The sequence below is a fragment of the Carassius auratus genome, chromosome 1 (assembly GCF_003368295.1).
Source record: "Carassius auratus strain Wakin chromosome 1, ASM336829v1, whole genome shotgun sequence".
Taxonomy (NCBI): domain Eukaryota; kingdom Metazoa; phylum Chordata; class Actinopteri; order Cypriniformes; family Cyprinidae; genus Carassius; species Carassius auratus.
The window spans coordinates 5,908,386-5,963,795 of record NC_039243.1 but is presented as its reverse complement, the minus strand read 5'-3'; the positions used below and the strand labels follow the sequence as shown (position 1 = coordinate 5,963,795).

General features: G+C 36.7%; 1 protein-coding gene across 5 annotated transcripts; it reads left to right on the top strand.

Moving 5' to 3' along the window:
* The first annotated feature begins 940 nt into the window (after positions 1–940).
* On the top strand, positions 941–39,087 carry LOC113044517 (nephronectin-like). Of its 5 annotated transcripts, XM_026204618.1 has the most exons (14): positions 941–1,175; positions 9,469–9,569; positions 14,800–14,850; positions 18,614–18,706; positions 22,466–22,558; positions 25,284–25,403; positions 27,069–27,188; positions 28,884–29,018; positions 30,035–30,157; positions 33,101–33,532; positions 35,329–35,418; positions 36,738–36,836; positions 37,268–37,527; positions 37,619–39,087. In XM_026204618.1, the coding sequence occupies exons 1-14, from the start codon at positions 1,108–1,110 to the stop codon at positions 37,727–37,729; spliced, it is 1,896 nt and encodes a 631-aa protein (XP_026060403.1). In that variant the 5' UTR covers positions 941–1,107; the 3' UTR covers positions 37,730–39,087. The 5 variants fall into 5 exon arrangements, with proteins under 5 accessions (XP_026060403.1, XP_026060564.1, XP_026060489.1 ...); XM_026204779.1 differs by lacking the exon at positions 14,800–14,850 and having other exon boundaries at positions 942–1,175; positions 22,469–22,558; XM_026204704.1 differs by lacking the exon at positions 14,800–14,850 and having other exon boundaries at positions 942–1,175.
* The last annotated feature ends 16,323 nt before the right edge of the window (positions 39,088–55,410 follow it).

The window sequence follows — 55,410 nt, the reverse complement described above, 5'->3', positions numbered from 1 at the left end:
ACGCTTATTTCATAGGCCCTCTGACCAAAGTTGTGGGGAAACTGAAAATGAGACGAAACCCTGCGTATGACTCCTTGAGACCTGAAACTCAAGTGATGAGTTAGGATCATAAATCTTGCTTTCAGCAGTTTTAAGTGACAAACGCAGGTGACCTCCTCTCTCCTATCTGCAACAACAAAAACCTTTACCAGTGATTTCTTATTAGCATCATAAGACAAGTGACCTACAGTAAAACATATTTAAAATAATTGTTGTAGAATTTACTTTGAAACATATATATATATATATATATATATATATATATATATATATATATATATATATATATATATATATATATATATATATATAAAATTAATAATAGTAACTATTACCATTACTAATAGTAGTAATAATAACTATTACTAATATTAATTAACAATAGTAACTATTACTTTATTTATACACCAACTTACACAATACATATACATGCATTAAGTAGCCTACCTCAAGTATCACAAACGTCATTCATCCTCAATAATATATATTCATTAAATAACGTGATATAATCCAGTCATATTGACATTGGATGTCATTAAAAAACATTTGTTGAATGACTTATTTTGACTGTTTCTACTGGTAAATTTACGACAAACGGCACATTGAATTTAACATATTAATGTGTAGGCTACTTCATACCTATGTTTTCACACGAAGGCTATCTCAAGTCAAGTGTCACAGACGTCATCCATCAAAATAATATCTATTAATTCATAATAGTAAATTTAGAGTTAATATACAGTCACGTTTGATGTTGCACATACACATATATATTTTTATTATTATTATTATATTGGAGTAATTGGGTATGTGGAGTAAGCGCTCCCGTCTCTCCTTATCGGACGAGAGAGAGAGAGAGCGCGCGCGCGAGAGAGAGAGAGAGAGAGAGAGAGAGGCGCGCGCAGACTCTGCGCTCCAGTCCACGGCTCTCCAGCGGAGGAGACAGACGAGCAGCAGTCTGTTCGACCCGCTTTGAATATTGACGGATCTAAACCTCACCATCATTCCCCTCCACGCACAGGAGAGCAGCGGAGACGTTTGGTTACACACCACCGCTCGAGCACGAGGATGTGGATCATAAAGTTCATGTTCATTTGGACCTGCTGCTTCGGAGTGAGCGCGGACTTCGATGGCAGGTGAGACCTCAGTTAAACGGGTAGACGACCGAATCAATGTGTTTTGGTGGAGACACGTTTTAGTTTGTTTTTAATAAGAGTAATTTTATGGTTCATTCTTTTATTTTTTAAATGTGACTTTAAAGTAAACTACTTTCTCTGTCAGACAAGGAATCTCTGTCAGTGTTAAGTTGCGTTGTATCATCTTAAGCTAAATACAAAATATCACTATGTTGGACTATTGCTGTGCCTTTAAGAGTAACAGGTTTTGACAGTTTTACAGTTAATTTATTAGAAGCCATTACTACACTTGTATTCAAGGTCAAAACACTAAATGTGTTTATTAGAAAGATAATTTAATGCTGATATTTCTTGAAGCATTCAGTTTTGAATGAGCAGTTGGATGCTGTACAAAATCATGGTAACATGGTTGAGTGTTTAAGTTCATGCCTTAACAAGTTTCATAGATAATGTGATAAAAATCAAGGAGACACTTGTATTTGAAGAGTTCACATTCTTAAAGTAATTATGCTTTGACAGTTTTTTATGAGTAACAGGGTAAATGAATAACAAAACCTAAAATATCTATAGGCATCCTTACCGAGGAAAGTTTTTCCATTCTTAAGCTGATTGTGTACAGAAATGCTCAAGATTTATTTATAAAAAAAAAAAGTCACACTTTGAATTAAAATGAACTGCAGCGCTTTTGAAAGCATAACCGGTTTAAACCCCAGACGCCTCAAGTTTAGTCCTGGTGTGATCAGTTAAATTTAGGATGGGCTTAAAGTTTGTTGTTACTGTGTTGTCAATCAAACGGTAAACTTGTGAACTGCTCTTAAAGATCTTCATGCATGCAAAATGTAATCAGTATGTTTTGAATACATAAATAGATGTTTAAGAATCACTTAAGTCTTCCTCTTGGACTGTCAGCACATGCGTTCCCGGTTGTATCGTGCCCCAACATGTAATTTGAAATATGTAGTGAACAGAAACGTGCCAGAGATTCAGATCTGCTTAAAGCTTCATAGAGATTAAAGAAGATCATATGTCTATGCTCAAAATTAACTATGTACTTCAGTAGATGTACCTCACTATACCTTAAGGCAAGTTTTCTCAGTCCATTCCTGCAAGCCCACCTGCGCTGCACATTTTAGGTGTCTCACTAAACTGACACACAGAGTAGTTCATGAATCCCTCAGCTGGTGAGATGATAGTTGAATTAGATGTGCTAGATAAAAGAGACATTCAAAAGCTTAAAAGAATGGGTTGCTGTAGGGAGATTATTACAGGGCTTCATTGATCTCTCCTGTCATATTGTGTGTTACTGCTTTTAAAGTAAGTTCTAAAGTGCAAACTGTCACCTTATTGTGACTCATCCTTTATTTAACGTGCAATGCTGGATCGCATCATTTATTATGCAATGATTAATTATGTCATTAAAGTATGCATTATTTAAATATGTCTACTCATTAAATATGAACGGTAATACTTCATGTATTAATAAATTATATGTGTGCTGCATGTTAAAGTATATAAAAATTCACATAAAGTCAACACAGAATTGAAACTGGCCCTCTTTGCTTTTTGAATGCACATCTTTGGTCTTAATACAAATCTCTTCTTCTTCTTTTTCTCTTCATGCTGCTCAGCACTGATTTCTGCCCTACAATTTTACTCTTTATAAATGGACAGTAATACATCACCTTATGGAGAAAAAAAGTAGAATTTCAAAAAGCATTTCAACATCATTTATTTACATTGCAAAGCTTCATTAAGTATGCATAGCCTTATTAAGTTAAGTATGCATTGCCTAATTACGGCATGTTTTACAAATGCATAGCCTAATTACGTCATGTATTAAGAATGCATCGCCTAATTTTATCATGCATTAATATGCATCGCCTTATTACATCATTGTTGAAAAAGCATGGCTTCACACTGTTACAGTCAGCCAGTTCCCACATGGTGTTCCCCTGAGAAACCTGCCACCCAAGTTTGGACTTGTGAATGCAACTCCTTCAGTGATCTTTATGGCATATTTTGTCTTCTGCTCTGCTGGGAAGCATTTTGTCCTTTTGGCAAGATCAGCAATAGCTGTCCTTCTAAATGGTCTGGAAATTTATTCACTGGCAGAAGTGCTTTCTGTGGTAATATTCAAGCTTGGTTCTTTTGCTTCTTCATATTTCCCTTATTTATCATTGCCAGTTGCCCAGAGGCAGAGCACAGCTATGATGCGCTTTTACGAACACATCTGCACATAGTTAGGAGGACATTAATAATGGGCTTTTGCTACGACATTACCAGCACTCTTTTAGAGACATAATGAATAATTAATTCATATTTGTTTGTTCGTCTACATTTATCCAAATGACCTTAGCGTGCCCATTAAGTCAAGACTCTGCAATTCATTGTTTTCTAATACATTCAAACTTCTCTGTGTCATCACATACATCATGTGCTTAATGTTTGTGTAACTCACAGACACAATATTGATGCTATTTCTGCAGGGCATGGCTTGCGCTGGCATTTCAGGAGCGGGAGCTGCCCACTGTAATGAACGTGTACATTAACCTGCTGGTGTACGTTATTAATTTCAGTCGTGATGGAGTTTGCTTGTCACCAGGGCCATTATTTGCCAATTTGCCCTGCTTATAAACCTGCTTTATTGTCCTGATCTAAATTCATAAAAGAATAAAGTGCATGAGTGCACTGTGAGGGGCCCATTCATTATCTCCTGGCCCTTAACAGGGGCCGTTAGGCTCCTGTCTAATGGCTTATACTACACCTGAGGAACGACTCGCTGCTAAACCGCCAGCTTGTCATTTGCTGACGTGATAACAGGAGTAATTTATTACAGACAGACTCATTAAAGTGTCCAACTTTTAAAAAAATCTTCCAACACGGGATTTTGGACATTGAGCATTGGGTTTGTAGGACTCACTGGAGTAGGACGTAATATCCTGGCATCCCTAATTGTCCTAATATATTTTGTAACTCCCTCACTTAGGCCCGTCCACACGGAGACGTGTTTCTGTGAATACGCACAAATATTTTATCGGATAGGCGTTTCGTCCATATGGATCCGGCGTGGATAAATTTGAAAACGCCGTCTTTGCGTTTTCGTGTGGATGGCTAATCCATATATTTTATGAAACGATGACGTCATCAGCCCACATCTCCCCCCTAGTCAGACCCCTCTACATCACGTAACAACAACAAAAACATGAACAAAAACTGAACGATTGTCTTTTTATTAACTAACATTAACACTGATTAATAAATGTATTGTTCCATGTTCGTTTGTGTACCACGCGCAAGGTTTATGAGCATAGTCCAAGTCTTCTTCTCTGTTTTTAGTGTATCTCTGTGGCAGAATTACAGCGCCACATACTGGTCTGGCATGTATACTACATCATTATGCGGTTTCGTGTGGATGCGGATATTTCTTGAGATAAAGGAAAAAAAGATCTGATTGGGGTAAGCTCCGTCTCTGTGTGGACGGGGCCTTAGTCTTGGGGTGCTACGCGCCAGTTCAGGGGGTTTAACTTAAATCCACATGTCCGGTTGGCCCTCCTTGTGGTCTTTCAAAGGATTTCATCATCTGAATTGTCTCAAAGAGCAGAATTTGACCCCAGTTCTTCTTTACTTGTCCTCCATCTCCTCTTCATGCAAAATCAAAGGTCAGAGTTGAAACTTTGGCACTTTGGCCTGCATTTCCTCTCTGCTGTGTTTTCATGCTTAATAATGGAAGAAAGTCTAATGTTATTGCATTTAATGTTACAATTCCTATTATTCTCGCTTATCAAAAGAATGCACTTTTCATGATTGTCAATATTTTTCAGAATCTAGTTATGGACTTCCGACCCTATCAGTCAGACTGCTGTCTAACTGAACTACTGACCATCATAAAACTCACATCCGTTGAGAACAGTTGTCTTCAAATGCTCACAAACATCTCAGAAGCCGTGGGAGATTCATAAATCCGTCTCTTCAGCCACAGGAGCATTTATTTTCGGCTGGTACCTGCTGCGTCTGATTGCCGCTTAGCTTGCACTTTGCTTGACTGGTGTGTCAGTCTGCAGAGGCACGTATTCTGTACTGAGGCCGGCGAATGAAGACAGCTCAACTGTCAAGTGCGTGTTTCAAAGGCGCGTGTCTAATTGTCTGGCAGCCTGTGGAGGTGGCGCAGGAATGTGAAGGGTTGTAATTATACCCCACTGAACTTGCACCGAAGCCCGGCTGCATGTCATCATTCATATACATGTGCAGACTCACTACTGAACCACATGAAGAGTGTCATACTGCCGCAGACGAGTAGAAATTTGAATTCTTCATGAATAAACATGTCAGTGCACTGAGATCTACCGGCATCTACCACTCATTTTCGTGACCCGGTTGCCTCGTTTGAGCTGCAGAACTGCATTATGTAGATATTTGTCGTTTGTTTGATCCGCTAATGCCAGACTGAGCTGGAAATTGAAACTGTGTTATAGCTGCATCTTTAACAAGGTGAGGAAAGACGCTTTCTCAGGTGGACGAGGGATTTGTTGTGACAGCCTTGTTACTTTAGTTAGCTCAGTGCCGTTTTATCGCTGGGCGACTCTCTCTCTCTCTCTCTTTCAGTTCTGTGTCTCTTTGGATCGGGCCCAGAGTTTGCAGATTGCTGACTGGCACGCAATCGCTTGTCTCATGTGAGCAAGTGGTGCACACACAGAGATTTGTCTTTCTCTCATTGTCCCGCTCTGGTACAACTTTTCTTTCTTTCTTGCCCGCTTGCTTTTCTGTGTTAAGAGCTGAAGGTTATTATTGTAACTCGGTGTCCTGAAAAGCTCTCCATCAAGCAATCTTTCTGTCCTCCCTGAAAGTCAAATAGTTAGTGGAAATTGAAATTGCAGCCAGTCGAACATATTTTGCTGTTCCAACCATCTGGAGACCAACCATGAATGATAGTATACATTATGAGCCCCCTCTGTCACACTCAGTATTTTACTAGACAGACATTATTTTTTTAATCAGTAATTCCCTCCTAATGGCTGTTATAATAGGGTCACCGTCAACTAAATGCACATAAAATGCTTATAACGGTATTGTTAGAATAGCTTGCAACTTTTAGCTGAGAACAAGTCTAATATTTTTACATTACTGTCAGAGATCTATGCATCAAATCTAACTCTGTATTTTGCCTCGGATCACTTAGCAGATTCTAAATGAAAATTATTGAAAGCTACACAAAATGTGACCACGAGTAAATACGACTTCACTTGCATTTAGAGACAGTTTTTAAGGAAACCTTAGGTCCAAAAGAACAGTATCTATTTTATATATATATATATATATTTATTTAAACATGTCATACTGTCACTTTTGATTAGTTTTATGCATTCTTGTTAAATAAAAGTATTAATTTCTTTCAGAATAACAGAGTTCTAAAGTTTATATCAATATCAGTACATTTGAATTTTGAAGTTTTTTTTTTTCTCTTTTATATACGATAAACAATTGTAATACTATATTGCCTTGTCCAATGTAAAATCTGTTGCAGAAATAACTTGCTTTATAGTAATGTTTCCTATCCTTTGAACCTTTTTCCGACTCTTATGTTCCCATATATAGCCTCATCGGTAAGGTTCAAGTACACCAAAACAGTTCCTCATAAATATGTATGAAAAAAATTATCCTCATAAATGTTTTTGCAATTCATATTTACACTGAATATCCTTTAACATTCTAATTACAAATAAAAAGGCCATTATTACAGAGCACCATGTTGGAAAACATTTAATGCTGTGGGTGAAAATAGACACTAATTAGCATCTCCTCAAACTGAAGCAGCCTCTGTGGTTTTAGTTTGGTATTTGTTATGGAAAAAGAAAAGTGTAAAAAGTTATATTGTGGAGAAATGCGAGTGAAATGACTGAAGATGAATGGTTGGGGGCTTTATGTACATATGTTCTGCTGTGTGTGCCATTCACACAGTTTGACGACAACCTACATATATTATTTGGTTTTCTTTCTTATGTGTATGAAAAAGATAAGTAAAATGCATGTGCACCACTGGAAACTATAGCAGATGAGGTGTAGAGATCCAGTGTCTTGCATGTTTGCAGTCGGTTAGAAGTTATGCATTTTATACATACAGAGGAGATTTTGTGTTAAATGAATTGTTTCAGGTTTATAATCCATTTATAATGGATCGACAGGCAGGAGCCCGGACTCACTGCTGTGTCCTTAAAGGCATTCTGAAATCTCTTCTTCCTCTGCAGGCTACACATGCAAACATTTTCCCTCCAGACTCTCACTCTCATTTAGTGCCACCATCACAATTTCTAATCTGTGCAACATGTGCGCAAAATTCCTAGTCATCTTGATATCTTTGATATTTATCCGTCCGTCTGTCCATTCCTCCATCCATCCATCCGATCTGTCTGTGTCCATTTGTCGAAGTCTGTGATTTTGCCCCATTCTAGCACAATTGTGAGTCATGAGCTAACATCTATTGTTCCCGTTGTCTTATCCATTGCATCAGTCTGCCAGGGAGGATTTATCTCCATGCACAAAGCTACCGTTGTACTCGGTGACACAGGTTCTGCAGATAAGACCACTGCGAGTTATTATTGTGCTCTACCACACCATAGGCAGAAGTTCTCGTATGCTGATGCTGGATACACACAGAGCACAGATAAGTTCAAGTCTGTCTGTTTCCCTGCTGCTTATAGCTAGAGGGAAGTTATGGAAAATAAAGACGAGGTTCTTAGAAGAAGATATGTTACATGACCCAGCAATGTGGGTGAACAAGAGAGATTTTTGGAAAACATCAGTCTTTGGAAACAACAGTGAAGTTTCAATTGATTTTCCATTAAAAATGAAGGTACAGCTGAAGTGCTTTTGAATCGGAGAGTTTCTTGGAAGCGCACACCAGGATTACTGATTTCTCTTTTTCCACCAGCAGCACTCCAAATGTTTTTGCGAAGAAGTAAAACCTTTTAAGGTCTGTGAAAATAAGCAAAAGAGAATGAACACCGGTCAAATGACGTAACGTAAATGGATCATGGGTAATAGATACAGGGAAAGCACGGCACAAAACCTAAAATTAAACCTCTGCTCAATGTACCTGGCTGCATTTAAACAGAGAAGAGAAAGCAGGAGAGAAAAAGAACTGAGCCGGTTATGGTTCCAATATATGTAAAACAATCATATCATATTTATTAGATTTTTTAAAGAAAAACTCAATTTGACTTATTAATTATGGAGCAAGATTGGCTTAAAAAATAATACATTTACAAAACAAAATTCATGAATACACAAGTAAAAGCTCTTTTTTTTTTTTTGCATCTGTTTAATAATATAACAGATTGATCTGAATAAACAGTATGTGCAATTTATGTGTATAAGACAGCAGGCTAACCAGGTAGCTGTATCTGTGTGAAATATACAGTACACAAATACAAATGTGGTTTTGTAGAAATTTTAATCAGATGCTAAAATAAAAAGAGTATCCATTCAAATGTCTTTACATCAAGGACCTGATCATGGAACAATGCACAGTACAAGCACAGCGTTGAGCTTCTTGAATCTGTTCAGGATGGACCTGATTGGTGGGTTAAAAGCTGAATGGAACATCCTCCAAAAAAGGAAGGTCTCAAAAATGCTGCACACAAATTCAAAGCAGTCAACCCACGTCTGACGATTTGCAAATGCAGATTCAACGATCTATACTTAATTATATGTAACATCATTCATAAATGTGTGGTAGAAATTAAGTCAAGAACTTGATATATGCATATTTGTGTAAACATTTTACCTTTATTATGGTAAGAAAAATGCATTTGGGGAAATATTTATGCTTTTTGTTGTGTATTTATGAATTGTGTTTTGAATTTACACATCGGGTTTTGTAAATGTAAATTGTGTTTCTGAATTTTGTTTCGTAAATGTATTGTTTTTGAGGCTGATATGGCTCCATATTTGTTTAACCCTTTACTAAAGCTTCTATGATTCTTCCTTGTCCCGTATATGAGCACGGATTTAAAGTTAATAATGCATGAGATTTATTTCAGTGAATCATCGATAAACTCTTAATTCAAACATTTCAATACAATATACTGCATCATCTTTTAAAAATGCAACAACAACAAAAAAATTGTCATAGCTTTTTAAGTAAGTATTTGAATTAATGGACGGATGGATTGATTGGTGGATGGATGCTTGGATGTGCAGACAGTAATTCTATGGCTAAGTATGCACAATGTTATTCTCTTGCAACTGATTTCTGTGCAGTGATTGGCCAAGGTCTGATCAAACTGTCTCCTGACAGGTGGCCCAGGCAGATGGCCTCGTCCAATGGGCTGTGTCGGTACGGCAACCGCATCGACTGCTGCTGGGGGTGGACACGTGTCTCCTGGGGCCAGTGCCAGCGTGAGTAACTGCTGCTATAGGGGTGAACAGTGCTATGGGGGGCCAGCTTAGGGTGCTTCTAGACTTCCATGATGCTGGTAACCTTCTTTTAGCCACTTTGCAACAGCACAGCAAGTCACCAGTTGCCATATTTGAAATACATTTGATTCGCTTAATAAACAAAATTGAACAAAACCTCTGTGGACAATACTCTGTCCTAAGTTTGGCATAATGTTTTATTTGCTGGATCCGTTTGATTCCACCACATACTATATAATGAATCGGTGACTTGTATGCCCTTACTGAAGTGGTTGCTGCAAGGTCAGGTCACATGGCTGAAAATAAGCAAGACTCCTGGGACATAATGTTTCTGAATTGCATGCTAACAAACTGGGTTAGCCGTATGAAAATAAATGCAAGCTTTCCGCATTGTCTTTGAGATTTTCCTAATGACACCTAATATTATGTGGTTCAGTCATTTGGAATAATTAATAGCTACAATTCCTGCAAGATTCTTTTGAAGTCTAAAAAACACATGGAAGTCCATTCATGTATTTTAAAAAGCAGACTTTTTACAGACTTAAAAAAAAAAAATTTCTGTTTTTTTTTTTTTTAAGTGCTGTTCAATAATAGAAAAGCTTAGAAAGTAAAAATAAATAAGATAAAGTAAGCAAGTATTAAAAACATAAAATAATGACATTATTATTATTATTATTATTAACCAAAATGCAGATAAAAATGTCAACATCAGTAATAAGAAGAATAATTGCTGTTGTCATTTTTTTAAATTCCATTATTATTATTATTTGAGCTTTCTTGTTGTTGTCATTTTAATTTTGATATTATTATTATTATTATATAAAAGTTTCATTTGGTTGTTTATGATTGCATTACCCATACAGTAATGGCCTTACTGTATGCTAGTGGTGTGGATTTGGCCAGATCTGTAATGTAAGATCACTGAAGAGAAGTGCATTCATCTCACACTAGAAGTGATGAGACCTCTCAGATCTTCCACCTCATTAATCACATAATGATGTTCAAGTACGGATTAGCTCATTTTATTGCGTTATCATGGAATCAGAGGATGTGCTTCCCTCGCTCATATTAATAGCATCTCATGCTTCATTTATCAGCTTCCATATGTTCGCTGCAAATCTAAAAATGATACAGCATGCTTCTGAACGAATGTTTGACTGTAGCACCAAATGGAAGCAGCCTAGTGATGATTCAGGGCTATTCCGTGATGCATGATGATATTAGCGGGACAGTGTATTGGGCAGCCTGACAAATGTGGGATTCTCTGCATGGCTTGTGCACTTGATAGACCAGCTGTTGCCTTTGTTTATCTGGGGTTCACATGCTGAGGGGCTCCAAAAGCTAATGCTTCTATGCTTGTAGACTGCCAACATTTTGACCACATTTTGTAACATGAAGCAATGTGTTCTTTGTGTGACTGTGTGCGGATGTGTGCAGATGTCTCTCACACTTCACATGGCAGAGGTACGCCTTTGTACATTTTGTATTCTTTGCTCAACAAAGACTGTATTATATGAGTATGCTTGACACAGAGGGCTGAGAACTGTAATTGGAAGTAAATAAATATACACAACGGACGGCAAACCGACTGATTCTGTCCTCAATCACGGACGGCAAGGCTGTCAGCGGTTGAACTTGCAATTTCGTCAGAGAATAGAATGTGCGCGGGGGGGGGCGTTAAGGGCTCCATCATTACTGATTACGGGATCGCTGCATCTCACATCTTTGATGAAATTGCTGTGGTTTGTTTCGGCCGGTGATCATACGGGGTTAAGATACACATTGAGAATGAAGGCCATAATGAATGCATCCCCGAACACAGACTCCTCTGGGAAAGTGAAGTGCTTGGCTCTGAAATGCTTTTCAGATATTCATCCAGTCATATCTGGCTCCATTCACACCTCAATGACAGGAACATGAAGCTGCAATATTTGACTTTCTCAAAACAGCTGGTTTAGGGGGCGGCCCTCAGCTTTGTGGACTGAATTGATGATTAAGATTAAACCGCGCACAGCCGAAATTAGATTCCCCACTCATAAAACCCTAATCATCTAGAGTTAACAAGATCTCAAGCTGAGGATGAATTTTGATGAAGTTCCTTTACGAGGCAGCGCGACGGCTCAGTGCGAGATTGGAATCCTGTTTGGTGAAATATCTCAAGGGAAGAGGTGTCAGGACATCTAGGACTGTAATCTCGCTCTCATTCTCTCTTGAAAAGCTAGATTTTAAAGGAACGTTCTGTGTTCAATACAAGTTAAGCTCTATCAATAGCTTTCGTGGAATAATGTGGATTACCACAGAGGATCGTTTCTACTCTTGCCTCAGTTAAAAAAAAAGACAAGGACAGTGAGTCTACATTCATATATGTACATTACCGGTTTAAAAGTTTGGGGTCAAAATTATCATTTTGTTTCAAGAAATGTATATTTTTATTCAGTAAGGATGCATTAAATTGATCAAAAGTGACAGTGAAGAGATTTCAGTTGCAGAAGTTTTCTTTTTCAAATTAATTATTATTGTTGTTTTTTAGAACATTTTATTTTTACTTCGCATGATATATTTGTAATAGAGTAATTTACTGCCATTGATTTTTGAAAGTTATATCAAGTCTTTCAACTTTGCTGTAAAGCCGTTAAAACTGATATTTTCGACATGAAACACACTGATAATTTAATTGATCCACCCACCCAGAAAAGTAATCCCAAATCAAAACGGGTTAATTTGTGTCAGTGCTCATACCTTTCTGAATGCTGACCAGTTTCACTTGCATTCAAAATGCATCACTGTAACTGAGATTTGAGAGGGAAGAATGTGGTTTATCTGAACACCCTTTATAACAGACAAGGCAAGGCAGGTTTATTTATATAGCACATTTCATACACAATGGTAATTCAAAGCGCTTTACATAAAAGCGAACAAGTGAAAAAAATCGCAGCAATAAAACAAGAAATTTAAAAACATTGAAAATTATTTAAAATTGATTTTAAAAGTTTCAAATTAATTTAAAACAGTTAAGAATAGAAAATGATTATACATAAAATATAGTGCAATCAGTTCGGACATTGCACAGTGCTCATTTAATAAATGCACAGCTAAACAGATGAGTTTTAAGTCTAGATTTAAATGTGACTTCACACATCTGATCTCTTCTTAAAGCTGATTACAACTGCGGGAGGCATAATAACTAAAAGCAGAATCCCCTTGTTTTGTGTGAACCCTTGGCATTTTTAACTGACTTGATCCTAATGATCTGAGTGGTCTGTTAGGTTTATATTCAGTGAACATATCTTCTATATATTTTGGTCCTAGGCCATTGAGTGAAATGAGTAAAACTACTTTAAAATCAATCCTAAATGTAACTGGAAGCCAGTGTAAGGACCTGAGGACTGGTGTGATATGCTCAGATTTTCTGGTTCTAGTCAGAATCCTGGCAGCAGCGTTCTGGATGAGCTGCAGCTGTCTAATGGTCTTTTTGGGAAGGCCAGTGAGGAGCCCATTACAATAGTCCACCCTGCTGGTGATAAAGGCATGAAGTTTCTCCAAGTCGACTGGAAACAAAACATCTAATTCTTGCAATGTTTTTTAGATGATAGTATGCTGATTTAGTTACTGCTTTGACATGACTACTGAAACCAAGGTCTGTCTCCAGAATCACACCAAGATTCCTGACTAGATTTTTAGTTGTTTGATCCCTAGAGTCAAGGTATGCATTCACCTTGAAAACTTCAACTTTGTTTCCAAATGCAATGACTTCGGTTTTTCCTTGTTTAACTGAAGAAAATTCAGGCACATCTAACTGTTAATTTCATCAAAGCATTGGCAGAGGGAGTCAGTGGGGCTGTAGTCATTTGGAGATAAGGCTAGGTAAATGTGTTTATCATCAGCATAGCTGTGATAGGCAATTTGGTTCTTTCTCATTATTTGACTTAGTGGGAGCATATACAGGCTAGACAAAAGCGGTTCAAGGATTGAACCTTGTGGGACTCCGCATGCCATGGACATCCACCTAGACTTATGCTCTCCTATACTCACCCTTCTAAATATGACCTGATCAGGGGTTCTCCACTTTCCTGCAGAGTTTAGCTCCAACCTTGATCAAACTCACCTGTCTGTAACACTCTAGTGAGACCTGCCAGAATATGGTAATCATCCAGTAACTTGGTATATATCAAAGTACTTAAAGCATCAGTTATATTGACGTAATTGGCCCTCATGAGGACCAGTGAGGTCAGGCAGGACAAGGTGTGTGAAAGTATCAGAGAACAGGATTTAAGAATTGAACATCTGCAACACTACAGTATACTGTTCCTAAGCTGCTCCTAAAATACCAACTCAGCAAAGTATTACTCAAATGTTTGAGCATCAGTGGCTCGTAGGGGAATGTGTGTTAGGCTGACCTGACTGAGGAACTGTAAAGAAAGCTTTGTTACAGAGGCAGTCTGTCCTGGGCCAGAGAATAGAGGAACTAGAGGAGTGGAACTCAGTTTTTTGGACCAATGAATCCAGCTTTGCAGAACAAAAACTTTGGAAACAGTTTGAGCATTGTTGAACAGTGCTTTGATTTAGTGTTTTGTTCTTTGCAACACATTTAACGAATTATATGAAATATGTACTCTATATGTGTCTGAACATTAAGAACATAAGATTTTTGGGGTTGGTCTTTTTTTTTTTTTTTAGAAATCTCTAATGCTCACAAGCATTTCAAAAACATAAAAAATAAATGTTATTACAATTTAAAATAACTGTATTCTATTTTAATTTCTTTCTAAATGTAATCTATTGCTGTTATGCAAAGCTGAATATTCAGTGTCACATGATCCTTCAGAAATCAGTCTTATATGCAGATGAAAATTATTACAATTATAATAATATATATATATATATATATATATATATATATATATATATATATATTTTAGCATTCTTTGGTGAATGTAAATAATGTATATATAATAAAAATCAAATTAATCAGGAAAAATTTAATTGTAATGTATTTAATACTTACCATGAATATGAGAACATTTAATAATATAATTCTTATCACCATGTGAAATGTGAGAGACATTAGGCTGTGTGTATGTGTGTATTGTATGTGTGTTGCATTTTTAATGCTTGTCCATCATCAGCATGGCTCCCATGTAATGTTTTTATCTCACATTTAGACCAAGCTTCTTTTTTTTTTTTCCTTTTTTTTTGGCTGTTTGTTTTGCAGCTCCCTACGTCTTAACCCGCAGAGTATTCGCGATGAGGTGCCAACCCCAAGGTTAGCACCACATCATATTTCCTTTGCAATCATCTTGCCTGAGCGTCATTCAGACCATGCATCCACTGAATCCCTAGTTCCCGTTTATTTATAGTCCCCCACACGTGCTTCTCCTTTGAGAATATTCTGATATCCTGTGAACATTTCACACCTGCTCCTGCTACCATTTGAATATCTGGACCCTCTAGGATATTTGGATGTCACTGTTTACATTCACTTACTTGTTTGCTCCCCCACGTAAACCTCAAAGGATCTCAGATCAAGAGTGTTTTCGGCCAATATAACACTTTTATTTAGAGCAGAGTAGAGAGAGGACAGGAAATGGAGAATGGAAGCAGGAATTTTTGCAAGCCAAATTTAAACTTGCATCACCCATACCACAGATAAATGTCATCCATCTATTTTTTGGGGGAAACTTAGATGGATAACACATGACCCAATTTTTTTTATATATAAATGCATATTGTGAATAAAAATTATATTATATATATAAAAAAGTATGAGTGAATTATATATGTATTGCACACACGTTTACATACAATTGATTTAGACATGTCTATACAACCTTTTTATTTTTATGTCTGTTTACATTTATTTATTTATTTATTTGCATTTTAGGATGGGAATTGTAATGATTTTATATATAAAATCTATTAGTCGTTAAAATAAGTTATTTATTTATTAATTTATTCATTGATTATTAACTTTTATAGAATCATCTATATGTGTCTAAACAAAGTCAACATTTCAAATCACTCAAATATCTTAAGGTGACACTACAGGTCTGGCACAAAACACTAAGCCAGGGCTTTGCAAAGTTTATTGATTTTTCCTGCGCTGAAAAAAATCATTATAAGCCTTTCACATTCTTAGTGCGACTTATTCATAATTGGATTTTCTAAACATTCACCAATTCCGCTTTCTGCCGTATCTCTTTGAAGCTGCCATCCGCTCTTGTGTCATCAGAGCGCATGGACTGATAGGTATGCCATGCCAAGTATGAAGGTCTCCAGGGATGGAGGAGCACATGTGCTGAGCGTTTTGCAGCCAGCGGGACCTCTTGATGTGGTTTGTCAATAACGGGTACTTCCCTTGGCCCATTTGGCCTGTGGTTTGTGTTCAAAGTGCCGGCATTACCTAAACCCGACCACAGCAGATAGGTTTCTCTTTAAAGCCCCTTCCTTAAGCTCTTCATTCGTCAGCACTTAAAAATATAACCAATGCCTGTGATCACACAACGTCCCACCTGGATTAATCCAAGATTTCATCACATTTGATAACTGTCTGGCCGGCGAGATAAGGCAGCCGCCCGGAAAAACTCTCAATGTCAGAGAACTCTTTCCTCATTTGTCTCCTGCCATCTTAAGCTTTACCACCAAATTAGCGTCTGTTCGTCCTTTTGTGTTTTAACCTTAGGGTTTGATCTTACTGTTGAGTAATAACACAGGTTAAAAGTGTGGTGAATATGTACCTCTGATTAGCTTACTCCAACTAATATGTTAGAATGAGACGGGGTGATTCTTATAACACCATTTTTCGAGAGTGGGCTAATGTCTTTCCGCTTTCATGCAGTTTGAACAGGCTGAAAGTAGATATCTGTGTCTCTTTAATCTACTGTACGCACCAGCAGGATCTAGTCTTGCTTTCACCATCTGGGGTCCGGTGGGTTTTGAGTTGAAAACCCTGCTAAAGTCTTTAACTGTCATATGTTTGTACTCACGTCAGTCTTAGTTTTTGTGTGTATTTGTGGTGTATTCTTAGCTCCTCTCTCATTGTGAGAATGGCACCAGTGAGGACAATTAACAGCTCTGATGAGCCTCTATAATTGGAGACTCAATGAAGCTTTGGATGAAAATTAGTCTCAGCCGACGGCAGATTTGGCTGTGAAGCATGGCTGTGTTCTGCTGTAAGCCTGGTCGAGTTTGGTCCAGTCTAATGTCACAGGGAGTGAGGTACATTACGGCGCACAGCAGCTGGTGTTTTGTCTTGCAGTGTACAGATCAAACTGTGCACACTCAGTCCCCATAGAAAGAGACTGCAGATAGAAAATATGTGCTGGACTGCAGGTGATAAAGTAGCTAGGCTGAATAAGGGACCTTTTTTCAGTTTTGAATAATTAGGAGTTTTTTTTTTTTTTTTTTTTTTTTTTTTTTTTTAAGTATGTTATTCTAAAAAATACAGTAAAAACAGTCAAATTGTGAAATTCTATTACAATTTAAGAGTAATTTGAATATGTTTTAAATATGATTCATTCCTGCAATATCAAAGCTGAATTTTCAGCATCATTACTCCAGTCTTCAGTGTCACATGATTCTTCTGAAATCATCATAATACGATGATGTCCTGCTCAGTTATGATCATTAATGGCTAATGGCATTAATTATTAATGGCTCTTATTATTGACAATACTGAAAACCGTTTCTGTTGTTTAATACTTTTGTGGAATCTGTGATACGTTTTATACATTCAAATAAAAAAGTTATTTTAAAACAATATTTCACTACTGTTTTATTGTGTATTTGAGGAAATAAATTCAGACTTGGAGGGCATAAGAGGCTTCTTTCAACCTTTCACTGTATATATTTGATTCAAAATTTTCAACACAAATAAAAACTAAATAAACACAATTAAAAAAATAAAATAAGTATTTTTAGATTATGTAATGATAAAATGTTTAATGTCAAAACTAACCCTACTTTACAAAAAAAAAAATATATATATATATAATGCCAGTATTATACATACTAAATACCCATACTGTGGCAAAAATAAAGCATACTTTAAGACTTTCACTAAAGAATATGCCATTTGGACATCTTTGAAATAGACTTTTAATATGCTATGTTTTCTTAAAGATTAATACTAACATGTTAACAGCAAGTTCCTTTACCATATAGGATGAATAAACTGATGTTACTTTTTAGGTAGTATTACAGTAAAATAATGTTAAATGTACATTATCTTATAATTAACAGTGAAAAAACTTAAACTGACGTTCCCTGCATGACACGTTAAATTTGATGGTATCTCATTTAAGTAAATATGTTTTGTTAGTTTTTGATAGCAGTGGTGTATATTAAGGCTTTATGTTACATATAATGTTGTTAAATTGTTGTTTATTGCATTTACTGTTGATTGTTACCATGATAGTTATTTGTACGGGTTTATTTTTTACAGTGTACTACTTGAATCATAATTTGATTTGCGTTGCTCTAATCCTTATCTGCCATAATATATAAAACAGATCAATTTCCTGTGTAGCAGCAGGGCTACAAACACAGACCCCTCATGAAACATTGGGAAGAGTGGGATTAAGCTCTTTTCTTTTGTAATTTGCCTGTTTTTGTTTCTGGTTTGAAAATGGCAAATCCTTAATGCCTGCATATCAACTGAGGATGTTTTCCCCCAGTCTAGATCTTAAAGGTTTCTGATGTTGCACAGCTCTGGGCTGCTTCCCAATCCAAAAGTGAGATGTAATGAGTCATAAAGCAGAAGTGAGGTGGACCGTACACTCGCCATGTCCCAGGTTCATTAAAATGACCATGGCAAACAATGAATTATTTATGTAGGGGGCGAGCGTTCCAAAATAATGTTTTAATGGATCTCGCGCCACAATATCCTCAAGGTCTTATTATACAGACACTTATTTCCCACAGCAAGAATGGCACGAAAACTAAAGGCTGTTTTGTTACATGTTTCCAAGTCTACTGCATAGACTCTGACATTTGTTGTAAAGTGATACTGATGATCTTTTCGCCTACAGCGGTATGTCAGCACGGATGCAAACACGGAGAATGCGTGGGACCCAGCAAATGCAAGTGCCATCCAGGTTATACAGGAAAAACATGCAACCAAGGTAAGTGCTAAAGTGTTTTTATTTTGCAGGTTTTTAAATGGATTGATTACAGTTCAACAAAAATCACACAAAAAAAGGTTAAACTGGTAAACCTTTAACATACATCTCATATATTACATCAGAAATAAACAAGAAAACATGATTTTTAAAAACTTTTACAAATTTAGATTAAGATATATACTCACCGGCCTCTTTATTAGGTACACCTGTTCAATTGCTTGGTAACACAAGTTGCTAATCAGCCAATCACATGGCAGAAACTAGATTTAGGCATCTAGATGTGGTGAAGATGACTTTCTGAAATTCAAACTGAGCATCAAAATGGGTAAGAAAAGGGGATTTAAGTGACTTTAAATGTGGAATGTTTTTTGTGCCAGACGGGGTGGTCTGAGTATTTCAGAAACTGCTGATCTACTGGGATTTTCATGCACAACCATCTCTAAGGTTTACAGAGAACGGTCCCAAAAAGAGAAAATATCCAGTGAGCGGCAGTTGTGTGGCTAAAAATGCCTCAGAGGAGAATGTCAGAGGAGAATGGCAAGACTGGTTAGAGATGATAGAAAGGCATCAGAAATTCAAATAAACACTCGTTACAACCAAGGTTTGCAGAATACCATTTTTGAACGCACAACACGTTGAACCCTGAAGCAGATGTGCTACAGCAGCAGAAGACCACACCGGGTGCCGCTCCTGTCAGCTAAGAACAGGAAACAGAGGCTAAAATTTGCACAAGTTCACCAAAATTGGACAATAGAAATTTAGAAAAATGTTGCTTGGTCTGATGAGTCTCAATTTCTGCTGCGACATTCAGATGGTAGGGTCAGAAATTGGTGTAAAGAACATGAAACATAGATATAATAATAGATATATTAAATTACATTTATGCATTTACCAGACGCTTTTATCCAAAGCGACTTACAGTGCATTCAGGCTATCAATTTTTACCTAACATGTGTTCCCAGGGAATCAAACCCCCAACGCTTGATATGGCAATGCTCTACCACTTGAGCTACAGGAACACACACACACACACACACACACACACACATATATATATATATATATATATATATATATATATATATATATATATATATATTACCTGCAACATACATTAATATAAGGGTTAAATCACCCTCTCTATTAAAAAGCACCACTTTTTCACATTATTTAAAAGCCTCTGGATGTAGATGTCACCTCTTGGCTCTACACAGAACAATGTATTGGCTCTAATGGGCTTTTGTATTGAGTCATATAGTGATTCAAGATGTGAGGTTTCCCTTAAGCAGATAATTTCTCAATTACTGCCCTAAGAACCCTCCACCGGAAATAAAACAAAGCCGGGGGACTAAATTCTGTCTGCAGTTGTCTCATCAGAAGAACGCTGTCGTCTGACATATACCTTGATTTAAAACAGCACATTTCCATTCGAGAGGAGAAGGCTGGGAGACTTAAAGAGAGGATTCTGTGCCCTTGGAAGGCAAAGGGAGAAGGTGTAATTAAAAGGGAGGGAAGGAAAGGGAAAACAATCCCTTTTGGAATGTGGAATAGAATCTTTTCGATTTCCCCTTGCGTCATGGTTTGATGTCAGGTCGATGAGATGACTTCTGCCTTGCTGCACGGGGCGGAAAAGTTGTCTCTCTTTCATGCGTTTCTATCAGCTTCGCTAGGCTCTGGTGGCAAGAGCGATTAAAAGAATCTGAAGGTTTTCAGTGGTTTTGACAGATGATTATCATGCCCAGGGCTTATTTGTCTTGCATGTGACAGGTGCTGGTTAGCGAGGACACCTGGGTGGCATATTAAAACCATCAGTGCAAATAATCAAGCCTTTCATTTTCATCTCACTCAGTGTTTTTTAAGACGCTAAGTGTTTTTGTTTATTGAAATGATCTGTAGCAAAACAATCAGCATGCTTATTAAATTATACCACACAAGCTGTCCAATCACTTCTATTTCATAAGTTATTGAAATAACTGCTAATATTGTTCATGATTTATTCCTGAGGGAAATCTAAGTTGATACTTTTTGATCCTAGCTATGCAATGATTACTGAAAGAAAGAAAATTGGTTTTATGTTACTTTACCATTACTTTACTGATTTGTGGAATCTGAGCTATTGATTTTATAACATAGTCCTATTCATAATTATAATTTTTGGGGGGCAGTTAATGCACAGTTAGCATTGACGTCCTTTGATCTGCTTCTTTTGTCTGCTGTTGCTCTTCACTGTAGCATCATTGTCATGGAGATGATATGAGGCAGATGGGCATCTTTGCCCAGAACAAATAAACTCATTAAAGCACTAATCCATTTAGGAGGGAAGTGACAGAGAGCTGCATTCGGCTCTCCGTGGATCAAATCAGTTTAATAAGATGCTAATTTTCAGCGGGGGTCTCTGTAAATGAGAATCTGCTTACCTGCTGTTGCCAAGGCCTGTCAGGAATCCATTATGGGGCATCAAGTATCGTAAAATACTTTCAGACAACAAGATAGATCTGCTTTTTGGTGAAAGCACGTCTAGCAACGTGTCCTTTGTGTCATTCTTTTTTTAGTCTACTTAAAACGCTTATTTCATTAAAGGAACTGTTCACTGAAAAATGTTATCATCATTTATTCACCTTTAAGTTGCTCCAAACCTGTATGAATTTATTTTAGCTGTTGAACACAAAAGAAGATATTTGATATTTCAAAGAATGCTGGCGACGAAACACTTGACTGGAAGTGAATAAATTATTATTTGGGTAAACTGTCCCTTTAAAGAGAGCTTCTGCTGTTTTAATATCACGCAATTGTCATGTCTACCTGACAGATATAACAAAAATAGATGTCCTAAGATAGACTCTTGTCAAACTTTGCAAAACCATTTGGCAAAATAGGTAGATATCATGTGGGTTAGCTTATTTCAAATCGACAACTTTTAGTGTGATCGAACTGAACTCTGGGTGAATTTGGGCGTTTTTCAATTGGTTAGACTGAGAGAGCATATTGAAGTTTACATGAAACACATTCTGAACACCGGTTTATTCTGATCGCAGAAAATAAATATAGATACACTATAGTCTACAGCTCTGAGAAAGGATGAAAAATATCATGGAACGCTAAACTATGACTTTTCTGATGCAAGAAACCTTGACTAAAATTAAATGTAGTCTTCAGGGCAAACATAAATTAAAAACTGGAAAATGTAATGTTTTCCTTATTGTCTTCCTGTTGCAAAACCATAAAGCCCACGTATGGATGCACAGTTTTGAAAAGCTAACAGTCTACATCATGAATGTTTGATTTTCAGCATGCCGGGGGCATAATAATGGTTAATGTGTTTTGTTTTTGAAAAACACAGTTTATTTCTGTGTATTATTTAGATGTCGGAAAGCCAAGCCCATCTGAGTGGATTATACAGGATTCTTTACATCATATAATTAATTTAATATTTTTATATATATATATATTTTTTTTATCAAACTATATTGACTTTTTCCACATTAAACATGTCTCTCTACTGATATTACCAAGGCAGTATGGGTGGGGAAATATTGCTGAATATTATCATTTCACGATCCATCCCTGTCCTTGTTTAGCTTTGAAGCTGCTGAAGTTAAAAGCACTGCCAGTGCTGTTTCATTCCATCTACTAACTTGCATATAATCTTTTCTGAATGTTATTATTCTCCTCTACAGGAATAAGGATAGCTCAAAGGTGTGTTTTATAAATGTTTTTGTCCTGTGTGCTGTTATCTGTCTGTTTTCCTCACTCTTAAAGAAGAGCAGGGCTATGTTAGCCCCCCATTATGGCACAGTCTCCCTCCCGTTTTTGTTCCCATGGATCACCAGCCGATCGCGGTGCCTTCGGAGGGTGAGCTAATCCTCTGTGTGTGATTTACCTGATGACCCCTCTGGCCCACGTGCATGGTGCAGTCTGCTTGCCCCAGCGAGACTGAATACTTTCCCTTTCGCAGATCCCCGAAGCCTCCACAGGCATGACACGGAGAAAGCCATGCATGCCATACACATAAAGCCTTTAAGAGGCTGTTCCCTTTCACCCTGCTCTCGTTCTCCTACACACATATCCTGTCTGTGTCTGTCAGTTCCTCTGAACTTCTAAAGCAGGGCATCTTTCATCTGCGAGCATTCAAGTGGCTGCCCGTCTGCTCCGGTCTCTTTCTCTCTAACCTTCTGCCTGTCTCCTCTATCTCAGGCCCTTCTCCAATTCCCAAACAAGTATCCTGTCCCTCAAAAAGTGTCTGTCTGTCGTGTTGTTGTTGTCTGCTTCTGAGGTAATTCTGTTCATTATTTTTCATACAGATGTGTAGTTTTAAGTGAACTGACCATGGTAACAGTAGCAAAAAGTCAATGCAGTCAATTTTTTTTTGGGTGGTAAAATGATATGTGTATGCATATGTGTATTTTTTTTTATTGATTCATATTATTATTATTCACAATTTTGATTCTTTCTGAACAATGTATACAGAATGGTGAAGGAGGAACAAAACTGCACATATAATATAATATAATAATAAAAAAATATATAAGGAGACATTTAATACTACTACAATTATTATTTTTATTATCATGAATACCAAAGCAGCCATATCATGAATGAACACTACACTATAACACTACACATACTGATTAAGTCTTTAGTTTTCAGGATCTGGATACTACATAGTTATTTCTTAAAGGGATAGTTCACCCCAAATTTCCATCCAAGATGTAGATGAGTTTGTTTCTTCATCAAATTAAGCATCACATCACTTGCTCACCAGTGGATACTCTGCAGTGAATGGATGCCGTCAGAATGAGAGTCATGTTAAAGACTTGTCTCAATTTTCTATTCATGCATAGATTTTCATTGCATTGAATTGGTTAAACTTTGAAATCAAGAGATGTATGTTATCGTTGTTTAGAATATAGCAGTCGACCCTTGCTAAGATGATTTGGGAAGTGATTGTAGCTGTCCTCACCCACCTCTACTAATCATTCCAGCGGAGAGACCTCCCACCGGTGCCAATTACCGTTAATACACCGAGCCATTCATCTATTTAAATCTGTGCCATCTGTCAGATATAGACAGCAAGAGTTCACTAGAAAGCATTCCGTGCATAACCCTCCGCTAAAGATGGCACCATTCTCTCTGAACTGGGCCATGCCAAAGACACTCATGTACAGCCGCCAGGAGAAGCTATTTTCAGTCCGGTGCAAATGAGACTACAGGGATCACGCTACGTCTCTGGCCTTTAAACTTGACTGTGTACCTTACAATATTGAGATCTAAGAGATATGTAGCCCAGCTGATGAGCCACGTGGCCTAGACTTTAGACGGAAAAAACTATAGCCAACCTTTGTGCTTATTATTTCAAATACAAATGAAGTATTGCTTTGCCTTGGTAAAGAAAAACCTCTTGAATTAGTACATTTTATTTCTCGCAATTCTCAAACCAGGGTTATTTATTTTGCTACTCAGTAATAGATTGAGAAGTGGCTAAACAATTAAACAACCACTTAGTTTTGAGATGTTAATCGATAGAATAATTTATCAAGTAATTAAAATATACAAATTAATACAAAAGTGTATGATAAACTAATTGAAAATAGAGTATTTTGACTGTCTATATAATTAAAAGCTTTTTTCTACATTGCTTTATCAATGGCACAAAATTATTAAACATCTTTTTTTTTTTTTTGTATTGATATTTTTTAATTATCCTTGATTATAAAATTCCTACGATTTTAGAATCTTTGGAAACTTTTCAGTTCAGCACAGTATTGTTTTTGTATTATTATTATAATATAATATTATTTATTAATTAAATTAGCTTTCATTGTTATAGTTTCTGCTTTCATTTTAATTTTAGCCGAAGTTTTGAATATTAGTTTTTGTCATTCATATTAAATTTTTCTTTATATTCAATTCTTTTTAAATTTCTTTTTATTTAAATTTTAACTTTACTAATTTTAGTACTTATGCTCATTTTAAGTCAGTTAATTTTTATTAAAATTTTAACAGAAACGATACTTTCAGCAATTGCAAAATAAATCATTACAGATTTGATGTTACAAAGTTTATGATAATTGCTTTTTAACATTTTGTAATGGATTTTTTAAATTTGTATTATTATTTTTATTATCAATCTGTTGTCCTGATGTTATGTTTTAAAGGAAAGTTGTCACAGTATGACAGTAAGGATAGTATTTAAAATCTAGAAATAGGTCAACAGCTTCCAATTTTAGAATTTGTTTAAATATTCAAAGTCTGGGATTGAGTTCTTAACTGACCTCTGCAGGGCTGTCAAAAGGAAGCGTTCTCTTTCTGTGTGTCGGTATTAAAACCCAAACTCAGACTCCGAGTGTTGGAAGCTAAAGCGTAGGTTTGTTTCCCGTGGAGTGAGATGCTGAGGTGGGCCTGTCCAGACACGGTGGTCTACAGCTTCACCTTCTTCCCGCAGACACCACCTCACAGGCTTGAATGGATTGACCTTTCAGATTGGACCTCTGGTTTAAGCCTAATTCCTGTCCCGCTCGGCCTCCCCCTCTCACACGAGGATGCTCTAACCTCCCCCTCTCTCTTCTTCTGTCTGCAGACGTGAACGAGTGTGGCCTCAAGCCTCGGCCGTGTAAACACAGGTGCATGAACACGTACGGGAGCTACAAATGCTACTGTCTAAATGGCTACATGCTGTTACCTGATGGGAGCTGTGGAAGTGAGTCACATCTGGTTGTTTTGCACGTGGTGTCCAGCTGTGTCTAACGCTGCTTCCTTCAATAGCTCTTCAACGCTCTGCTTGGAAAGTATGATAGTGCTGCCCAGCAGGGTGAACCTCAATGTGTGTATACCGTTTCTACAAGCTAGATTTCCACAGGCTGTACAACAAATTATTTCAAAACAGCTTCACAAAGACAAACCAGTGGCAAATGCAAAAATTAAATAATACATACAACATAATAAAGTTTCATTCAGAGAAGAGAACAAAAAATAGTATTGTCTTCTGATTTTTATATAAAACTATATAATAAAAGTACACTACTTTTTTATTTTATTTTCAAATATGCAATTAAAAAAGTTTTTTTTCCCTAGTAGAAAATATAACATTATTCTTGTAAAAAATGCTTTATTTTTAATTTAATTTAATTTAATTTTTTTACAAATATGCATTTAAAGGGTTTTCATTTTCCTGCAGAAAAAAAAAAAAAATATGTCTGTGTTTTTATAGTCTTTTCTCCCATACACAAATCATACGTAGAGCTCAGGGCATCCCTGAATCCTGCAGTGAGCTTTCAGATGACTCACAAAAAAACAACAAAAAAAAAAAAAAATGATGAGAAAGCTGTGACCTTCAACCCTGCCAGTAAAGGCTAAGTCTTATTGCTGGCCTTAAGCTATTCTCTCTACACCAAGTGGCCCGTGCCTGTGCTTGTCTGGTGCTAAATGTGCTTCCAAATGCCTGGAGATTGCACTCTCTGATAAATATTTTCTCACCTCAGCAAACACCACTGAATCACAGAGTTAATCAAAGTGTGGAGCGGCTCCTGTGACGTGGGTGGTACAGTGATCTTCAATGCTTGGATCGCACATTATTGCATAGTTTGGAAAGGCTGGGTATTGGTCTGATACGAGTCTGCACGGGTCTATGCGTCTGGCTCCAGTTATTCAGAACTTCAAGTCATTAGATTGAAAAGAAAATGTCATATAAGTGTCAAATATTATGACTTGTAAATTCAACTACATTTTTACTATATAGATCAGTATATACTGTGTCAGGATTAAATATCTAAAATAAAAATAATATTTAAATTCCATTATAATGGCTGCCTAAGTGAGTTTATTTATTGATCTATTACATCGTGCACAGGAATATAGAGATTTTGCAACATCCATCTATTTATCCCCTTCTCATTTTATTTCCTTCAAGACTTTGGGGAATAACTGAGTTTTATTTTATTCACAGGAATGGTGAAGAGTGTTTTTCCCTGACTGTCTCATGGTAAATGGGTTGTACTGGGACGACCCCCTCGACTCTAGTTGAGAATGTGGAGTGGTGTTTCTCCGCAGGGCTAATAGATCACTGCACAATCTAATAACACAAGGTTATCTGCTTCACTGCCCATTTCCTTCAAGGCCATGAAGCTAAATGTGGAAAAGTGTGTTGCCTTTTCTGAACTGTGGCCTTGCACCCATTTAATGGCTATTCATCTTTTGTCTGTTCTCTTATGCCTGGCTGCTTATATATGGAACATCTGTCGGCACATTTAGTTTTTCTTGTACGTCTTTTATACTTACAGTAAGCGGTTCTGTGTTGTGCTGAAAGTGGTAGAAATATGTGATTGTATGATAAGTGTTAAGTCTGGTGTGTGTATGTTTCTGTCAGATGCCCGGACATGCAGCATGGCGAACTGTCAGTACGGCTGTGAGGTGATGAAGGGAGAGGTTCGCTGCCAGTGCCCTTCTCCAGGTCTGCAGCTGGCTCCAGATGGCAGGACCTGTGTGGGTATGTGTTCATGGGTAATGCTTTTCTGCAGGAGCTGATCACAGTTCACTGCTTTACTTACAGCTTTATAAGGGAGTCGAAGTTTCCTTGAGCTTTAGAAATAAAGTTCATTGTTATTTTGTTGGAAAATCTTTCCCCCATTTCAGAATAACAATGTATTTAAACCTGTCATTAAAATAGCCAATAATTTGCTGTCAATATAAAGTGTCATTTTATGAATAGCATATACCTGTAGGCTTAATATATTTTATTGGTAAATGATATATAAATTTAATATATATTATATTATTTATAAATTAATAATTTATAAGTGTGTGTGTATGTATGTATTTGTTTGTATTTTGTTAAAATATTTATTTATTTATTAACTGTTAACAGACACTAGAAATGGCATTCATTAAGAACAAAAAGTGTAAATAAATATTATAAATAATAATACTAATATAAAATATTATATATTACATGCAACTATATATATATATATATATATATATATATATATATATATATATATATATATATATATATTTATTTATTTATTTATTTAAATGTATATTTTTATTTCATTTATTTAAAGGTTTAGTTTTAATATAATTATATATATATATTACTATTTATATTATGTATTTTATATAATCATTATGTGTGACTATATAATGATATATAATACTTAATAAAACATTAATAATAATTCAATTCTTATATATTAAATTTTTTAATGATTTTAATTACAGATTTAAATATATGCAGTATATAATGCTGGAGATTTCCAGGGAAGGAGCAAACTGATAAAATGTAATGGTCTATGTTGAACTGCAATATCTTGAATTGTAATTTTTTTTTTTTTTTGGTTGTCAGAGAAGATGACAAAATATTACAATTACCAAGTATAACAAAACATAGTCACTTTCATTTACGGCTGCACATCTGCTACAGATCCTCCTTGACAACAGAGCTGTGCTTCTTTCTTTTTGATGCGGTAATTATGCTTTAAGTGCTTGGAAATTTCATTGTGGCATTCGTTAATGACTGCTTTAATGGCATGCCATAGTCTCAGAGACCACATCCTACATAAACATGTTTAAGAATCACATCTTAACCACACAGTTCACTAAATCACAAATGGAATGCAACAAACTGATTCAGTTAACCTGTGGCACACACATTTGTCAGGCCCCACTCTTTACATTTTTCCCACCTTTCTGCCTTTTATCTGGAGGCTATGAGGAAGGGACTGTAGAAAACAGTGTGAGTTTTCTGAAAGTGGACCATCAATCAGAGACTGACCATCTTAATGTTTCTCAGCACAGGTGTTCAAGTCTTCAGGTATTTCGGCAGAGGACTTTTATTGCTCCGAGGAGGGCAGCTTGTGTTAGATGGATGTCTGCACATGCACACTTAAGTGTCGAGTTTGCTGCACGCTGCTCTCAGACTCCTGCAGAGCATTCACTCTCTGCTTGATGCATATCGCAAATTAAGCTAAACAGTAAATGCAGCATATGCTAACACAAAATATCAAAGTATGTGAGGAATAATAATGTTCAAAGAGCCAGTAAACATCTCAGAAATTAATCCTGACAGCATTATGCAACATATACGTCCACAGATCGTGAATAACAGTAGTATTGAATTTGACTGGAAAACGTCAAGAACCAGAGGAGCTTGTAATAGAGTGGAGAAATGTTTGTTTTGCAGATGTGGATGAATGCGCCACAGGCCAAGCTGTTTGTCCACGTTTCCGTAAGTGCATCAACACATTTGGGAGTTACATCTGCAAGTGCCATGATGGCTTTGACCTGCAGTACATCAACGGGAAATATCAGTGTACAGGTGAGCGGATTTGAGTCAATACAGAGGATGAGTGTGTCATTACATTCATTGACAGCCAGAAACCTTTCAAACTATGTGAATTACTAGACTTTATTTGATTTGAGGACTCTAAAATACTTTAGGATTCAGAAAACTTAACTCACATTTCTGCCAACCGCAGACATTTTGTGCCAAGTCCAGGTTTTAAATAATACAGGCCTACTGCCAGTTGTTTTAAACAGCATTCAGTTTTATAAATGGATAACAAGATCGCTCTGTTCCAAAACTGAGGGAGTTGCTTGTACGAGGCATTTTCAGGTCTCATAGGTTTGCTTTCAAAAAGTGAGCAGTGTAAAAATGCATTGCATTGGCTAGCTGTAAGAAATTATTGCATGTATCCTTCACAAACAAAACATTCCCATAATGCACTGAGAAAAATGGAACATTATTGCAATATCTTGTTTTAGATCATCAAAAGAGCTTTTCTCAACCAATATATACATAAATAAAACAGTCATGTTTAATTATTCACTTGTCTATTGGTGCATTTTGAGTGAGTCGGTGTCTATTTCATGCACACAATGTGGATAAACTACAACGGGGAAATATATCAGATGTGTGGACTTCTTGATTTGAATCCATCGTCATTTTGATTAACGGTCACCGGTTAAATCCCACGATTGATGTTTTAGGCTACGCTGTTTTCAGTTGTTGCGTGAACTCAATTCTACTCATCCACAATTGCAGTTCGTCTCATAAGTGTTCAAATTCTGAAAATGTTATTGTGAAATTCAGGCGGTAAATACCATTGGCATTCCTTTCACATAATAATTTCTCACAACATTTCTTTTTGTTCCATTTTTGATCAGATAAATGCCACCTCGGTGAGAATAAGAGACTCCATTGAAAACAACATAATCTTGCTAACCCTAAACTTTTGAATGCTATTGTAGGTTTTAGAAGAGAGACGATGACTTTTATTTTGAAATCTGTCTGATCTCAAAGAGCTGATCTTTTCTGTCTGAATGATTTTTTAGATGTGAATGAATGCTCTTCAAATCATCACCAGTGTGGTCCATACGCTACCTGCTATAACACACCTGGTTCATACAAGTGCAAGTGTAAGGATGGCTACAGAGGTGTGGGCTACGACTGCAAACGTAAGTATGCAAACCAAAGAATTACTGCGATTGCATCTTAAGAGCTCGCTACTTAGCTACTAGCTCTTAAAAGTAAAGGTTTTTTATTGCCTCTATGGTTCCATGAAGAATCTTTAACATCCATGAAACAAAAGTTTATTTAAACTGGAAAATGGTTCTTTAGGTTATTCAAATGTTCTTCAGACTAAGAAAACAAAAAGTGTTTTAAGATCACTGAAAGATTCTTTGAGGAAATTTTTATTTATTTATGAACAATCTGCAATGCTACAGTGGATATACGGAAATCCAACCTGAGAATTAAAATGATATCACAACAATAAAATAGTTAATTTGGATAAATGAACACACTCCATGCATAAACTAATCACATTACAGCTCAGGCAACAATTTAATTGGTCCCCATCTGTTCTCAGTTGCGGTGATTTTGATTCATTTAGATTAAAATCAGCTTTGTAAAGTAAAATAAGGCGGAACGGTGCTTTCAGAAGCACTTCAAGATAAAGGTTTGGAAAGGCTTAAGTCAGGAGTCATTAGTATTAAGGCTTTCAAGCACAAGGTTATCATTAGGAGGTGGAAGGCATACAGTCGTCGCTGGAAAGGAGATAACCAAGCAAAAGGCTGATCACAGACGCTGCCAGAAGATTGATGGACTCTGAAGGAGCCACAGGCCTTTTTGTTCAAAAGACTGATCTGACTTAAAAGGGAGGGTGGCAACAAAGTAATGACACAATCTAGTTGCAAACCACTGCTTCTTAAGGCAAAACACTACAGGCAAAACTGCTGCTTTTTCATGCACTGGGCAATTTTTAGATTGGCTTCCAAAACTTCTTGCAGACTAGTGGAAAGAAGATATCCAAAATACATACTCAAATGTTAATTACACTTTTGCACCTGAAGATTTCAAATGTGTCAACAACAAATCAATCATTTTGAACATAGCTTTATTCAAGAAATGGATGCAAATGAGAGCGTATTTCATTAGATAATGCATTATTTGCTTATTTAAACATTACATTTCAGTAAAAATCAATTGTCTTAATGCACTTTGATAAATCAACTTGGGAAGTATGTTGATGTCTATTAGTTAAAAAGTTTATCCTGGTCACCTGTGAGGTCTTGTTGGAGCACCATGCTAAATGTGTCCTCTTTGTAGAATGTTTCCCCTTTTCTTTGGATTGGTGCACTTGTCAGTACAGAAAACAAGATGGATGGTGCAAAATCTTGAGGAAATCCACAGCCACAGCCAGGAAGTTGAACATAGGTGTTCAGCTTTCAGCTTGACAGCATCCCATAGCATAATACCAACAGAGCGTATAGTGGCTGAATGACAGGAAGGACAGTATCCATGAGTGGTGGAGATTCCTGACTGAAATATATATTTATTTATTTAATTATTTATTTATTGGTCTCATGTGCACCAATGCAGTATTCATTTAATAAAAAAAAATACAGCAATAAAAGTAATATTGTCATATTTTTTCTATTTAAAATGACTGTTTTCCAATAAATATATTTTACAATGTAATTCATTTCTGTGATGCCAAAGCAGAATTTCCCTAATGTCACATGATCATTTCAATATGATGATTTGCTGCTTAATGGTTGTGCTGCTTAATTAATTAATTAATTAATTAAAAATAAATGTGTGTGTGTGTGTGTGAAAACAATAAATTTTTTCAAGATTCTTTGATAAATAGAAAGTTCAAAAGAACAGCATCTATTTGACATAGAAATTTCTTGAATGTCAAAGTTTTTACTGTCATTTTTTCATCAGGTTAATGCACCCTTGCTGCATATTTCATACATAATAATAACATTAGTGCTAATCTACATCTATATCTATTAGTTTTCTATTTAATTTATTTATATGCTCTACTGTCTGAAATGATCAACCATTCAAAACAGAGAAATGACATGTCTGGGTATGGTTTATAAAAAATAAAACATAAATGAAATAAAAAAATGGCTGGCAATAATTTGATTAATTCAAAGTTTAATAGTATATGGCTGAAGGAATTTGTTGTTGTTGTAATAATTCAGATCTAATGAAAGAAATTCTCTGTCTGGAATTCTTTTGTCTGCTGTGACTTTTGTCAGGAGTGACCTGAGGTTGATAGCTGCCATGTTTTTAATCTTCGAGAACAAAGAGAGGCTCACCGTGAGCATCACATAACATCACAACTGTGCACTCTCTGCTGCTTTTACACCACTGTAGTGTTATGCCTACCCCGCTGCAGTCTTTTTGATCTTGTTATTATTTGTTAATTGGACAAAAATACAGTTTTTGTGAGTCTGACATCTGATTTAATCAATATTAAACCGATGAGGCAACACATCCCTCCTCAGCATCTGGTCTTGAAACTTTCATCCAGGTGTAACTCTGAAGTGAAAGGGTTGAATTACTGGCATTTTGGGAATCGTATATCAAAGCTCCTGTGCAACCTGAGATAGCATTGTCACATTCATTCTTTAGTGTTTCCTCCTTAAGGAATAAGGATGACACAAGCACGAGGGTTTACACTTCTGGTATTCATGTCATATGTGATGGATGGCTTTCGTGCATTCATTGTACACATGAGCTGAAACCATCCTTTTTATTTTCCTCTCCTTCCTTTTTCTGATTATAATTTATATTTGAGATAATAATGATGAATTGCATTGCTAGAGTAACTCAAATAAACAACACAAAAAAGGGGGAAAATTGAATTTCTGGTCTTTACAAATATGTGATTTTTTTATTTATGTGTTAAAAATACATTTTGGAGATCAACTTAATGAAAAAAAAATAAAGGCGAGTCCACAATAGTTCTAGGTCTTTAAGGGGTTAAACCCTCTGAATGCCAGCTAGGCCAGGTTTAAATCTGTGCAACGAGAAAAAAGATTTGTTTTTGATTTCATGTTGACTTCATATTAAACCACGAATCCTGTTTGCTCTCCCTTCAGCTATCCCAAAGGTGGTAATTGACCCGCCGCGACCTGGAAAGACCACGCCGAGCAACAATAATAAAGGGGGCAATAAAATTCCAGACTCAGACCAAAGGAGGACCACCACAACAATCGGACCACCAGTGACGGCCAAACGGATCGCACCTACAACAACCACCACCACCATACCTCTTCCAACCCAAAAAATCACCCCTCCAGCAAGAGTCCCAGTGACCACCACCCGAAGGCCTCTCATCCCGACACGTAAACCCCCTGTGGTGGTGACAACCAAACCTATAGTCCCTTCCCGCCAGCAACCTACCACAAAAGCACCGGTGGTTACAGCGCTGGTTCCCTTTATCCCAACACGCAGACCTTTCATCCCGTTTGTGACGCCGGTTGATAACAGCATCAAAGACATTACCCAGAAACAAAGAGGGGACGTTCACAGTAAGTTAATCTGCTTGAGTATTATTCAGATTCAGTTACAATCCCCCTGCCTTAAAGTGTCAAATTAATGGAATTTGGGTGTCTTACCCAGAAGTAACTTTTAAAACAAGAACGTAATGAACTTGATCCTTTGTCAAATCTGCATGGGTAAATTTATGGGTCTCACACAACATTTCTTATCACTTTGATTCTTATTGAAATAAGTGGATAAACAGCAGTAAATGTGAGTGCAGCTCTACTGTTGAATGTGCATGTACTAATGTCCAGTCTCGCTCCTGGAGGGCCAGTGTCCTAAAGAGATTTGCTCTGAGCTGCCCTCAATAACTTGGATCTTTCTAGTAATTCTGGACATTACTAGATCCTGAGGAACATGATTAGCTGGTCCAGGACTTCATTAGACCAGAGGTGTCCAGTCCTGGTCCTGGAAGGCCAACAACTTGAAGAGTTTAGCTTCAGCGTATCCCAACATACAGTACCTGCCTGGGTCTGAAGACCTTGATTACCTTGATTCAAGTACAGGTAGGATTTGAGATAAACTCTAAAGGACAGTGGACCTCTAGGAGCAAGAATGGTCACCCCTACATTTGTTGAAGCAACCTGAAAGTCTTTTGAGCCTGAACTGAGCCAGAGAAGCAAAACCATGCAATTTCTATCAGATATTACTGCTGATTTGCCTTGTTATTGAAAGAAAACTGAACAAACCTTTAATTTCAGGAGTTTTCCCTTAGGAAATAGCTGCCAACTCACTTGCTTTAAAGCCCTTTCGTTCACTTGATGTCTTATGATGTAATCTTACGACCTCTACACATGCTTCTCTGTGAAGTCTATAATATCATAGGCTGTCCCATATCAATTTATGATTCAGAAGCATACTCCCAAGTGCCTCTTTGCTGAGCTCGCACTAGTCTATGCAACAGTCCGTGTTCCATTTTGTAACCAATGTGTGAATTTAGATGAGAACCGCTGACTGCATCATTCGGGACTGGGCCATGAAGGCTATCCAAGAAAACAATTTCCAGGCCCACAGGACTATGTTGTTTCCTTCATATTCATAAACTTTTTTTTTTTAGCGCATATCTTGGGCTTCCCACAAGGCATATTTTTCAGGGAAGCAAATTGCACCCCGAAGCCTCCTATCCAGATGACAGCACCTAATGAAAACAGAAGACACCTAGACAGATTACATTACCAGTCGGCCCTGCCTCAGGTCATAAATCAGTTATCCTGCACTGCCTTCCAGGGCTCAAATAGGCCTCATAAATAACGATGCCTCTGAAAATAACAGTGGGGAAATAAGTCAAATAGACTCATAGGGATGAAGCATAATTATATCTCCTTAATCAATTAAAAACAATAACAAGCATGTCAAAGTTGTATAGCCCCAACATGAACACCTGCATGAAGTTGGTTTTCTACATGTTCTTATTAGGTTCGAGGACAGGCTGCACAGTGCTTTCAGAAGCAAAGGCATGAGGGATAATCAATTGACTAAATTAAAATTAAATTTATGCATTTAGCAGAGCTACTTAGTGCATTCAGGTTATCAATTTTTATCTATCATGTGTTCCCGGGGAATCGAACCCACAACCTTGCGCTTGATAACGCAATGCTCTACCAATTGAGCTACAGGAACACTAATCACAAGGCTTGACTTCATTCTGGTTATCCAACCATGTATTTGATGTACACACTCTCACTTGTCACCAATCCTCCATAAAGTCCAAAAAGATTAATTGCCTACTCATGGCTGGGATTCATTATAGTCTAAACTATCTGTTTTCTTTTCTCCCTTCTAGTACCACGAAATCATGGGCAGAACAATGTGCTGGGTATCGATTTAGACGTTGAACTGGGCAACACAGAAGAGGAGCTGAAGGATGCCCCGGGTAAGAGACGGCTGCTTTTATTTTTGCTGAAAGTTTGGAGTGTTTGATAATTGCTGCAGTCTGTAGTTATGTCGAGACAGACATACTGTACTGTATGGGGACACAGTGAGACTGTATATTTGTAATGTTATTTACCTCACAGGCATCTTGACATATGATGAATTGGCTCAGTGGTATGAGGTGAACAGTTTTCATTGGCCTTCATGAAAATAATCCACGCTTCGCTGATCCCTGTGGGAAATTCAGGAATAGCACACTTCTGAGTTACTTTTCATTTAGCAGTTTCACTTACGCGGCTTGCAAGGGCAGTTCCCCTGGAGCAATCTGTTCAGTGTGTTGCTCAGGGCCATGATGATAAAAGAGTCAATGGGATTCTTGAATTAAACCCGTAATGTTGGGAATACCAGCTTAGAGCCTTAACCAGTATTTTGATTGTTTGCAAACAGGGTGTGAAATTAACACCAGCCACATGCTTTATTCTGTTAGCTACCAGTTTTGAGGGCAACCTGCATAGCATTGATACCAGGCCATTGATTGGAAACCAATGTGATTTTTTTATTTCTGATATCACATTCATTTTGACTGTGCATTTATTTCCTTTTATACTTTTTTTCTGCGAGTGTACATTGCTTTCAGAATGAATTAATAAATAAATGAACAAATAAGCAAACAAAAAAATCAATACATTTGTGGAAATTTTGAAAACTTTACATTTTTTAACACTTTACAGAAAACTTCCGTACTTAACCTTGGTTAACTACATTAGTTACCATGATATAACATTGAAAAAATATTCTAAAGCATTATTTAATCATAGTAATTGTGAAGTGTTACAGAATATTCTTTATTCCATAAAAGTCAAATGAATTAAATTTAAGGAAAGAAAAAATCTAAAAACTGTTGCATTTAATATTATCACTAGTATTATCATTGTTGTTATTATTATTATTTATTATTAATTATTCATATCATAATGTTTCTGTAAGAATCCCATATTTTGTGTAACCTACATTCTACAGTTTGAGTAATTTACACTGAACAATTAAGTGCTTTATGTTTTATTGACAACCATTCTTGTCATTTTTAATGTTCATTTGAATCCCTCCTTAAAATAACAATTCATCAATTGTTTTTTGCCTCAGTTATTCTGAATGATAAGAAAGAAAAAATAATAATAATAATGTCCTAAACTAATTGTGAATGTTCATATTGAAAACCAGTTTCATGATAAAATAGTTTTTCGTTATTCAAAGTCATTTCTAAAATTGCATCTATTTCTTGTCAACTGAATGTTTGAGCAATTGTGTGATCTTCCACAGACACTGGACATCTGAGCTGCTCTTTTGACCACGGTCTCTGTGGATGGATCCAGCGCAGAGAGGGAGACCTTCACTGGGAGACCACAGCAGATCCTTTAGGTACCCAACAGTTTAAATTTTTATATTATTTTATTTACATTTTTTATACATTTTATCAGGTCAATGACAAGTAAGATAAAGTCTCTGATGATAAAAATAAAAAATAATGAAAAAGCTGCAGGTGCCATTCAGTCTTTATATTCATGTTTCATAATGTTTTCACTCATACCTTCCTTAAAAAAAAAACTTAATGTTTTCACGACATTTTCATTTGATGAATCTAGAAAAGGTCAAGTGTGGTGAACATTTGATATGAAGTACAAAAATGTCAAATACACTTTTTAATTATTTGAAAACAAAATATTTTTAAACATCAAGGTACAATTTATATATTTAAGAGACTCATTGAGGGTCTACAGAGACCATTTTGTGATGTCATTTCCTGTTTCCTGGATAAATTCATCCTTTATATTTGCCCTTGTCTGTGGCAGGTGGGCGGTACCTAACGATCTCAGAGGGCGGAGAGAAGAGAGGTGGGCGTGGCGCTCAGCTGATCCTCCCCCTGAAGATGCCCTGGAACGAGGGGAACCTGTGCCTGGCCTTCAGACACAACATGGCGGGGCACCACGTGGGCATGCTGCAGGTGTTCGTCCAGAAGGGACGGCAGCACAGTCCCGCCGTCTGGGGTCGAACGGGAGGAAACGGCTGGAGGACGACGCAAATCACCATTTGGGGCAATGGGCTAGAAAGTGTAAGTCTCAAAACTGAAAACTCTCACATTACCGTTTGAGAGCAGGTCGGCTGGAAACCAGCATTGGTGTTTTTGATTTATGCCATTACAGGTGCTTGTGAAGGGCGAGCGGCGGAGAGGCCGTAAGGGTGAAATAGCGCTGGACGACATAAGTCTCAAACGAGGTTCCTGTCAGGAAGAGCACAATCTGAGGAGACTTTAACACCAACAACCCCCCTAACAGAGACTTTTAATGCCAGCTTTACTCACGGGACTCTGGGAAGACGCACACCGTACAGAAAGGGACATGACTTCCTGTCAGTCCTGGTACAGTTACAGTATGGTGCACTTCCTCTGGCTACAAGTGCATGTTCCAGCTTAATAAAGTGCTGCAGGGATGACATATTTTTGTAGGCCAAATCTAAATGAGTATTTTAGCACTTCAGGTTCTTATTCCAAGGCATAAATTATATCATAAAACCCCCTTTTTATTATTATTATTACTATTTCTTTACTTAAAGCTTTTACTTGTCTTGAAAAATGCCTATAGGTCTATAGATGTTGTCAGGGACATTAAACATCATAACGCTGAACAGATAAATATCTATTCACTAGTTGCTTTCACAGCCTCAGTGTGTTTATAATGCTGCTCTTACAAACTATTCCAACTCCGACTTTCAAAAGCAATGTTTTTAAGACTAATAGTGTTATTAGAAGTGTTATCAGTGGTAACGCTGAAATCACATGACCTTTGTGTAGTTTCTTTACCTTTTTACTTCTGGTGACTGGACTGGACTGGAAGATTATGGTGATGTACAAAACATGTAAGAATCACAAACTTTAGTTGGTCACAGACCTTATTTTCTACAGTAATCCAAAAGGCAAGGGGTTTCAGTCGAGGGAACCTGGGTGATGCTAAGGGTTTTGTTAGGGCTGGCCCACAAAAATACATCATCACTGCATCACTCTATTGGATATGTCTAAAATGACAGAAGTCTGAAAATATACTTTTTGTATATTTTCATTTTGTAGATGTAATATTTGTCTCCCACTTCAAGGATTTATGTTGAACTGTCGAGCAGACGTCGTCCAGCCATTGTAAACACATGTTGCCCAGTTTAACTGTTTATTTGCCACCTAAATGATGATGATGATAATGATGTCTTTTCATAATACCTATTTAAATTTGGCCTATGTGCTTTGTTAACCAGCTAATCTGAGTGACGAACTATTTTTGGTGTATTATTGTAAATGTATTCATACATGTGTGTAGATATATATATATAAATATATTTCAAATATGCTTTGTAGGTGCATATATATGTGAATTCTTCATCGTATAAGTGATGCAGGACAATGTTTACATCACACAACCAAGTTTTGATTATTTTATTGAAGTATATTGTTAAATACAAACCATCAACTGTTCTGAATTTGACTTATTAATGGCTGTATCAGCCATTCTGTACGATCACCACAACCATGGTTACCCTTTAAGACTGCGTGTTGAATATGAAAGAGCTTGGTTTAATTTTCAGGTGAAGCAAAGGTCTCCAGACATTAAAAGGTGTGAACGTAAAATATATGTCTTGTATTTATTTTTATTTTTTTCAGTAGCGTGACAACAGTTCAGAGCTTTTTCGGTAGCTGTTTTTGTCATGTTGTTTTGCACACATAGCTTTACAATTTAGCAAGCAGAGGCAATAATTAATAAGCAGCTCTCCAGAACTACCCTGTCGCTTATTTGAAGAACTGGGGAGTTCTTCAAATTAAATTAGTAAATCAGTTCGGATGCTGCAGTTAAATGATTTGCCTATTCATTCGACTCCGTGTGATGACGGCTGCACAGCACTTCGTCTTTTTTGTAATGTATTTATAATATGCATTTATAATATTATTAAATTAGAAAATTATGATTCCTTGAATTATTAATCATTATATAAAGTAACAGTTTAGTTGAATGCTGTTCATCAGCATGTTTTTGAGTCAGTTATATTAATTATGCAAATTGATCTTTTCAGATGCTGTTTCATTGGGACACTGCTTTTGTGCTCGAACAATACTGTTCTGTCTAATCAAGTCTGGGGCATATTCATGAAACGTGCAGAACAGCTGTGCAAATCGTTCAAAAAGCGTTCTTGTGTAAAATCATCACGTTCAATTCAATAATGCTTTGCACACAAATTTGCTCTTGCCTGCATTTTCCTTGCACAAACTAGGCCCATTTACTGCTTTTCTTACAGCCTTGATCTGAATCAATGAAACTCCCACAGAAACAATTAATCTCCCATTGCAAGATTTTTTTTATTTATTTTTTTAATCTGTAAAATGTTGCATTTTGAAGTTTTGCAGCTTTGAGTTTTTCTGAGAGTGTTCAGAAAATAATTATAATTTTTATAAAGAAACCCATTTTTCAGCAGTCCCAAGAATTCAAGCCTCAATGCCTCGTCTGACCTCCAGGTGATTCTTGCTCACGCATATATTTGAAATAAGAAATTTCTGATGTAAATCCATTATTGTGGCAGTAGTTTTATATAATATTAAAATTAGTCATTTAAATATTATGTTTATATAATTATATATATATATATATATATATATATATATATACACACACACACACACACATGTATACACACACACACACACACATTTTCTCTCTTATGTGTATACTTTATTCATATATTTTACCTTTACTGTTGGAAAAGAAAAAACACCTTTGCAGCAGATTAGTCTTATAGCGTTGTTCCTCTGAAGGTTAGCAATGAGGTTCAAAATGCTGCAGTTATCTAAAATATAAATTTTATTGATCCCTGAGGGGAAATTGTAAAAATAAGCACATTTGGCTCTAGAGACACAGCTTTGAGGTGAAGTATGTACTTGCAGTGGCAACTTTATTTGATGCTCTTACCTACTGTAGTCTTATTAATGCCATCTTTCGCCTCTAGCACAGCCTGAACTCTTGCAGCATGGAAACATCATGCCAGGATGTTCTGGTCCGACTTGTTTCTATCTCTTCATTACAACATTGTACTGGACTGAAAACTCCTAGTGTCCGTGGAGGAGGATAAAGGTACTTTGTAACATGACATATAATGTGAAAGTCTGGCACCCTTAAAAGAACCCAAGCTTTCAGAAGCAATGCATATGCAAATAATTGATTTTAAAGAAATAGTCCACCTAACAATTTAAAAATGCATAATTTGTGCTCATTTTAATTCCAAACCTGTGTGGTTTTCTTATATACACGAAACATAAAAGATGATATGCAGAATGTCCTGCCACTTTTATGCAATAAAAGTAATATTGAAAACACTTTGATTCATATTTTTGTGTAAACTGTGATATTCCTCAGGTGATGAATATAAAGTTCAAAAGAACAGCATTTATATGAAATACTTTCATTTTTTAACATTACAAATGTCATTACTGTCAAAAATACAAATGTGTGGACCCAGTTCATAGGGTTAAATCCAAAAACTTATGGCTGCAACTGAGAATTATTAACATATATAAGCATCCTTTAATCAAGACAAATGTACTTGAAAATCAAAATTATGGAAGATTTATCTTGAAGCAAGTTTATTATTCACTTTTCAAATTTTTCTTGTTTTAGACATACATTTTTTCAAGCACAAAACCTTGTTCTTCAACAATCTTAGATTGATGCTTAAAATAAGGAAAAACTATAAAAACTCTGAAAAGAATATGAACGACTAATCTTATTAGTTTATTTTATGTTTATTTATTTTTTTTTCAACGTGGAAAAGCTTTCGATTGTCCCTGATTAAAAATGTGAAGGCGAAGTTCAGCTCAACTGTATGTATTATGGTGAATTAATTGCATACCCAGATGTACTTAGGTGTACATATGTTCTGCTAAGACATCTAAGCAGCACGCAATCTCTTGTAAGCTTTTGAGCTGGCCGTTTGTAATTGTGTCAGGTGAAGTTCACAGGATTTACAGAACAAACTCCACATAGATCCAACAGCTTTGTAGAAATCATCCAACCCCATCCAAAAACCACTGTGGCACTGTGAAAGAAAAGAGACGGAGAACAAAGTGTGTAGGACAAGATAAAGAACGGAGCAGAAAGAATGGTCCCCTGGGACATCGACTGAATATGACCAGGATGAGTGCATGCAAGAGCAGCGTTTCCAAGAAAAGCGCTGAATGAAACGCGGCAGGTGAGCAAAGTGAAAGATGAGACGAGATGAGAAAAGAGAAAGAGTGCATAATGTAATTGAATAATAACTCTTCTTAACTGCCTTCCTCCATAGATAAAGTTACAATCATTCAACAAAAATGATCTGGAGCTGAACTTTTCTGAAACATTTAACAAAACTCAAGGGGATGAAAAAATGCTCACATTAATCATGTTCATGCTGATTTTATATATGCATTAAAACAGAAAGGTCTTTGTCTAGCATTCATATCAAACATTGAAATGTTCATAAATAGTGCAGAATACAGAACGAAATGACAATGAATATCTATGTCCATATATCAGCCCTGCAGCTTTTACATTATATTTACTATGCGGCAGCTTAATTCATCTGAAAGCCTTGTATACATTTATTATGACTGCTCTTATCCTGATTCTGTGCTCTCTTGTATCTACTTAAATGCCGACATGGTGAGCATGAGAGATATAAAAAATCTTACCAAAACACACAAATATATATATGTGTGTGTGTGTCCGTGTAAGTATTCTATGGACTCCGTATGTCCACTGCTAGAATCTTGGGTTTCCCAGGCCTGGCCCTCTTGACATGATTTATAATGTAAGCTGGTCCACTGAGTTCTTCCACAGAGATTCTCGGAGACACTTCTGCTTTCAGCTCACTCAGCTTGAGTGGTTCGCGGCTCTGAGGGGGCAAAAAATAAGTGGTAAAACAACAGCAAATTTTTGCACCACTGAGAGGTATTTGAAAAGAAAGAGTGCAAGAAAGTGATAAGTGGGTTGAAAGTACGTAATACAAGTAAACATTAGCCAGTAAGTGTTAAGCAAGAAAAACAGTGAAGAGTCATGGAGTACATTTATTAAAAACGCATGCATACAGTATGTTAAACTCCTGCAACCTGCACCCTGACAATACTGGTATCCCTCAAGGATCTGTCCTTGGTTCGATACGATGCTCCATTTATACCAGATCACTTTATTCTCTCATTCAAATGCATGGCTTTTCTATTTCACTGCCATGTCGACAAAAATCAGGGCTGCTTTTCAAGCCTCTATCTGCTTTCACCTCTGTGATCTCGTATCCCTCTGAGAGCTCAACCTGAATGAATAATCAACACCTCGAGCTCAAACTGTCAAGACTGAGCTGCTCTCAAGATGGCTTCTGACTCTCAAACACAGTGGTTACTTCAAGGTGAATAAAAGCCTGCAAAGATGACCAGCTCGCTTTTAGTGAACACATCACAACAATCTCACAGTCTTGCAGCATTATGACACTCCAGAATAAAAAAAAACATTTTCCTTGACCTCAACTTGTAATGAAACATTTTTCCCCAAACAATGGAGGCTGTGATTATTTACCCGACCCACATGTAGATTCAGAGCAAACATTGTTTAGATGTCAGTCAGATTCTGCAAAGTTCTGCAAAATTACTTGGTTTTTATTCAAGTGACAGCTCACGGCCTATCTGGATGTGCCACATGACCCGTCAAGGGTATTCAAAATACTGCTCCTTAATTCACAGTTACCCGCCAGAAGATCTGTCACAAGCTGCTATCAGAAATCCTTCCACTTGCATCTTTGCTTAAGTCTACATGGGGAGCACAAACTTGCCGAATCAAAATCAAGACACACTTTTTCTAGCCTGCCACTGCAGTCAATGTCCTAGGTCCCTGCTACCTTAAATCCATTATCGAACACTTTTCCCCCAATCCAGCTAGAGCAATTAGCTTCATCCAGTTTCCACATGCAAGGAGCCCACCTGTCTGGAAATGTCTCTATCTGTGCCACATCCCAATGATTAACAGAGCAGCGGTCCAGTTGAACTCAATATTAAAACTACTCATTCTCACATAAATATCATTTCTCCCACTCGACTGAAAAGCAATACAGCAATATCATAGCTCTAATTGGCACTTCAGGTACAGGCACATTAGATCTTTATCCGAAAGGAACGATTTAATAGCCATAATAGGCGTGGATAACAATTACTGATTCTGTTCATCCTTTCTACACCTCAACACTGAAAGTCTTCTACAGTAATCGCAGACAGCGAGTGGATTCCAAATAGGGGTGGACAGTATGACCAATCTAAGCGAGCCACACTGCACAAACAGTAAAAACACTAATAACAATGTGCATTATCAATTAATTCCACAGTTCTCAGTGTAGGACTCTGAAACAAAGGGGAACAGCACAGGAAAGGGCAGTGAGGTGGGGGGATATCTCATAAATGTCAATGTTTAGTAGCCCATGAAATCGGTCCAATCAGTCACGAAGTATCAGCCTCCCAAAGAGTACAGCCAATTACCAATGAGATCACCTTAGCAATGGAGGTAAGTTTGAGGAATGGAGGGCAGCTGATGTCCAATGGATTCTCGTATTAAAGTGCATTAGATCCGTAGGGCCCTTGGCATTCTCATCATTGCCTAAAGGAGGCCCTTGTGCCCTAGCTTTAGACATTCTAAATGCAGGCAAGAGTCTTGACCTTTTATTATGAGTGCTGACATTTCAATAGGCCGTAAACTTGCCTGTTTGGATGCTCTGTGGTTTCAGAAAATGGCAAGAGATTCAAAAGTCACTGAGCTGGTCTGATCAGTCGAAGCGGTAAATGTTTCTTCTCAAAGCTGAAAGGAGTTGGCTTTAAAAATGGAGAAATAATCGAATCCATGCAAACATTCCAGTGGGTATTTGCGGTCTGAAAAGGATTACCACTGCAAATCTGAAAACAAGCTTGTGTTTGAAAGGCTTAACATCTACATGACAGGCGCTGTCAAAAGATGTATGATATCTTCTATCACAAATGATGAAGGATAGAGATCTGGCATCAATTCAGTCGTCTGATGGTGCCCGGTGATGCGTGAGAGGCATTTTACCATCCAACATCTGCTTTGGAACAGGTGATGTGTTTAACTGCCGCAAATAAGAGAGTCTCAAAGAAAGTCTGCAATCAGAATAATGTCACAGATCCAAAACTTAAGGAATGAAACCGACTGAGAGTCTGCTCAGTTCCCCCCTCTTGAAATATACTACTACTAAAAAATAAATAAAAAAACATGCATTTTATTGCTTGCAAAACAGTCAAAGCTCACATGCACTGACATTAAATTTCTGTTGATATGCATCAAATACTTTTTAATGCCAAGTACCCACAAATATGATGATTATCTTATGACAATTATCCTAAAATATAATAGCAGCTATATATTTTCAAGTACAGTAAATGGACTCCGTATATACTGTAATGTGTGATGGAAAGCATAACATTATAAAAGATCAAATTAAATGATTAACTTAAATTGAAAAAATTTAAATAAATGAATGTTATATTTAAAAACAAGTAATAAGCCAAAAATATACCAATACCCACAACAAAATGTCCAATACAACAATATTCGAGACTAAAAGATTTTTGGTTTGGTTCACTGAAGTCATTTGCACTTTGTCATTCCAACCATCGATCATTAACAGGCTGACACAAAGGCCGTGTACACAGCCTAAAATAAATGTTTTAAAGAGCATTACCCAGAGGTTTTTGGCTCTTTATGTTAAGAGTGGCGTGTTATTGAGAACCTTGTTTTTTGGTTATTGAGTAAACTAGCTTGTTCACTTAACAAGCCATAAATGGCCTTTAAAAGCATCAAGTAAAGTCCAAATAACGGAGGTGGATTCTTTACAAAATGGACTGATATTACTGTTTAATGGCTCAGACTTTAATTAACAATTGTTAGAACTGTCAAATAATCCTGAAAAATCATGGTTTACACAAATGAACCATAAAAGGCAACTTATTCAAAATGACAGTAATTCAGAGCGACACCATGTACAACTACTTAGTGTTGCTCAAAAACTCATCCAGTCATGTGCACATGATGTTTCTCAGAATCAGCTGAAGCCACTGGTGTCATCATCTCTATCGCACACACACACACACACACACACACACACAGCTGCTGACAGAAGGTTTGACTGCAAGTTTCAGTTTGTTGGAGTCAGGCTTTAGTGAGGTGCCTGTCAGATGCCCGACAAAAAGAGAGAGAGAAAGCCGAAAGCTTGTTCAGCAGACACACCGTGCTCTAATGACCAGGAGATGACAATTAACAGCAGGCCTAACCGCACCATTTACCACCCGGAGCACAGCTAGAGAAAGAATGAGTGATTCTGCATGGAGAAAAATGCATGGCAACAGATGAATAAATAGTAGACCAAATAGAAAAGAAGTAAGAACTTAAATACTCTTATAAAATAGGAGAATGGGTCTAAAATCAACAACAAACATGTTCAAAACATGCACTAAAGACTAGTTAGTCGCTTTGATTAAATTCATAACTGTCACTGAGATGAATGACAATTCAAACATTTCGGACAGACCTCCGTGTTTCAAAGATACTGTGTAACCAAACAAATCTTCAACCCTTAAAGGAATACTTCATCCAAAAATGTTAATTTCCTAAAAAAAAAAAATTATAATGTACTCACCCTCAGCCCATCCAAGATGTAGATGAGTTTGTTTCATATTTGGAGGAATTTTGCATTACATCACTTGCTCAGCCAATTTTCATTTTTGGGTGAACCATTTCTTTAGGTCACATCACACTTCAGACACTTTCTATCGAGTTATGTACCTTCTACACCTTGACTTATGGTCTGTAAGAATGCGTTTAAGAATGTTTATGCGAGTGCGAAGGCATGTGAGACCATGAGCATTTCTGAGATACGGATGTAGCTAGATATCACTGAAGCAGTGCCTTTCAGGACATCACGCAGTGTTCAGTCAGAAATGAACGAGATAAGGTCAACATGAGTGTTTGTGAAGCTCAGCACTGCCTTGGGCCGATCGCTGATGAATCTCACACAGAGAACCGAACACAAAGAGGTAAAGGGATAGATAGATGCTCTCAGTGTGTGACTCCAAATATATCTCACCTCCTCATGACACATAACCAGACATATCAATGCTAAGAAATGCATTTTCTAACAAATAAAACCTAAAGTGTTAATAACAGTTATTTAATGATAACAATACACCCTGTAAAAGAGATATATATATATATGGCAATGCAAAGTAAGCGAACAGTTTTTAATTTACTGGCTGGATTATTAGATTTATCAAGTCGTGGTTGTCTGATCCTTATTATCCTAGTTGTGCCGCAGCACCAATTTGTTCTTTAGTATATGAAGCCCTTATGTTTAATTATAATTATTAATATTTCTCAATTCAGTGTTTCACTGTGAACATGCCTCCAAGTTTGAAATAAAACCTCTCATATTTCGACTAAAGGTTTTCCGATTTCCCTTGGCACTGGAGTGTTTGCTAGTGAGCTAAAGCATGTCATTAGGAAATGAACAGTGGGCGGCTGAAATCATCAGTGGCTCTTCTGACCGGAAACCTTCATGGATCGTTTGATTAGCGGTGGGGTAATTGGCTCCATCCTTCATACTCTCTGACTTTACCTTTCGGCACAAAGCAATCTTTAAAAGTCCAAGAGGGCAAAAGGTACTCAGCAAGATGTCGAAAGCGATTACTGTAATAAAGGCCACTCTGTTGTTCAGTATTTCTATCTTTAAATATTTAATAGCAGCTACTCTCATGACAGTAATAGAAGAGAGAAGAAGAGTTTCTCATTTACTCTTACATGTCAGGTTATTAGTTGGCCCTTCTCCACAATAAGGCTCGGTCACATTAAATAATCTTCTGAAATGCTTTTACTGTAGCATCTTAATGCTATGAGGAAAACCTTCTTTCTGAGATGACTGAATCTGGAGCAGAGGCACTCAGAGGTCAAAGGGCGATTCAGGGCACTTAGCAGGTCCGTCTTGGTCAGGTCTTGATTTTCTGAAGAGTAAAAGTCACTACAAAACCACAAGTTGTTTAGATTTTTAAAATGTTTTTGAAAAGAGTCTTTTATGCTTACCAAGGCTTTTATATGATCACAAAACGCAGTAAAAACAGTAATATCGTGACACATTGCCTTTCTTGTTGGGCGGCGAAAGGCTTTACAGAGGGAAATTACATGAATATAATTCATTCATAATTTAATACATATATTTTTTCTCTGTAAAGCCTTTCACTGCCTTCCGCCATATATTCATGCAAAACAAAACCTGCGTGAGATTGCTGCCAACTTTGCTTAATGTTGGACAGAAATTATAGTGAGATTTTCAAATCACAGTAATCAAATACTGCTATAATGATTACTAAAATATTAAACATAATATTAACCGTTGAACGTGATTTGTATGTTAAACTGTTACCGATTCATCCCTAGTTGTAAGCCTCAAACTAGAGTGAGCTTAGCGAAAACTATCCTACATAAAATTATTTGATTATGATAAGCAAATCTTAAGCTACTGAATCTAGAGCTTGCAAGAGTTATTAGCTATTTAAATCATCACAGACTGACTAAGTTCCTCCTAATTAACCTGGGAGGACCTTGGCAACTCTCTCCAGCTGATCCAAAGACACGGACTCCCTGCCAATGCTTCATTCAGTCAGAAACAAACTAGTGAAGACATCAACACTTCATTCACACTCTCCCAGCAGCAGATAAAGAGAAGAAGAGGAGACTCAACTGCTTCTTTCAAATGCAAAAGCCAGCTCTCTTGAGCCCTGCGCCTTAAACCGGAGATTAAAGTAACAGGGATTCACATGGATATCAACAAATCAGGAATCCTTTCCTCGCTATCTCACTCGCTTTCAATCCTGTCAGTATCTCTAATGAAGTGGTTTGGCATGCTTGGCCTACTATTTAATGCTGAGTGTTACAGCTTCATTTTGTGAGAGAGGAAATGATCTGAAAACTGGATTGTAAACACTGGATTTACACTGAGAGGCTGTGATTACTGTTCTCTGAAGTAATAAAGGCAAGAGAGAAAGAGAAGGACTGCTTAAAAAATGAAAAAAAAAAAGTGTGCTGCTTTCTATTTAGAAAGCATTTAACGTCACATATATAGTCCCATAAGTGTGTGTGTATGTGTGTGTGTGTGTGTTTGTGTGTGTGTGCTCTTGTTTTTGTGACATGTTTCAGGACACAACTTTGTATAATGTCATGGGTATGACACAGGTATTACAAGGAGAGGGTGACTTATGAGAACATAACCCATGTCCCCATTTTTCAAAACACTTATAAATCATACAGAATGAGTTTTTTTGAGAAGGTAAAAATGCACAAAGTTTCCTGTGAGGGTTAGGGTTAGGCTTAGGGTTGGTGTAGGGCCATAGAATATACAGTTTGTACCGTATAAAAACAATTACACTTATGGGATGTCCCCACTTTTCACAAAAACAAATGTGTGTGTGTGTGTGTGTGTGTAAATGTATATTTTTGTGCATATATACATACATACATTAATCTTTTGTAACATCATAGATGTTACATATACCATTGAATCTTAGTGTTCATGTTATGTCAGACACAATTTGTATATTCTCATCAAAAAAAAAAAAAAAAAAAAAAAAAAATATATATATATATATATATATATATATATATATATATATAATTGAATGGGATTTTTACACCTAGAACTTCCATGCAATTGTAAGTCGAGTCTCATATGTTTTGTGTGAGAACTGCTATTTATGTTATGTTATGTTTGTCAATGTGATGTGTTTCAGATCAGTCACTTATATAAGGATACAAGCAAGGCTTTGGAACAGAGAGAGAGAGGAAGAGGAGAAGTAAAGCAAACAGCATGAGAGATGAGGCACCAATCAGTCAGTGCATTAGAGACTGTGACAGATGATCCACCTCTTCTCCAACAATCGTCTCCCCGTCCCGCCTTCCGCTAACCCAAATCTACAGGCGGAGATGAGGAACGACAGATGGACCTGGAGGTACGAGACATGCACATATCATAATTACAGAGCCTCATCACCTCTGCCATAACTCTAATATAACATCCTCCCAATCAAACAGAGCAGTGCATGCACCAGGGGTCCTTGACATCCCACATGTGCGACCCACATTCAATCCATACTGTTCTCGAATCCCAACCCTACACAGTGGCACGGAAGGAATAAGTAAAGACACTCAGTCACATTGCATGAATGTTGCATGAAACAACACCACCTTCCAGCACAGTATTCCCAGTGTAGCCAAGACAATCAACATGTGATAGAAAGACAGATTTGGCTATGCATTCCACATCCCATCTTTATAAACACGGCTTTCGTCACAGTATTAGTTGCAGACGTTATTCAGACTTTCAGATGGCGTGAAATATACATGCATGAAGGAGTCATCTGGATTCAGTGAGAAAAGGGGATAAGAACTAAATGACAGACTACTAAATTCTCCTGAAGTCATTTGATATGGTTGGAGGAGTGAAATCAGCCCTATAAAGGTATGAAAAATACATTATTATTATGCATGCAATCATAATAACTGTAGTAGCTATGATATTTTATTTTATTTGTTATTCATGGTACATTTTTTAGAAGGGTACTGTACGTGGTGAATAGCTGAAACATGTGGTTAGTCTTTCATCACAATGAACAAGCAGATGAAATTTATATTATGAAATTACATCTGCATTGAGCCATGACCAAGTCTGCTTGGTCGAGTAAAAAATGTGTTAAGTTTAAATTTTTAAATTGGTACAAGAAAAAAAATGTTTAAAACAATGGGTTCAGTACACAATTTTTTTTTTACACTTTTTTTTTTTTTATAGAAGCAACTATTAGCATATATACATTACATATATATATATATATAGAGAGAGAGAGAGAGAGAGAGAGAGAGAGAGAGAGAGAGCATATATTCAGCAATTATTTAATTAAAAATACAGTAAATTATTACAATTTAATTATGTAATTTAAAAAAAATATTTATTCCTGTGATGCAATTTTCAGCATCATTCAATGGATGGTATTTCTTATCATTACCATTGATTTTATTTTTATTTGGCATATTTTTGTGGAAACTATAAAAAAAATTATTCTTTGATTCAAAAAAAGAATTATTTAATAGAAATATTCATCACTTTTGATCAATTTAATGCATTATTGTTGAATAAAAGCATTACTATATTTTAAAAATGTGCTCACCTCTGAATGGTCGAGGTAAAGAAAATATAAAATCTTTGTTCCATAATACACCATATTTGATTAAAAAAATATATATATATATCCTATAATTATCTATCATTTCATACTGAGCACCCACACTACTTTCTAGACAGTAACACCAGTAAAGCCCTTTAAAAGCGTATATAGGGCAATGCTTACACTGAACACCACCCAGAGCTTCATGGCTTCTCTTGACAGAACGGATTAATGTTGGCATGTCCATTCAGAGTCTACAAAATAATGACAAAGTGCAAAGAGAGTGAACCTGGGCCATTTAACACCTATCGGCTCAAGAATACATTTCAACACTGCCGTCGTTTTCCAGCCCACACTTTCCAAAAGACACGAGAGGGGAAAGAAAAGGTGACAGCGTTTAGCTGAAACCTCTTTATGGGGGAATAAAAAGTCTGAGGAGGAAAATTCACCTCCACAATGAAATATAACTTGCTTTTGTGAAACTGAATAGGATGTCTGCAGTGCATGTCTGCAAAAAATTGGTAATATGTTATTAACAAGTTGAGACGTTTGTGTACAGGAAGCAGGAATTACAGCACAAGGCACTGATTCAACAACTCTATATTTAGCGCTAACAGTGTGTAAAGTAAACAGAGTCTTGTAGCAACAAGTGGGTCAAACAAACACGCTAGGACACAGGAATGTGATGATGGTGCTTAAAGTCTCAACAGAAAAATGTCTTACTGAATGCTAATGGAATGGGAGTAGGGCATGGGCATAAACGAATAATCCCCTTTAAAGTGTACAGAGTCAAATGAGATTTTGGGGAAGCAATATAATCATAAATGGGCTGTTCCTCCCTCGCAAGTACCTTTATACAACATTAATGAACTCATAATCATTGAATTAAAGAAATTCTGTCATCATTTATTCACCCCCATGTCTTTCCAAAGCTCTTTTTTTGGTGGGAGACAAAAGAAGAAATGTTGAAGTCTGTGCTGGCCAATTTTGCCAATCAATAACAATGAATGGTGACAGCATTAAAAACACCATTAAACTTCACGAATACAGTGAAGAGTGTGGGAATTTGAGTCTGAAAGTGCTTGCCTGTAGGAAACCGAGAAGAAGCTGGTAAGCAGCAAGGAAAAATATTTTACCTATAAAAGGAGTTTTCTCTCTCAACTCCTCAGACTTTTCATGTGGCTTGCCAGCGAAAAGAACAGGGAAATGAAATCCCTAAATCTCAGCGGCATCCACCTGCACCCAGTTTGGATACACCAGTCTACTTCCAATGGATTTTAGAAGTGTAATGCCACTCGCTCCTCTGTGCCAAGGAAATAGCCATTGAAAATGAGCGATTTGGAGACAAACGAAGCAAAAAAATCTCCAGATAATGGCCCACATCATGCACTCCTGCCAGGGAGATCCAGCAACAGCAGAGGAAGGCACAGTTGCATGCGAGGCAAATCGAGGCATTTGAGGCATGCATTAGAGGCAGGAGCGCAACTCAAACAGCATGTGGTGGAAGAAATGACAGCCGTGACCTTCTCAAACATAAGAGTCTGCATGTTCATCTGTGTTCATCAGGCACCATGTTAATTACACCACTGTCACAATTACAGACAGACAAGAGAAGAGACGCTAGTTCACCTCTGTTCAACTTAAGAAAAAGCCCCATCATCCGCTTCAAAAGTGAAACTTTTAATTCTTGGAGAGCTTGTGTATTTGTGGTTTTTCTCGGCATAATGTTACTATTCAGTAAGCTGTCAAAAGTTTTGCTTTGAAACAAAATCCCTGTTTTGTGAATACTGATGCTGTGCATATGCAGAAATACCGCAGGTTACAGTTGCAGACTTCCCCGAGAGAAATAATGTGACATGTTTGTAAATAATTCTCACAAAGTCTTTCTCTGAAGCACAAAATCCCACCTTGACAACTAGCTGAGCCTTGCAAAAGTTCTGTGGCGGGACCATGGTAGAGTCATAGACGCTGTACCACGTATAGTGGCAGAGTGTATAATACAGATATATGCCATGATCTTAGCATGGCACTCCAAGAAACATTACAGAATATTATGATAATGCCACATTACATCCCCCCAAAAAAGGTAATGCTATAATATATCCCAAAACATTGCTACACGGTAGCATGCTTAAACATCATGGTAAAACCAAAGTACTTAATAGCATAGAAAGTATTACAAACAGATCAATAATGATCCCTTTTTTCATCTATGAAGTTACGTTAAAAATGCAATTAAGGCAAACTGAAATTATTGGAAACCTCTTCTATGATGCTTCTGATTTAAAATTAATTATGAATTTTTTTTGTGGAGTTTAAATGAAAGAATATAATTAGGTGGTGAAACACAAACTCTGGAGAGCATATGTATATATTTGCTAAAATAAATATTTGTGAAAATAATAAAGATATGCACAAAAAAGGAAAATATTTGATACTTTTTAATGTTATTTTAATTCATTCATTATATTTTTTCAAACATTTTTTATTGTATTTACAAATGAGTTTTAAATTAGCTTTGTAAAAGATTTTCCCCTTCTCGCATTTTTTGTACAGAAGAGCAGAATCAAAACATTTAGACAGTGTTAACCTGAGGAAGTAATAAAATGTCAGTACAAAAATAAAACAAATATTATAAAATATGTGATCTAACAGTATGTACAGCACTCCTTTTTCTAAAAAGAAAATATCCAACAGCAACAACTTATGATAGATGATGGATATCAGAGCTGATTTAGTCCATTTAAAATGGATTATAAAAAATAAAAAAATAAAAAAAACACCTTCCCAGTGTATTCCCCATAATTCATATAGATTTACATGATATAACACTGACTAACAGGATTTGACACAGTTGGACAATGTGAAAACAGCGCTTCTAGTTAATCTGGCTTGAGGAACTGATCAAAGCTCATGGAGCATCCCTGGAGTTCCCTGCGTATGTCAAGTTTTCAGCAATATCTGACACAAGATCATCCTGTAAAATCAGACTTGCCAGTGACAGATGCTTATTAGCCACTTGCAGTCAGATTTGTGATTGGTGCTTTGCTTCCAGCTGGATGTTTGTCTCCTGACAGGACGGAGTAATGGTGTGTCTCACGGGCTTCTGTTGAACATCGCTGCCACATCTATTACAGATTTCTCTGTGATTGCTGGTGCAATGGTTTTGTTGATGTTAAAGTTGATTTGTAAAGAATTTTGCTTTTCTTTTGCAATTTTTTGTTATCATCCCTACTGCCTTAAGCTACAATAAAAGAATTAGGACAGGACTGTCTTGAACAGTTATTAATTTTACAGCTCCATTTGGTGCCATTGGTGCTACACACTTCAGCTTTAAAGGTGCAGTAAGTAGTGTTTATGTTTCATATTCATCTTCCCAAACACTAGTATGACAGAATTAACCTCTTTGCGATCATTGCTGCAAACAAACAGGTGTTTCAGATCATTAAATTGGTTGAATGCAAGAATAAGCTGGTCATGTGATCTTGACATGCTGGCCACCTAAGTAGAATAAAAAGTGTATTTTAGAATAATTTTTATATATATACACCACTGATATGACTAGTATTATTTACTAATATAAAATGTATTAATTTTTTCAGTTCTCATTTTAATTTTAGTTCAAGTTTTGTTATGTGCTTTTGTTGCCTTTTTAAAATATTTCTGTTTAGCTTCCATTTATATTTTCATTTCAGTTTTAATAATTTAGTACTTTAACTAATTTCAGTTAGTTGTGAAGGCATTATTGATTGATTTTTGTTTTTCATCATTCATGTGCTTTCATTTTATTTCAGCTTTATTTAAATTCCTGAAATACATTTTTAATATTTTAATAATTGTAGTTTTAGTCACCAAGATGAATTGTCTTCTCATGTGTATATCATTGTAAAAATCTCAAATCTACCGTAATTTTTTTATGTTTAAAGCATGTACAAAGAAAATAATATTGCACCTGTAATGAAACTGTTGAACCAAAAACTGAAACAAAAGGAATCATTTTTTTGAGCTATGACAATGATATTTCAACATATGACAAGTTTAATTCATAATTTATTATTCTTATCATTGCATTATCATAGCTGGTATGAAAAACAGGAAATATGACCAGCATGCATATCTAATACTAATCTAATTAGATAAGAATAAGAACATTTAAATTTAGGAACATTTTCCTGCCTTCTTTTAAAGCCTTTTCACACACACACACACACACACACACACACACACACAAACACACACACACACACACACACAAAAAACAAGCTTTTTTTAAACCCTAACCCTTGTTTACACCAGTGTGTTTTGGCCTGAAAGATACGGTGACAAGTTTCAGAAATTGTCCTGCTTTCAACTGCAGTGGCGTGATATTTTCCACATTATTTTGGGAAGTAATCCCTGCATTGTGACTGAGTGTACACAGCATCAGCGTTCCAGCAGCCCTGAATGCTGCCAGCTAATTCCCTCACATTAGACTCAATCATCGTCCATCACTTCAGCAGCGCCGTGCGGCTCTCTGGGAACAGTGGCAAGCAGATGCCAGAGGAAACACGCAGAGCTGTCCTGACCAGAACGCCACTTTCAGGCCACGGCGGTGCCTGCTGCCTCTCCCAACATACCACACCGAAAGAACGGCATAAGCCGCATAACTTATCCTGAGCTCATCGCAAACATGTCCCA

Excerpts from the sequence above, each read along its gene's own strand:
- LOC113044517 (XM_026204618.1), top strand. The coding sequence starts at position 1,108 with ATGTGGATCATAAAGTTCATGTTCATTTGGACCTGCTGCTTCGGAGTG. Across the intron at positions 14,851-18,613 it reads GATGAGGTGCCAACCCCAAG|CGGTATGTCAGCACGGATGC; the intron begins GTTAGCACCACA and ends TTTCGCCTACAG. Across the intron at positions 27,189-28,883 it reads AGATGGCAGGACCTGTGTGG|ATGTGGATGAATGCGCCACA; the intron begins GTATGTGTTCAT and ends TTTGTTTTGCAG.